The sequence below is a fragment of the Xyrauchen texanus genome, chromosome 28 (assembly GCF_025860055.1).
Source record: "Xyrauchen texanus isolate HMW12.3.18 chromosome 28, RBS_HiC_50CHRs, whole genome shotgun sequence".
NCBI lineage: Eukaryota > Metazoa > Chordata > Actinopteri > Cypriniformes > Catostomidae > Xyrauchen > Xyrauchen texanus.
In genome coordinates, this window is record NC_068303.1 from 18,642,863 (window position 1) to 18,714,951 (window position 72,089).

Genomic DNA, 72,089 nt, shown 5'->3' on the forward strand with positions numbered 1-72,089 from the left:
GAATGTTTGTGTCGGGTGGGGGATGTTTGGGGGGAGGGGTTTAATGTATATCATTGTTTCCGTATTTTATGTTGTGTTTGTCTGTCTTGTGGATGGAATCAATAAAAATTGTTAATAACAACAAAAAAAGAATATTTCAGCTCTGTAGGTCTATACAATGCAAGTGAATGTTGGCCAGAACTGTGAAGCTCCAAAATGCACACAAAGGCAGCATAAAAGTAATCCATAAGACTCCTGTGGTTTAATCTGTGTCTTCTGAAGAAATATGATAGGTATGGGTGAGTCCAGTTCTACTATAAATTGTCGTCTTTGCCCAGTAGGTGGTGAAATGCATGAAGAATTCGAATCTCGAAAAAAATAGAAGAAGAACGTGAATGTGGAGATTCATAGTAAAAAAGGACTTTAATATTGTTCTGTTTCTCAACCACATCTATCATATCGCTTCTAAAGATATGGATTTAGCCACTGAAGTCTTATGGATTACTTTTATGCTGCCATTATGTCCTTTTGGAGCTTCACCCTTTCACTTGCATTGTGGACCTACAGAGCTGACATTTTTTTGTAAAAATCTTAATTTGTATCCTCTGCAGAAGAAAGACTGTCATACACATCTGCAATAGCATGAGGGTGAATAACTTATGAGAGAATGTTTCTTTTTGGGTGAACAATCACTTTAAGAAAATTAAAAACAGCAAGAACTATATTCTAGAATGCATTGTAGTAGGAGACCAGAAGAAGCATTTTGAGTAGGATTATAAAGGACAAATAACGTGCTTATGCAATTTTCAAATAATAAAATTGTCATGTATATTTGTTTCAATTTAAATGATCATATTTGCTATTTACTTTAGGATAGACATTATCTTTAGAACCTTATAATAGGTCTATCATAGAAACACAGCACTCTATAACATTTCCTAAATGTTTCAGCCAATCAATAAGAGATTTGCTTATCTCAAAGAAGCCCAAATTTTAAGCAGTCTTAATAGTATAAATTAATCTATGAATTAGTGATAAAAATAGAGATTGAAAACCAGCCCAGACGAATTACTTTTTGAACAGAGTGTAGTCAGGCAGAGAGGCACAGATTCAATCAGTGTTTTGTCTTAATTCATTATGGAAGAGTATCTGCTAAATGCCGTAAATGTTGATTTAACATGGACAAAGGAGTAAGTGTAACATTACACTGTAATACCAATTACATGTGGAAAAGCCTAATATGTCATAATTGTACTGTGGTTTTCCTTATATGGCAGGTTAAGATCTGTCAAATAGCATGACTGAATAAACAAAAGTGGCTGCAATGCCTCTGACAAGTAATTAGGCAACTACAAAAGGACCAGGTGGCTGGGCAGTACTGTGAAGTACACCTTTAGGAGGGCCATGTATATAAACAATTGACTGGAGTGGGTGAAAGATGTGTTATGGAAAGAGTCTCCACTGAAGTCAGTGTGACCAGCTCCCATGAGTACCAGACACCCACTGACATGGCAAACAAACCTGCCTTAAAAGGACATCATGTAAACCAGACCAAATCAGAGGGGCATGAGGGAGAGGCACTGTAGGTCTATGATCCTTAGCAGATCTCTGTTGATTCAGAACATATAATTAAGGATAATGGACAAGAAGTTCAATTAGATGGGTGTAACGGAAAGAGCATGACTTCATGAGATGTCACAGATAATGACATTTTGGAGAAATGTAAATGTAGCTTAAGTCAACGTTGCTTTTGTTTGAGGATTAGGAATAGTAAAGCAAAAACCTTTAGTATTAACATTTATTATAATGAACAAATGCCTTTGATCCTGTTTCAACTTGGGACCATTCGTCTGTGATTCGTTTAGCATTATCGTGTCATCTTTAAAGTTCTTAAAGGAATAGTTTACCCAAAAATGAAAATTCTCTCATAATTTACTCTCATACCATCCCAGATGTGTATGACTTTCTTCTGCTGAGCACAAACAAATATTTTTAGAAGAATATTTCAACTCTATAGGTCTATACAATGCCAGTGAATGGGAACCAAAACTCTGAAGCTCCAAAAGCACATAAAGACAGCGTAAAAGTAATCCATAAGACTCCAGTGGTTAAATCCTGTCTTCAGAAGGGATATGATAAGTGTGGATGAGAAACAGATACAAATTACAATCCTTTTATTTATTTGTTTACCATAAATCTCCATTTCACTTTCTTCTTTTGTTTTTGGGGAATTGAATCCTTTGTGCATATTGCCACCTACTGGATAGGGAAGAGAATCTATAGTAAAAAAAAAAAAAGGATTTAAATATTTGGATTACCTCTTCTGATGGATTTAACCACTGGAGTCATATGGATTACTTTATGCTGCCTTTTTGGAGCTCATTTGTGTTCAGCAGAAGAAACAAAAGTCATACACGTCTGGGATGGCATGAGGGTGAGAATTCTGAGTTCATTTTTGGGTGCACTATCCCTTTAACACTGAACACTTTTTCTAAAGATAATCTGTGTTGTTGTATTTTATTAATTAAAATGGTAATAAAGTGATCTGAGAACACACAAACTATAAAAGCACAAACTATAATTTATTAAGAAGTAGAGTGCATTTTGACAATATAGAAGACACATTAAGCTTCTGAAATGGTCTCCTGAGGCATGAGTGCATAACCTGTTCAAAACCTGGTAAAGCAAGTTGTTCAAGCAAAGACATTGGTGAAACAGTGCCACCGAGTGGGTGAGGAAACACGTTGGCAGAAAACACGCAAGCTCGATGCTTTCTTCCCAGAGCCAGTGTGATTTGTGTTTCAGTAAACAAATAAGAAAAATAATATAAGCTAATTCCAAAAACATGTTTGGTCACACTGAGAAAAAACATAACACATTCATGCTTAAGAATTAAAAGGCATAGTTAAACGAATAGAAGAAAAAAAAAATAGGTGAAGGGCAACATATGTTAGAAATTAAATTATTGTGTAGACTACAGCTGGTTTCATTAAAGAAGATTTCCACAGTTCTAATCAAGAGGCTTTTATTAAACAGCCACTGAGGGACCGTTCACACTGAACTCGTTATGAGTCTTTCTATGCTTTTTACGTAAACATGCTTTAGACCCGTTCTAGCTGTGTTTATATGCGCCTTGAACAGAACTTCAACTGTTAAAAACGCGCAACGAGACATGCGCGTTCTGTTTTTTTTACGTGGCGCTGTGTCCGAACGGGATAATTACCTAATTACCCTTAGTCCAGTAATTACCGACTGAGAAAGTAAAGATCTTCTCCATGCTAAACTAATTTGGTTGGATAAATACAGTGTTTGCATGCGTCACAGTGATCGCCGCAAGTGGTTTCCAGGCATTCAGAGACTGTCTCCAAAACCACAAGCTCATTGGCTGCAAATGCTGTAAAGCTTTTAGGGTAAATTGAGACATTTAAAAGCTTTTAACCTTACATGAGAACAACCCAATTTGAGAGCTTGAGATAAATCTATGGTCTGTTTGTTCATTTGCACTGAGAATTATACCAAAATATCTAGGCTACAATGTGGGACTACAACCTTGGGCAGAATATTATGACAGAAATGTCTCCATCTAGAGGCGAGAGATGGCACTAACTGGTAAACAAACTTATAATAAACTGTAATATACAAACAAACAAAAAAAAGTAATATCATCATCTAGAGGCGAGAGATGGCACTAACTGGTAAACAAATTATAATAAACTGTAATAAACTTAAAAATAAAATAAAACGTTTATAATTAATGGTGTGTAAAGACTAAACGAACTATGACTCAAGTCTTACTACATGCAATTATATGATTGTACTTTCCCACAGACGAAAACGGAGTTCATGCATAATACTACTCATACTATTTCTGCCATAAATAGGTATGAAATAGTAAGAGTAGTATGGTAGTATGCCATTCCAAACTCAGCCCTGAGGTCATTGTTTGCTCCAACTTTGCAGCTCCATTTCAAAATAAAAGTTCTACTTTAACAAATTGAATACATCTCGAAAATGCTTAGGAGACAACAGGTAGTATTGTCAGTATCTTAAAGCAATAATAATTATGATAACTGTAAAGCTCAAAGCATAACAACAAATTATTAGATAAAGTAAAATTACATATTATTAAATTAATGAAATTTTATATTACATTTTAACAAGCATTCACTTAATAGTATGTCTTTGCAAATAAGTAAATGGGTCAGTTAAAGAACTACAGATACAGGATCAGGTAGAGAAAATCGTGCACAAATGTATCATTAACAAAAAGTGGCTGCAATTAACCTTAAATTAATTATTTAAATGAAAAGGGAAACATATAATCAAGCTATTGTGTTTGCCATGGTCATGGTAACCTCTTAATGTCGGGTGGGTCAAAAATGTCCCTCTTGCGTATTTATTTACATTTAATTTATGTTTAATGATTGTTTAAACTGAAATTGTAAACTAATATTGACATCCAATATATCATTTGAAAGATCTGGTTCTCAAGATTTGATATTTTGTAGAGACTTTGATGATTGCAAAGATACAACAATAAGATTTTATTAAATGTGTCAAGAGTGAAAATCAAACACGGAAAATGAAACCGGAAGTTCTTACCTTTATTGTCTTCCAGCCAAACACAGATGAGTCCTTCAAACTTCTGTATGCTTTTCATTGCAAGAGTCCAAACAATAAAATCCATTAGAGATTTTAGTCCAAAAATGTACAAATATGAAGAAATATTGATCAATCTGTCTTTGTTCAGCTTTTACATATTCAACACATGTTATCATTCATGTCCGTTCTCTGTGAAATCTTGCACTCTGTGTAGTGTTTCAGTAGTAAAACACCCAAACATGATATTTGGGAGGGTCTTACGAACAAAATGAGTCCTCCCTCAAATTTTCTGTGCAATTTTGATTTGGTAGTCACTCAAAATAGCCAAACAGGACAGTCGACAAGAGTCATGTAAATATTTGCGTCATCCATGTTTGTCTCTGGATAAAGCCGGCCAATGAAAATCTAGATCATTTTTTACTGATGGGTTGTATGAAAAGATGAAAACAATGATATGAGGGTTGTATATACACTCACCTAAAGGATTATTAGGAACACCATACTAATACTGTGTTTGACACCCTTTCGCCTTCAGAACTGCCTTAATTCTACGTGGCATTGATTCAGCAAGGTGCTGAAAGCATTCTTTAGAAATGTTGGCTCATATTGATAGGATAGCATCTTGCAGTTGATGGAGATTTGTGGGATGCACATCCAGGGCACGAAGCTCCCATTCCACCACATCCCAAAGATGCTCTATTGGGTTGAGATCTGGTGACTGTGGGGGCCATTTTAGTACGGTGAACTCACTGTCATGTTCAAGAAACCAATTTGAAATGATTCAAGCTTTGTGACATGGTGCATTATCCTGCTGGAAGTAGCCATCAGAGGATGGGTACATGGTGGCCATAAAGGGATGGACATGGTCAGAAACAATGCTCAGGTATGCCGTGGCATTTAAACGATGCCCAATTGGCACTAAGGGGCCTAAAGTGTGCCAAGAAAACATCCCCCACACCATTACACCACCACCACCAGCCTGCACAGTGGTAACAAGGCATGATGGATCCATGTTCTCATTCTGTTTACGCCAAATTCTGACTCTACCATCTGAATGTCTCAACAGAAATCGAGACTCATCAGACCAGGCAACATTTTTCCAGTCTTCAACTGTCCAATTTTGGTGAGCTCTTGCAAATTGTAGCCTCATTTTCCTATTTGTAGTGGAGATGAGTGGTACCCGGTGGGCTCTTCTGCTGTTGTAGCCCATCCGCCTCAAGGTTGTGCGTGTTGTGGCTTCACAAATGCTTTGCTGCATACCTCGGTTGTAACGAGTGGTTATTTCAGGCAAAGTTGCTCTTCTATCAGCTTGAATCAGTTGGCCCATTCTCCTCTGACCTCTAGCATCAACAAGGCATTTTCACCCACAGGACTGCCGCATACTGGATGTTTTTCCCTTTTCACACCATTCTTTGTAAACACTAGAAATGGTTGTGCGTGGCACCAACAACCATGCCACGCTCAAAATTACTTAAATCACCTTTCTTTCCCATTCTGACATTCAGTTTGGAGTTCAGGAGATTGTCTTGACCAGGACCACACCCCTAAATGCATTGAAGCAACTGCCATGTGATTGGTTGATTAGATAATTGCATTAATGAGAAATTGAACAGGTGTTCCTAATAATCCTTTAGGTGAGTGTATATCCCTGATGTCGATTCGCAAAGGATCGGAGTAGAAAACTATGGACTGTGTTCTTTTGTTTGTGCTTTTCGCACGGTGTGCAGTTATAGCGTGTTACAGCCATACTGTCGACAAAGAACTCTGGTTTTGGACCTGTGATCTGAACCACCCTCCTTTGCTTCAGTCACCATCACTGAGCATTTGGAGAACACATGCTCCCTAAGCATCCAGGGGGCTCGGACATGTTATTCAAGCTGAGATGAGCCACCCTCTCCAGCTTTACTCACCATGAGTTAGACCTCGAAGCACACTCGCTCCCAATGCATTGACTTCAGTCACCATCACCAAAGGACTGGAGGAACCACTCCTCCCGACTGCATTTTATTCAAACCCACTGTTCAACTGCACATCCAGGGGAATCAGGCATGCCATTCAACCCTAGGGGAGCCACACTCCTCGGCTTCAGTCACCATCACCAAAGGACTGGAGGAATTGCTCCTCCCAACTGCATTTTTTTTTATCAAACCCCCTGTTCAACTGCACATCCAAGGGGCACTTGCACGAACCACCCTCCCCTGCCTCGCTCACCGTGAGTTAGACCCCGGAGCACACGTGCTCCCAATGCATTGACTTTTCCAATTTCATTTTTTTTCCCCAACTGTTTTTCGTTCAATTTGCATTGGGATCAGGTGTGCTCCTGGCTTCACTGATGGTGATCTAGCTGGGGAGAGCAAGGCTCCTTGGCTTGAGGCAGTGGCTAAAGACCCTGGGTGAAAGTAAATTTGCATTTGTATGGGGAAAAATATAACAGCAACATCTTTATTGTATTTAAAAGTTTATGTACATCATAATGTGAAATAGTGCAATGTTTTTTTACATTGTTTATAAAATGCTTAAATATATATGGAATGCATAATAATATATTCCCAAATAATACAAAAATGATATCTTCATGTATATTTTGGTTTCTGTGAAATGTATTACATTGAAATATAAAAGAATGGTGTGTTTTAAACCACTTTGATAATTGGTTTATGGAGTTACTACAAGTGGCTTCAAAATCGTGACAGACCTTCATCAGACATGTGGCTTTAAATCAGATGTATTTAAAAAATTATAATAATATATATATATATATATATATATATATATATATATATATATATATATATATATAATATTTGCAGTCACTATTCAAAATATTTTAATAGCTCTAACTAATTTCTTAAACTACAATGATACATCAAACGAGCCCAAGTTTGTGTTTGTAGACAAAGGGTTCAAGAACTGCAAGAGTTTTACTTTGGGTATGTCGTTTTCAAGCTCATGCACAAAAAGAGGCCGGATGTAAAAGTAAAGGCCTAAAATATCCCGGATGGGTTTTGAGTGAACATTTGCATGGCAAATGTGGTGCTACCTTAATCCAACAGTGAGAGGGCTTTATTAAAGCAGCAGTCATCCTGTTGTCTGACAACATAAATGTCTGATAAAAGACAATAAGAATTTCTTTAGCACTCATGTTTGCAAAAATAGATCAGAATATCAAGTGTGTCACACAAATTAGCAGTATTTAAACATTTTTATTTTACATTTTTAAATCCAAGAACATATGAAACACTGAAGGAAAGTTTTAAAATAAGCTCAAAAACAATAATTGCATATATTACTTGCATGATGTTCCAGTCTCACATATATTTTTACCAGGTTCAGATCATCACATGATCCAAATACCAGTGCAAATGCTTGAGCTGTTAACAATTAATATTACTCATGGTTGCTTTGGTCCTTAATTACAACTCCAATTTAAGTTTTATAACAATAAAGATAACATGTAAACTGCATAAACTCCACTGTAACATTGTCTTTATATACTTTCACACGAAACATTACATGAACTTTTATATGCAAGCCTGAAAAGGTTAGTTTGCTTGGACAGGACGACTTGTTTTAAACAAAAGTGTTGAGTACTGTCCCAAATTAAGCCAGACTGCCTGTTCTTAATCGAGTCATTCTTTGTGTCTAGATTACTCTGCATGATCACATGACCTCATTGACAGTTTTCTTGGACCACAGCTCCAAATACAGTATCTGCTCACAGGCCAGAATCAATGTCACTTCAAAACAAACAAAACTCAAAACCAACCTGGCTATTTCATGGGAGATTTAAACACGATAACAATAGCTGAAGTGCTTGTTTATTAACACAGTAATACAATAAATTAACCTACACCCTTGTTCAAGCATTATATGGCATTTCCACATTCTCAGATTTCACATCAAGACTTTAATCAAGTTATTAATTCAAATGTTAAGACCTATTTTAAGCTTTAGATGGACCCTCTATTAAAAGCATTTTGATACAGCTTGATCGACCAGAATAGAAACGGTGTAGGCTAATGATAAGTACTGTGTAATATGTAATTCTTATTAGAAACAGATAGCTTGATTACAAACTTTCGTTAGATTTCGGAAGTTTGTTAGATGAAGAGTAGATGAAAATCTCTGGTATACTGATATAACTATACACAAATGTGACACTTGATTTCAAAGGAACTCTGTGTAAACTAAACTGGGGTTGAATTTAAAACAGTTTGCATAGATTCCTAGGTTTTGTATGTGTAATTGTTAAGCAGGTACAACTAGCTAAAAGCATCATCAGGAGTGTTATTCTCTGCTTTTTATCAAATGCAGTATTTTCTTTAGTGTTCTGGTAACAAGGGGTAATAGGACCAGTGTACTTTGCATAATCTATTCTCCATGAATATCTTAGTGCCTTAAGGGCAAATGAGTGTTGAAAATTATAGCCATTTAAGTAATGATACCAGAGCTACTTTAAATAATGCCAAATGAAAGTAGAATGGATAAAGACATCTGTGCTTGGACTTCTGTGTTTACTAGGAATATAAGAGCACCACCAATAATATAAAAAACAATGACCCCTTTGACAAATGTTCTCTTAAATACTAAGTTAAAATAAACTTTGATAGGCCAATGTGGACCATTATTAAATCTTTATGAAAATAATTATTTAATAGATGGACTAATTCTATCTCTTGCAATGAGAGATGTCAATCTATTTGTTATGAGCCAGATTCATAACTGCAGATAAAGCATTGACCTATATAATATTTTCAACTGCAACACCAGTGATAGTGTCAAGGCTTTATCTTGATATTTATCTCTATATATAATATCTCATATGAAACTGAGGACAAAAGTTTGATGCACTATAAACACACCAAAAAAATAGAGCAACACATCTAGAATTGCATACACAAAGAAAGTGCAGTTTTAAAGATTAGAATTGGTGTCTAAGTGCATAGATTCTATCTCACATTTACAGTATGGCTTATTTCAAAGATTAATTTGCAGAGTGTATGTTGTTAACTCTGCCTCTCATTGTCTCTTGGTGTGTTTGGAGTTGTAGTGGCTCCGCATGTCTTTGCGGAGGCGGAATTTCTCTCCACACACACCACAGATATACAGATGTACATCCATGTGTTTCTCCAGGAGCTCACCGCTGGGGAAAATCATGAAACAGACCTGGCAGATAGTCTCTCCGGCTGACAGGTGAGAGATCATGTGTCGCACATGATCATGTTTGAGGAAGGTACCCTGGTCACACACAGGGCAGACATATCGTGCCATTCCTTTGTGCATGTCAGTATGCAGCCGAAGCTGTCGCTCACGCAGAAACTGCTTACCGCAGGTTTGACAGGTAAACTGCTTCTCCTTGGTGTGCACGGTGTAGTGCTCCCGTAGGTGACACCTCTGGTAAAAACCTTTACCGCAAATGGCACAGAAATGCTTGCGCCGATGGTCGGGCTCACCACCGTCGTCTAACAGGACAGGCCGGAAAGGTTCCTGTTCAGGACAAGCCAATGTGTGCTCAACAGCAAGACTCTCACTTTCAAATATCAAACCACAGAGAGGACAGCGAAAGCTCATGCCAGTCCCTTCCAGTAAGCCCTCTTCCATAGCCTCGCCATCTTCAAGCAGAGGTGAATCCTCACCTGGGGAGTCATTCTCAAGTCCCTGGGGCTCACCACAGCGCTCGGCATGCTCCTGCAGCTGCCTGCCTTTAATGAGCACTTGGCCGCACCTTCCACAGGCGCAGATATGTCCCATGTGGCTGGAGATGTAATGAGCAGACTGATCCTCCTCTGTCAGCAGGACTCCACACAATTCACACGGAATACAAATGCCATCTTTCTTTTCTTCCTTGATCCTGTGCACTTTTGCGTCTGTGTCTAACCCTCTCCTTTTACCATCCAAAGCATGGGTGGTACCATCCATGGCAGATCCACCAGCCTCTTCCTCGCTATCAAATTTAATCTGATCTGCAACACTATCTCTGTATGCCCTGCTACGAACTTTGCAGCTCCCTACATTATGATTTCCTACCTTTACTACTTTTATTGTTTCTAAGCCTGTCTCGGAATCATCATCTCGTTCCACTTTAATGGTTATATTCCTGGAGAAAGTAGCTTCATTGTCCACGCCAGTGGAGACAGACCTGATCACAGTCTCTGTGTCAGGCTTGTAGTCTGGCCAGTCATCTTCCCGTTTGCAAACTGTTCTGTGTTCATCTGTCCCCTCTGAGGTTGAACTCTCTGCTTTGCCAGTGTCACAATAAACCTCTTTACTGACTTTGGGTGCCTGGAAAGCTTTGCGATTGGTGCATGTGAGGATATGTTCAATGAGCAGCTTTTCACAGCTGAAGACAAAGCCGCAATCATCACATGTGTAAGTGCGACCAAACCGAGGACGTTCTTTCATAGCAGAGCTTCGGACCGGAGTCCTCTTCCTCAAGTCACATGGCTGGTCTACAACGGTCTCCGAGTGTGGTGGAGGGTGTGGTATGACCACATCTTCAGCAGGCCTGACAGTTGAGATGTTAATGTTCTGACGAGTAGTTGTGGTTGAAGCCGTGGGAGCATGCTCAGTCTCAACAGGGCTAGGCCTTGGCTGCTCAAACATTCGAACACCAAACATCATCTTACCTCCCACTACACTGGATGAGGATGAGGAGCTAGATGATGAAGAGGATGACGCAGAGGACGAAGGAGTCAGATTGGATGTCCGGATGTCTCTGAGGTCCTCAAGTGAGTCAGGGATGTAGTACATTTGTAGGTAGGCCATGGATGATTTCAGCTCCTCAAACTCATAGTGATCCACAGCAATGCGACCAAGGTACATAAGTTGCAGGATGAGATCAAAGCACTCTGCGCTGATTTGCATGTTGCTGAGATCAAACCGTGCTGTTGCCTGCTGGTCCCTGATGAACATCATTCTAAAGTACGAGCTGCAGGCTGCCAGCACAGCCTTATGAGCCCTGAAGTAAATGTCCCCTATGGCAATACAGCAGTCACAGAGGAAACCCCACTCCCTTTGGTTGTTGAGCTGCTGCAGGACATGCTCGCTGTGGCTTGGCCGTGCCATTACCCTGTGCAGAATCGTCAAGAAAAATAATTGTGCATCAGCAAAACTCAAGTTTGTAGAAACCTTATCACATTATCATGACAGAACTTGAAGCATAATGTTGATTAACACAAAAATAAATTTCCACTCATCCCACTTTAAAAAAAAAAGAAGAAAAAAGTCTAAGTTATAGCGTGGCAATTACAATTGAAGTGAATGGAGCCAATTTTATGGAAGGTTTAAAAGGCAGAAATGTGAAGCTTTTAATTTTATAAAAGCAATTACATACATTCTTATAAAACTATTTTTTGAATTGTATGTTTGTTTAAAACTTTGTTTTTTGTAATGAACTACTGTTCTAGGCGGATAAACTTCTAGGCCCTTGTCACAGATGTTACGTTGTCATAGCAACGAAGTTGTAAATGTATATATAACATTACATAGAAAAGGTTAGTAGGCGATTTTATCACACAAATGATGTTAACATGCATATTGTTTACATCTTGTGGCTATACTTTTGAAACTGACTGGCCCCATTCACTTCCATTGTAAGTGCCTTACTGGAATCCAGATGTTTTGCTTTTTTAAAGAAAAAAAGGGAAAGTCTAAATACGTTTTTGTGGTAATCAACATTATGCCATATATGTGAGACTGAGCTTGACTACGTTTTGAACACCTGATATTCCTTTAAATTAATAAGCCATGTCCATTTAACTCTATGGAACAGCATATCAATATATAACATTGAAAATATGTATAAGTTATTTATCTATTATTTGACTACTATATTTTAATTTCATAGGCATGATTTTTGGTTCATATTGAAAATTATATGAATAAATAATATGTCTTATATTGTGCGTTGCACTGTATAGCAACTAAAAATGTAAAATTCTACACAATTGGGGCAAAATTATTTCATAAATAATAATTCTACAGTCTACACTGGGATATCACGTTTCTGTGCAAATTTGTATTTTACAATTGAGCATATCATGAAAACACGTCTTGGGAGAAGAAGATCAAACACAAGGATTAAGAGTTGGTTTGAAGCAAACATAAAGCCACACGGAGAGGTTCACATCCCGCCCACGCGTTCTCATTGGCCTATTTCGGAGACAGAATCTTGCGGGCGTTGTGGCTGTCAATCACACCGCACTTAAAAGTAAAATCAAACTATATGAACAACTACGAACTACATATCCGGTCATACGATTAACAAGATTCACAATAGAAAGATTTAAAAGGATCTGCTATCGAGAGACGCCAGAATACAATGTATCTGACCATAGTAGTAGGGAAATCTCTCACGCAAGCATGCAGTGCCACCCCCTCGCAGCTTCCCGCACATACGCGTCACATTTCAGCAGTTCATGTTTACACGCAAAAGACACAAAAGAAAATACTCACCGACGGTAATGGGCGCTAACTTGTAGCGAACAAAAACTGCGAGTTAAAACACAGATAGAAGAAGTTCCACGTCGTTTGCTTTCGTCCAAGCAAAAACTTGGGAAGAGAAAAGCTAATCTCGATGGCGAAACCCCTTCTGCAGCGCGGATGAAAGAACTTCCGCACAGCCGCTCTGCGCGAGCTCTATCACCGCACTGAGATCCGGCCCCGCTCACGCAAATCCAGCCCGCCCCAGCACGCGCAGCACAGTGAAAATGCAACCAAACCATGTATGAAAATGTGCTTTTCGGGACGAGTCCTCCTGTGGTTACCCGAATACACGTTAATAATACAACAATTGGCCTCTACAAAGTAAAAGGATGGGGAAATATTTTTGTTGAAAAAAAAAAAAAATCTCTTTGGAGCACCTGAGATCCTAAAAGATGGTCTGTTAGACGGTTTATTTCACAGATGCCTATGCTGTCTCGTGCATGCAAGTGCTCATTGGTTTCACCCATTTTAGGTAGTAAGTTTACCACTACAGTAGTCAAATATCATTAATAGCCTACCGTGAATGAGACATTCATCATAAAATAATAACAACAATAACCGAGCGAGTATATACATATAAAATAAAAGCATCTGCTTTTTATTATTATTATTATTATTATTATTATTATTATTTGTGTAATTTTGTTTTAACGATTTTCAGTAGGTGTGCGCCTGGATCGGCCAATGTACAGTATGGTCACGTGACGGATAACAAGCTTAAGCCGTCAATCGCATAGGAAGAACCGTGAGACCATAAGAGAATTTTCCTGCTGCAACAAATACGAAATTATTATCCGTTTGTCTCATATAGTTGGTAAGAATGCATTTTTTAGGACCGTATGAATATATTATATGTGTGCTTTGATTCATGCATGTTTTGTTTACCAAGGTGCATGAAAACGTACACCGTTTCTTCGACAACACTTGATCTGTGTAGTCAATTATTACGATTCTGTCGCGGACAAATCTGATGAAAGCCAGACAAACAGATGACAAAAGCATGTTATCAATTGCGCCTCCACAATATTGTTTGAACTATCCATTCATTCAATAATTCCTTTTTTTCCCAAGCGAACAATTGCTGTTTCTAAATGCCCTTTTGTGTAATGATTTTAGGAATCAGGTATTGTCTGGTCAGGTTTAAACGCAAAGACTTAAAATGTTGCTCTGTAAACAGTCAATACAAGCCAGACATTGCGACATTACGAATAGTATAATTTATCAAAACAATAACATACAACACTTTAGAACAAGTTACAATTTAAGAAGTGTACCGCTTAAAACAATTATTAAGATATTGTGAAATGTCCGCATAATGTATTTGTATGAGCAATGTAAGATTGGTATTTACAGACGCATTGTCACAGAATACGTCACTGTAAAAATCATAATCCTATGCAGATGTAAACATCTGGTTTATGTCTCAAAATTGTTTACATGTTATTACCATTTTAACCAATAGAGGTCGCCAGTTACCGTCACAATAGCAGTGAGGACTAATTAAAGGGATAGTTTACCCAAAATTTCACTCACCTTCATGTTGTCCTGAACCACAATGACTTTCTTTCTTCTGTGGAAAACAAAATGAGATGCTAGACAGAATGTTCACCTCATGTTTTTTGTTTTGTTTGTACACATTCAATGAAAGTATTTTGAGAGAAATATTCCTTTAATACATGTTGAAATAATGCTATAATATTACATAGTATCATAATACATCCTGGAGAGAGTAGGTTTCTAAGTTTAGGTTGTGCATTATTTTGTTGACATTAATTGCATTCTGTGTATGTGGGCATAGGAGGTTGTGATGGATGTGTCTGCCCATAGTCTATTCCTCCTGCAGCAGCTGAACGTCCAAAGGGAGTTTGGCTTTCTGTGTGACTGCACTGTTGCCATTGGCAACGTATACTTCAAGGCTCATCGTGCAGTCCTCGCTGCGTTCTCAAACTACTTCAAAATGATCTTTATCCATCAGTCCAGGTTAGCAAAATCTCCCCCTTGGAATGTCCATTATAATTTATCCAACATATTGGTATGTATGCTTTACATATACATAAGATAATCAAAGAAGCATGTGGAGGAAGAATGCTTGATTTAAAATGTTAACCCATTTATCTTTCCTCAGCTAAGTGGGCACATGTATTTTACTCCTTGAATAGCCCAATGAAATCAACTGCATGCCTTTTCTTATAAAAAATAAATACAACTAAAAAGTTAGTGAAAGTATGTGCTTTATTCTGGGACACAATTGTCACAGGTGGAAAATTACAGAGAACATTGTAAAAATAATTTCATATTTTTTACTAACAGGCAATTGTGGGGGGTGGGGGGAGTAATGATAAACCAAGAATAAATGCATATTTCTTTTAAATTTTTCATTAATTGTAACTACTTTGAAATCTGCCATTTTATAATTGAGCTATTGGTCAAAATTGTGTCCGCTTATATTTTTACCCGTGAGCATGATTTATAGAGAAATCAAGAGAAATCATATTATTAAATCAATAATAGACACTTTAATAATATATGCACCTGGTAGTTGTATGTGCATTATGACATTTTCTTGTTTCCTTTAATGGAGCTTTGACACAGACCTCATCTTTCAGATGCTCAGATGGCTCTGGTCATGTGATTATTTGCACCTGTAATGTAAAAATAAAATCAAGACAGTCTGCAATTTCATTTATAGTTGACAACTTTGTGTAAAACATGCCAACTACTCTTTGTAGTCCCTTCAAATAAAATAAAAAAAATGTTGGTCACAAATGTAACCGGTGGGATTAATGCATTAAAATCCTCATTCTAGTACTAATTTGACTCATAGTTTTGGCATTTTAATAAAGGCACCAGATATAGCCGGAATGACAATTACTAAATGCATTATTGCATACTGTATATTATAAATTGCTTGCTGTAATTCAAATTACCTTTCTGGTTCTCTTTTGTTTTCAGTGAGTGTATCAAGATCCAGCCCACAGATATTCAACCAGATGTCTTCAGCTACCTGTTACACATAATGTATACTGGCATGGGTCCCAAACAACCTGTAGACCAGAGCAGACTTCAGGAGGGCATCAAGTTCCTTCATGCATACCAGCTCTGCCGTAAAATAGGTGAGGGTGGCCTTGATGCATCCTCTGACCCCAATCGTATGTCCAACCTATATGGTATACAGATCTCTTCACAGCTAGCCAATAAAGAGAACTCAGGCTTGAAGGCTGGTGGTTCACGGGACCCTGATGACGGGCGCTCCAGTACAAAGGCTGATCGCACACACGGACGATTAACACTCGCTGTAGGGCTAGAGGGCGCGTCTGAGCGGCAGCCTCAAAGCTTCTGCGCCGTATCCTCAGTGGCCTCCTGGGATGACACTGACATCTCTGCACAGATTAAGCAGGAGAGGATAGAGGAGGAAGAACATCAACAGGAAGGCGAGAAGGAGCCTTGCTCTCTCTCCCCAACCCAGGTGAGCCCCTGCCAAGCAGTTCTATTCAAGAATGACACTCTAGCACTTTTGTGTCCCCGGTGTGGTGAACGCTGTCTGTCACCCGAAGGCCTACAAGAGCACCTTTTTACCCACGCAGCCTGTGCCATCGAGCCTAGCAGTCTGATGGAGGGCTCTTCAGAGGACAAAACAGGGGAGCATAAGGAGCATGTGAACACTGGTAGTTTGGAGGAGGCCCTACGGCACAGCCAGGCCCTGGCAGAAGAGCTGGCTGTAGAACTTAGGCGAGGTGACGGGACTGGAAGAAGCGCCAGTCCGTTGGCAGCCTTGAAACGAAAGAGAAAGATGGCCTGTGCCGTTTGCAACCTAGGCTTTTCCCAGAAGAGCCAGCTGCAGGAGCACATGTTCGCCCATGTGGGCAAGCCATTACGATACCACCGCTACAGTCGTTTCTGTGGGCAGCTACTCCATGGTTACGAGGTCCAGCCAGAAATTACAGCAGCCACGGGAGAGGAAGTAGGCAAGGACACTCAGGATAATGGCAGTTCCTGCTACTCACTGGACTCTGAGGTCTCTCAGGAGAGTGTAGACGCAGTGACTGTGGAATGATGTGTGGTTATGTAGTCTTTGACTTAAATCTATACAACCACTGTCTGTTAATTAATTTTGTTTTCTGCCTCAGCATTAATACGCTTATGTCCTGTCTCAAAAGTCCTTATCAGTATGTTATACAATACATACAAGAATTTTGTTTAAGACTTAGTGTTGATGATTGTAGTATTGATGTCTAATGATGTTGTTGACTCTTGGATGACTGAACACTGTTGGATTTCTATGACAGGTATTGCAGATATATAATATACTCAAAGAAAGTGTTAAATTGACAAGCATGTGCAAATGAAACTCAATCAGCACTGAATATAAAATGCCACTCAATGAATGACCACAATCATAATATTTGTTTTAGAGGTCATCTTAAGCTTATTATGTAACTATGTCTCTATTTTTTTCAGTTGTGGTCTATTGATTGAAATTGACTGAGCAGATATTCTAAATGATTCCTTCTCTATAAATCGAGATCAATTTTCTTCAAAACTGGTTCAGTGCCTTAGAATATTTTGCCAAACATAGTAAGCACTTAAACTATTGTTTAGCCAGTTGAACTAAATCCAGAGGTTCTATTTCATTTTTCAAGTAAACATACATTTAAACAGTGCCTATTTTTTGCAAAGTTGTCCAAGACGTCTACACAATCAGAGTAATCTGTATTAAGAATGTGTGCACGCGGTGCTTTTCTAAAAGTATTTTGATATGTTAAAATACTTTCAAGATTATATTGTGTACGAAATGTAAAGTACAAACCAACTTTGCTAGAAAAATTACTATATAAACTGGGACAGTGTAGAATTACAAAAATGGGAAATTGCTATACTGTTATTGTCAAACGCAACACCTCTAGACAGATAAAGCCTGAAGCACCTGATCTGAGACATATGAAAAAATCACATGATTCTTCAACTTTAAGACATCATGGATGGTATACATGGTTTCCTTTGTGCTGTATTTGAACTGTCTAAACACCAGTCTTTGCAGTTATATTTATTGAATACTCAAACTGAGGATGGTGTACTGTGATGAGTATTTAAAATCCGCGAAACTTGCATTTGTGTTATTTGTGTGATGTGTAGTGCATTCAAACTGTCCCTTTTCAATTTAATTCATCATCAGCACTCAGTGCCATTGTGTGATACTGTGTTCTGGTTATTTTTTTAAATAAATGGCGCATTGAATAAACAGCGCATTTATAATGCATCTATGTGTACATTGTCATTGTTACAGTGGCACTGACTTTACCTGACTTAAAGGGATAGTTCACCCAAAAATTACAATTCTCATAATTTTATCTCATCTTTTCCTCACCCACACCTATCATATTGCTTCTGAAGAAATGGATTTAACCACTGGACTCCATGTGGATTCCTTTTATGTTTCCTTTATGTGGTTTTTGGAGCTACAATGTGCTGTTCACCATTCCCTTGCATTGTATGGACCTACAGAGCTGAGATATTCTTCTAAAAATCTTTGTTTGTGTTCTGCAGAAGAAAGATGGGATGGAATGAAGGTTTCAATGATTAGATTATTTTAATTTTGGGGTGAACTATCCCTTTAACTAGTGTATTGTAGTAACAACTTAGTACCACAAGAGAGTAGCATGTAGACACAAAAATATTTTACACGACTTCCCTTCCACCAATTCTGTGAAATCTTTGTGTCTCTTTGAGAGAAGCTCCCAAGCTCTTGTACAGTAGTCAGTGACTTAGTATTGTGTATAACAATTGCACTGCATGCTTCAGTTAGGGCCTCATTTAAATATGTATTGAAAAACTGATGCACACACCTGGGCTCTCAGACCACTTATTTACATAAAAACGTTGCCTTAAATGTAGAATGCACTTTACCCCCCTTAATTGCACAATGTGGATCTAAAAAGATGCTTATTCTTTATAAACCTACTTAATTTTTTAAGGAAAATGAATATAATGATAATGTTATTTGTAATTTACATTTTATACATTTTATTTGCAGACTGTCTTGATTTTATTTACAACCCTGAAGAGTTTCACACACAATGAAAACGAGAAGATTGTATAACAGAAATATGGGCAATTTCCATGTTTGTTGGTAAAATATGAAATATCTCAACAACTCTGCCCACACAAACACAGATACAGTATAGTGGACTGGGGTAATTTTTTTATACAGAAAAACTAATTATAATCTTGAAAAACCTATACTGTATGACAATATATTTCTATGTTATTCTCTGTCTCTATAATTGTTGTCTGAAGTAGTGGAAGGTACTGACAAAAGAAAATTTACAGATTCAAACACACTAATGTGTGGTCCTAGAGCTTTTGAGGACTGTCCCTGTAATGGGTATGATGTCATTCACTTTGGATAAACGCATTAGCTGAATGACAACTTGCTATACTTGCATACGACACACAATATGAAAGTGAACATGATATTTAACATATATTTAATTACATAACAAATAGAAACGGAAAACAATAAATGTATTACAAGAGTAATACCAGTGTTAAATGCATTAAACACCAAAGCAAACATATAGGAGCCACATATTCATACATTCTTGTGATAGTGATGCAAATTCTCTGAATGCTGCACTATGTAAGATTTTTGTGGTTAAACAAATTGCCATTATTGATTGAGTACATAAACAATCAGTGTTCAAAACAATGTCCTTTCCTTATCCCGACTCACTACGGTAAGCCTATAAAACTATTTGTATTTTGAGCTGTTGGGTCGGAAATTGCTGGCTTATGTCATTCATCCTTGCGTCATTACATCATGTCCATAAACACAGGAAACAAGAACCGTCTGCCTCTGGAGAAAGTACGTCAGTTCAGTCAATCACACTCGCAGAGTTCAGGACAGCATCGCAGCAATATGGATGGATGTTTATTCATTATCCGTTTAGCGAAGTTGTTTACCTGCTATAATGCTTGGATATGTTGTCTGGTAGGTTTTTTGAAGCTAATATTGCTTGTCATACTTGGATGAATCAAACATTACTTGTTGTGTCTTAACCGATCATTATAATGTATCTATGTTGTCGGGTGAAGTTAGTGTGAAATGTTTTCTAACTTCTGAAATCACATTAAAATTATTATAAGCATATTATTTTCATGTTTAATAATGTATATTTTATCCAGATCATTGCTGAATTCTTGTTTTTTGTTTTTAGTTTACAGAATTATGGTGTGCATTAAATGGATATACTATTGTAGTATTACGGTTCACTTGCATTATCAATTGAGATTATACAATATAATAAATACTTCTGTTGAATTTGCATCAGCCATATCACAACTTTCACCTTTTAAATTGATAAGTTTATCACAATACAAGCATTAATAGTAGATAAACACTTGAAAAATCATATTAAAACATACTGGTAGTGATGGAGTCACCTGTTCTCAATGTAAAAGGGCTTTGAGTGTAGTGTCAGAAAAGCGCTATAGGTGTAAAATTAATTCATCCAAAAGATGTAAATATGAGTGTTGTTTATCTTCATCAAAGCAAGTAATATTTCAGTTTTAAATGTTTAATAGTATAACATAATATCAACATAAAAATACACGGTATGACTCCAGCACTGAATATTTCCCAGTCATGATCACACACCAACAGGCGATGTCCAGGTAAGCTTAAATCATGACATTCATCCACCAGAAGAGCAGTGCCGAAACAAGACTGACATAAAGTGTTCTTCCACAAATTGCTTGCAATTTAAAATTTCAACCACAGATGTCGCTAGAGAGCACACGGTTTTGTAGAGCAGCCTTAGAATTTAAAACAATATTCAACTAGACGTTAAAAACTTCAGTTAACATGGTAAAAGACACCTGAATTGATGAATACCTGGAGTGGCAGATCAAAAGACCACTTCATGTAAAAAAATACAGTCAAAAAGTAGACTGCTATGTGATTTTTGACCCACATATGTGTGGTCTAGGGTTAAGAGTTTCAGTCAGGGCCGGCGCTAGGCTGTTGCCTGCCTCGGCCTTGGAGGCAGGGCCTCCAAAACATACACATGCTTATCCACCAATCAAGAGCAGCAAAATACTATGCGGTTTGTCCATTGGATATAACAAAATTGTCATTCACCTGTATTTAAACCAATTAATATCACCGTTTACATGCGAGTCACTCCCAACCTCTGAATTTTTGAATGAAGAGATTGTAGATGAATAAAATCCAACTTTTCTGTAAATTTATCTGATGGCGCCGAAGCGAACTCATCCTTCAGGGGCTGCTAAGCGTAAGGCTAAGCAGGCACGCAAAGAAAGTGCAGCTCGTGATTCAGGTATCATCTATTTTTGAGTGATTGTAATGCATTGTAAAAAATAAACTGATTCTAACGATCAGCGTCATTTTGAGATAGATCATTTGACGGTTATTTCCAGTTCAAAAGAGCGCGAGCACCGTTGATGGACTGAATTCACTTCTGACACTTTGAATCCGAGCGTATGTAGCTAACAATCGATTTCCAGCCCTAGTCAGGAGCTGACTCGCAAAACACTACAGAAAAAGTAAAGTTTGTCAGTCAAAGAGCAAACGCACTATACTAAAGCATTGTTTATTAAGTGTTAAAACAGTCTGTATATCTTCTAAAACGCAAATGTTTAGCCTACATTAACTGCTCTAGTCTATCATAATAGACTATAGACCATAATAGACTTCATTTTTTTCGTTTTCCAATTACAAATACTGTTGCAATATTTATTGAAAATAAGTATGCAATCTTAAGCATATGAATAAGCATACAATTACAGTTGACGAAATTAACTTGTCTTTTCACTTCCACTAGCAGCTGATTTGTGTATCATAAGGTATTTCTCTACAATACATACCTAATATGACTATATTTAGTCTATCAAAAACAAAACTGTTCATTATCCCAAATAGTGGGTTAGTGTATTACCATAAATAAATTACTGAACAAATTACTGCAAAAAACTTCCTGACTGCTAAAAAAAAGGATGACTTTTCAGATGATATTTTTTTGTTTACCTTAATTAAAGTTACATTAATATGCACATTTAAGTAAAAATATAAAAATACCGATAACAGGTTTTGTATAAATAAAATGGTTAGGAATCATATTTGTTTTCAAGTCTTTTTTATTAAATGATGTTTTATTAACAAAGTTCGGAGGAGCACATTCAGATAATCAACGAGATAAGAGGTATATATACTGCAGACTTACCTCTGTTCATTGACAGTTTATCAGCATCCCTCCACCACCCCCATCTCCTCACTTTGATTTTTAATAATCTCTTATTGGATGTAAACAACACAATCCAAAATACAATGCAATCCAATGTAATACTGTGTAAATCTGGCCAAAATTCAGAGCCTGGAGCCCTCCCCTGGACAGCATGCCAAATACGCATAATCTTTACTCTATTTAATTTGATGTAAGTGTGAACTCGTGAATTCTGAAAGGTGGAGGGGAGGAGGGCATGGCGGGGGGCCTCCAACATACATTTTGCCTAGGGCCTCCAAATGTCTAGAACCGGCCCTGGTTTCAGTTCACCCACAAATGAAAACACTGTAATAATTTACTCACCCTCATGTTGTTCCAGACCAGTATGACATTCTGTCATACATGAAACACAAAGAGAGAAATGTGAGGGACTGGCAGCCTCAGTTACCTTTCACTTTCATTGTATATAAAAAAAAAAAAACAGGCAATGAAAGGGAATGGTGACTGAGGCTAAAAGTTTGTCAAACAACTTTTGTGTTCCACGGAAGAAAGAAAGTCATATGGGGCTGAAGCAACATGAGGGTGAGTGTATGATGACAGAATTTTCATTTTAATGCCAAAGGCCGGCAGTGTCCACTACAATAGAGCAACCATTAATTTTAAATTAATTTTGGTTTTACAAAACATTTAAACAGATATTTGTTTAGAGACAAAATAAATAAATAATAATAAAGCATGTGGTTCTATGCCTTCTTGGAGTCATGTGTGGGATATTCATTGTTATAGAAAATAGGCTTACAATTGAGTGCAACTTAATGAACAGTAAAATGTAACATTAAATAAAATGTGCAAAAAAAACAGTAATTTAACTTTTTAACAAATGTTAAATGTAAAAAATCTTAAATTACAATGGGCTTTCTGAGGATTTGAGACTGTAGTACTGATTATTTAATATGCCACATTTGAGAGGATAGACATGCATGAAAACTATTTTAATTTACAACAAAATTGCATCATCTAACATCAATAATTTAATCATTTTAAATGTCACTAATATGTTATACACAGAGACCATCTTACATTAAGTCACAGGATTCCTATCTCCATTTGTTTCTCTTCATCTATTATTTCCAGCTTTTTTACAACAACTTAGAGGAATAGGAAACCATTTGCTAAATAAGGGATTTAAATGTGTGCATTTGTGCAGAAGTGTGGTTATCCATGGTCCAAACTTATCTGATTATGCTGCTGTTCTATTGCAAGCTGTTCCAGAGCACCATGGATAGCTGTTTGAACCATTGAAACTGCTGTCTGAATCAGCAAGGTCTCATTATGTTGGCTATGGCCTATTTCAGAGTAACCACTTAGGTCAGAAATATGTAATGGGTTGTTTGTTATACTGTTTATTTGCAGATGTTGCGAGGATCCATTCATTGTAAGACCCCTTGAGAGAACATCAAACTGCAGTGCCTCATTCACATTGGCTTCCAGGTTCTCTTCCTCTGATGAGCATGCCCGCTCTATAGTAATCATTGGTCTGCATTTCATATAATTTTCAATAGGCTTCTCTTGGTCTGTATTATTTAAGGTTAGCATATCATTACCAGCAATACATGATGATGTGCCAGGCAATTCAGAGTCAAATTTACCATTACTGCAATCCAAAAGACCACAAGTTTGTGAAACCTCAGTTGTTGACTCTAACAGATGGTGTTGTTCTTCATTCATGGTTGAGAGGACAATCTTGCTCTCATCTGGGTCAGGACAGATTTCTAGCTTGTCATTGATGTTGGATGACTCAACATTTGTGTTAATGCTCACCTCTGCACTGAATGTAAACGTCTCTGCGGCACTTTCCTTGATTACTTGTTGTTCTTTTTGGCACACTTCATTATGAGTAATGGAAATGTCCATAACATCAATACTTAATTGATTCAACTGATCACATACTTCTTTATATTGTGATGTCTTAGGAGCACTACACTCAAACTGATTAACAGGAGGCTGTGCTTTCTTCCTTCTTGGGAATATACGGTAGAGCTTTTTAAATGGCAGAACTTTTGGTGCTGTTATCTCCTGAAAAACCATGTTATCAACTTGCTCTTCACACCCACTTTCCAGATTGACATTGGATGTGACAGAAGATCTCTTAGAAACAGGCCACACTGTGAAGAAAACCTTCCTTTTACCTTTTCTATTAGCTTCCTTACTGTTTCTTTCACATAATTTATTGTTGTGCATGGAGCTACAAATGTTGTCTTGAGCTTTTTTTCTGGCTTGGCTGTTTTTCTTTGTTTCTTGTGGACTCACAATCTTGTTCTCTACTCTGTCCTCGGCATGACTAATGTGAGATTTTTTACTCTTTCTGACACCACATCTGAGGAGTGAGGAAAATGTCCTTTTAATGGTTGTTTTCGAAGTGCTCCTAGTCATTCCAGGTTTATTTTCCACATTTTCTTCTTTGCCTTCATTCTTCTCCAATGTGATAACAATTCCTAAGGTCTCTCCTTGAGCATCTCGCTGCATTTCCTTTCCCTCTGAGGCTTCTTGAGGACTGTGGTGGGTAATATGTGACAATTCATCATCTTTGTCATTATTGTCTTGTTGCTGTAGATCATTATTCTCTGGTGTGTCATCAAAACAAATACCTCGTCTTTGCCTTCTCTGAGAGTTCCTGTCTGATTTCTCCCTCGATTTGGACTTTCCCAGCAGAAGTCTTGGTGGACCCGTCAGTTTTCTCTTCAAACCTACCCTCTCCTGGCAGTCTGGAAATTCATTTTCTTCTGTTGACATGGCTGATCAAACAGTACCAAAGTAAATAGTAGGCCTAGTCCTCACTGAGAATATTGGAACAATTACGTAAGTGGATGTTTTCTCCATTTACATATTACCAGCACAGAGTTGTGGAGGTTCTGCAAACCAGCAACAAAAAACAAAATATTATTTTGGTGAACTCAAAAGGATTCCACAATTTTGTTTGTTTCTCTAATTAAAAAATGTGTATTGATTGATTGATTAATTCATTGCTGTCTTTTTCATCACTTTTAAAAAAAAAATGCATTAAAAATCTTTATTCTTTGAATAAATCTTGAGCTTGAACTAGGAAAAGACAAACAATTGTGCACACGAACAAACTGATTCTCACGATGGGCGTGACAGCATACATTTCTCAGTCTTTTAAAAAAACATCTGTTATATCTAAATAATTGAAACTAGCAGGTAAACAAACGTGCTAAAAATAAGCGTGTACTATAAAAATAGCAAATAACACTAGCCTACATATTGTTTCTGTATCAGGCTAAAGTAAAATTATTTTCTGAGCTGCCAAACCCTTTCTTTAGATTATATATGTTAGGCTAAACAAATATGATATACCGACTGTACACCTCTCAGTTTAATGGAAAAACTTATATAGGCTACTCGTGGTTTTGAACCGACCATAATTTCATCTTTAAATCAAGTTTGCGACAACTGTTAATGCCCTTTACATCTTAATTAATTAAAATATAATCATGCTTGTGAAGAAAAGTACATTGCAGTGGAAATTGAAAAGAAAAAGCGCCTACCTGTCAATGAAGAGGGCACATGTAAACTGTTGTCATGCGCTGGAGAAGGGAGATGAGCGTTAAAGAGCGTTTATAAATCCCCTCGCAGATGCACCGCGCGCTCATTCTGCTGCCGTCACTCAGCTGGTTACGCGCCTATCTGTTACCATGACGACCAGCTGACTGACACTTTACGTGAGCATCCCGGTCATCCAACCACCCATCACAGAGCAAGGGCTCTGCCAATGCGAAGATGATATTTTTTATATCCATCATTGAGATAACACTCAATACAACTGCACATTTTTATTAGCAGACAAAATTACTTTTTGCTATCTTTGTCCACATTTAAAAGTCAAAACAAAGGCACTATGAAGCATTCTCTTATAGCTTAGATTTCTTTGTTCTCCTAATACTGCTTCACATTGGAATGTAAAATATGTTCTAATACTAATAGAACAAGATTATAGCATTTATCATGCATAATGACATAGTGGACCATTCATTGCACATGTATATAATTGACCCTTAAGGTGTTAAAAACTGTCTAGCCTTACAGTTAAATGACGTGATATATATATATATATATATATATATATATATATATATATATATATATATATATATATACACAACTAGTCAAAAGTTTTGAAACACTTGACTGAAATGTTTCTCATGATCTTAAATATCTTTTGATCTTAAGGCGTCTGCTTAAATGTTTGAAATTTGTTTTGTAAAGTTGGTTGAAAAAATGTCAAGAGTACATTTCTGCAAATTCTAGGCAAATGGTGACTACTAGATGCTAAAAAACACTGTTTTGATTTATTTTGGATTTTGTTTAGTCACAACATAATTCCCATATTTCCATTTATGTTATTCCATAGTTTGATGACTTAACTATTATTCTCTCTCTCTCTCTCTCTCTCTCTCTCTATCTATCTCTCTCTCTCTGTATATATATATATAAATATATTTAAATATATTTTAAATAAAGAATGAGTGTTTAAAAACTTTTGACCGGTAGTGTATATTCAGTATATATATATATATATATATATATATATATATATATATATATATATATATATATATATATATATATATATATATATATATATATATATATGGGAATATGGGAAAATACAGAGCAGAATAAACAATAAACAAAAACAGAGCAGAATATACAAATACAGAGCAGAATAAACGTGAATTTTATTTTTCACATCAGAGATGTCTATTAACTAAATAAATGCCAAAAACCTGCAGATATTGTTCCTATTTTCTGCAATTAGTGTTTGAAAACAATAAGTGCTTTTGTTTCAACTGTCCCCATACCAGGTACAGTTGTAACACTACCAATTACAGTTGTAATGTGCAAAATAAGGCATTATTCCTGACTTAACATTTTATAGGCCCAACCAAGAATTGCAGTCACATTCTCTCTTACCCTCTCTGGCCTCAAGGGGGGCCCCTATAAAGGCAGCTCTATAGTTTCTAGCTCTGAAGCTAGAAACGGCACTGGATCTAATACTTTACTGATTGTATGCTATTATTTCTTGAATTTATTTAAGGTTTTCGCACGGTTCAATGAGTTGATACATTTACGTGCACATCACCGCTGGTGGCAGCCCACTACAGTGGAGGGGCGGATGTCACAGTGATCCTAGCAACCCTATGCCTGTGCCTCATGTCCAGGGGAGGCTTACCCCAGCTCTGCCTATGTCAGGAACACATCTGTGTGCATTTTGCATTGCGATTTCATTGGAATGGAGCTCAAGATGCTCAGCAGCGGAGAGAGAGAGAGAAGAGTGTGTGTGTCTAGGTGCATCGAGAGATCATTGCTGCCCGCTATCACTCAAAGTACCATACAAAATTGGCAAAGACAAAAAATGGTGGGGACATGTCCCATCAGTAAATGACGCCTATGATTACACACAACAAATGTCCCAGGCATGAAAGAGCACAACAGTGCACGGACACTTTTTCAGTCATCTGAGTTCCGGAAGTATTAAACATAACCCCTTCGGTTTATGCATATGTTTTGAATAAAATCCTCCATAAAAGAGTTGTAAGCCATGAACTGCAGCAACCAGCTCCAAGGTGAATCACAACATTACAAACTTTTTTTGAGGTGAAACAGTATTTGAAAACTGGACAAAAAGACAAGGGTACAAGACTATGTGCTTACTGTCTTTCACAAGGGCACAATAATTAAATGTTATTGAATAAAAACTCTAAGAATTTATAAAACTATTGATTTTAAGTTGTTGTTTAGAAGTTTTAAAAAACAATATATTTTACATTTATTGTAAAATATTTTGATATGTACAAATAAGTACTTTAAGGATAAAGGAGACCGATTTGGATGCATCATTCAAAGTGCATAATTGGAGTAGGCGGTCGCTCCTGAGCTTGTTTAGCGGGCTATGTTGGCCGCAGTTCTATGATTGGTGAAGCTTTCTCTGCAAGATCATGGGTAATGTAGTTGTTCAAAATGAAGAGAGTTATCAAACACAAAATTTAAACAATGAAATTGATATAACGCAGACGGATCTCTTCAACAGAAGCATATAGATGAACAACCTCGGACCTCATGGTAGGTCTTTCTTTAAAGGTTCAAAAGTTATCGTTGAAAATCAATGATTTTTGTCTGTGAAAAAATGAATGGGATTTTTGCTTCTGGAAGCAGATGGTTGCACTCTATAAACACGGGAGTGTATTTACTGTGCGGAGAATGGAGACTTCATGAGCCAGTATGGGAGAGGTATGGGCAAGCTGCCTTTTTGTCTTTGCATCACCCAAAAATGCTCACTCACAGCAAAACCGCATGAGAAAGACACAGCCTGCTTGATAGAAAACTGAACCGCAAAAAATAATAGTTTGAGATTAAACTTCAGCATTCGGTTTGTTTTATATCTGTAGTGTCTATTAATTTAACGGCAATGTACACTTAAGTTTATCTTGCCAATAAAGCTTGATATGTACTAAATCTGCCCATTTGATTATTTAAAACATCTGCTGTAAAAAGGCAGAAAAACTTTCAATTACAGCATGTCCACAGATGTTATGGCATGTATACATATACTTCTATATCAAAGATTTAAAAATGTGTCTGTTTAACTATCCACAAAAAACATTTAAACATGTACATATTAATATATTTAAAAGAAATGATGATTAACCAGTTTCTTGCAAGTTCTCTGACAGAAAGTTTAAAGTAAATATATGTATTATTATATATACATTTTTGTTTTAATGTATCATGTACCATGATTAACCATGAAGAAAAAAACATTCAAAGCCATAGTTTACAATGATAAGCAGGTGGCATGCAGGACTCAATTCTCATCTGGAAGCTTGTTTGATGTTTGTGAATGACATATGGACAAATATAACCTCAGTTATTTAGATTTCTCAGGGTGCTGTTTACAGCCATTGTGGCAGCAGAAATTTCCTTATGGACCTTTTAGTTGGACAGCCATTTTAGCATTTAGGCACCATGTTTTAAGCTTTATTTAGAATAGGGACTGAGGGACTTTAGAAGAGCACAAATCTTGGTATCTCATGCATAAAATATTATTTCAGGCTCAAAAGCACCAATGCTAATGCTTAGTGACGAGAGGTCCCAGAGGTCCGGACAAAAAATCAAATTGGTCCTGAAAGCCTCTCTATAAAAGGAAAAAAAGTTAATTGACGTGTGGGACAGAGTACTCACCAAAAACGACTGTCCTACCTCCAGTAGTTCACTCAGAGAATGTTTAATGGGTTACCTCGTAATGCATTGTAAACCTGAAGGCAATGTCCTGAACTAACCCCCTGAGTGAAACAGGCCAGGCAACACAGTGAGTATCTCACACAGTAAACAGAGGTCTGTTTTCATGGTCACAGAGTGATAGACCAGTTTAATATTCAGTTCAAAATGGGAAATATGATAATACCTATTATTTTAAGATTTTCCTTCAGGATATGGATACAAAGAAGGCTTTTTAACAGTTTTATGCATACAGTAAGTGTACGTTTTCTAGTACTTCACAGGCTTGTTTCACATGTTTGAGATGACACAATGTACTGTAATGCAAAAACACTGCATGCCACTGTACACTAGTTTTTGCACAAATTATAAAAATCACGACACCTTGTAGACAAATACAAGAAGACAAGAGGAAAAAACTCCAATAAACAGTAAACCTTTTATCATTCAACACTGCAATTTCTACATTTACATTCTACATTTCAAATATATAGTGGACAAACATAAAATGACTTGACTGAATTCTGAATTAATTCAGGTTTAAGCCAAAATCATTGAGGAACATAAGTTTCATATTATATGGATACAAAATGGAAAGATGAGAGTTTTCCTAACTCATTTGAATTACACCTTTCTTAAGCTACATGTCTGGGAAGGACACTTATAGATTATTGATAGTGAACATTGGCTAGTGGACAGCAGCAAGGTAATGTGTTTCTTGACGACAACAGGCTAAAAATAAACTGGACTAACAGGCTGAACAAATATACAATTATCTAATTATAGCCAACAATAAGGCTGTCAGCTTAGTATCTATAGCAACTGGGAACTTCATTAAAGGTCAAGAAAAGATTTTGTTTAAGAGAGAGAGAGAGAGAGAGAGAGAGATAGATGATAGCTCAGGTAAATATGTAGTATAAATGTATAGAGACTAAGCTATCTAATAGAATCAATGTGTCCCTTTATCTAAACAAATCTATCAATAATATTGACAAACATCAACCTGTTATGCCTATGACAGCTAGCTGACTCAATCAGATAATAGCAGCAATTTCTTAAAACTAACTTAATTTCACAAGTAAACACACTGATAAGAAACATACAGACCATCAGCTCATGTTACAACATCTGTGTTCTGCTTGATCGTGACTAAAAATCAATGGCTAAAAATATCTTATCCTTCAAGACACAGTGTAATAACTGTGAGATCTGAGTGAAGAATTCCTAAAATCAAACATTCTCTTGTCATACACTATTGATGACAGTAGGCTACACCCAGCAAAACAACAGTTTGCAAATATCTAGATAATAAACAGAAATAGTTAATGATATTTAACTGTTTTCACATAGGATATAAAACAAAACAGTTCAACTGTTACTAAAAAGTTGAGGAAATTTGGTCTTCTCCAAAAGTTGAGCGTTTCAATCTTTTTCCTGGAGGAGTGTAAACACCTGGATTTCAGGTGACTAGGGTGCCAAAGGTGTCTTCAGAGTAAAAAAAGAATTTAACCATATTAAAAAGAAACATTTCCTTGCCATTATTAAAACTTTGATTGACCATTAATTAAATCAATTTCAGTTTGACCACCTTTGAAAGTAACCATACAGCTACTTGTCACTGTAAAGGTTGTTGTCATGGAAACAGGGCCACATGGGATCTTCCATTTCTGTATTTGTCTGTTGGAGAGTTTGAAGAAATGAGTGAGTGTGATGTAAATATAAAGGAGGCAGATTTAGCTTAATACCTCTTTTTTTTTTTTCTGAGACAAAAAACAAAAGCTACATCAAACCATTAAAGAACTAAAAAAATCCAAGCTAAACAAAACCATGTGGCTACATACTGAGCCAGGTTAACCATGATTGTGTATAGAAATGGTTGCTACCTTGGAGAGCAGTTATTGAAACTGACTTACAGTACATGTGTAATTTGTAATGAACATAAATATTGGGGAAGGTCACTTGGACCACCAGTGGATTTTGTTGAAACAGCTCATGTTCAGCACAGGCATGCAGCCTAGCAACGTGTCTGGATATAAATATCCACAACATGTGTGACCAAATATTCTCTCTATCAATTCTACACGGTACACTCATCCAATCTAAGTGTCTGAGGGAGATGGGATAGAACTAACCCAATGATGTATCATCTAAATAGAGGTGATACCACTGAAGTGTCTATTTCAGCCAGTGATTATGAGCACTGAAGACATGGCCAAATACAATCACTTTAATGTTTAAAAGTTAACATGATTTTACTTATTTTTAACTGATCTAGTGCGCAATTGGGCTCATTTGATTTAGCAATTTTACCAGTAAACCTTTGGACAAACTTTGGACATAACTTTCTGTTTTTCATGATCATAAAAAACCTTCTGATCTAAAGGCTTATGCTTAAATGTGTTGTAAGTGATTTTGCCATCCTCTCTTCCCAAAACCATGCAATCCAAAGATACCAAATTAGCTTTATTGAGAACAGAAGTGGTTTTCAAAAACAACAGCAGCAAAATAGCGCCCTCAACTGACAACTTTTGTGAACAACATGGCATCAAATTGGAATTAAGCCTCAATAATTCGCAGCAACTCCAAAACTATGAGAATGTGCAAAATGATTGACAGGCAGGAAGCATCAAAGAATGATATGAATTACAATGCTGAAAAAGTCACTAATTATATGATCCATAATAACCATTTTATTGTCAATATGGGTCTATAAAAACATGCAATTTGGAGACATCAAGGTTTGCTAGCAGATTTTATGAATATTATGTGAGTGAATCATATGCTTTTAAAATCTCTAGTATTATTTTGAACAGATGAACAAGTATAAACTCACAGTAAAACAGCAGAGGAATCCAGCTCCAGCATTGGCCTTGATATCTGTAATGGGCAGGAAGAAGTCAGTGGGCATCCCCTTCAGCATGGGGTCATTATTCAAGTGTGTCTTGGCTATGCAGACCGGCAAATTCCCAAAGCCCTTGTAGAGAGGATAAACAAAGAGAATGAAAGGAGGAGGAAGGAGAATAAGACTTTTATGAAAACAGAATTCTCTTTCATTTTGTGCCATCTGAATCAATGAGGTTGTCAGCTATAATAGACAAATATTTATAAATCAGATCACAGTCCCAGTGTGCATTAGAGAGCAGATTGTGTAACTAACAATTTATTGTTTGTTAAATGTAATTGCTTTTTTGAGGAAAGGAAACTGACCTGTTTTGTGTAAAGTGCAAGCTTCTCCTTGGCTTTTGGTGAGAGCTCTATGTCCTTCGCACCGTACATCCTTTTTGCCACGATCCTTAACTTATCGACAACTGGAATCTAAAAGATCACATTTATCTGAATTAAATAGTGCATTAGTTTGAGTAATGGATTTTAGCATATTCCTCTAATGGGACTATTTTAACTTAATACTACAAGCCTCCTGCAGATTAATTGGATATGTGTGATGAAAAGTTTGCATGCTGGTTATATTTAGGCCTTGTCAATTATAAAAGATTTCATGCAAAGTGTTAATTGATCTTAAAAAAAAAAATGTTGTGGAAAACCAGAGCACAAGCACACTTGATAATAATAAAAACAAAACAACTCTAAACCTGAATAAAAATAAAATAGCTCAATTGTATACTTGTTCAAGGATGGAATGACAAACTAAAGTAAACAACATAAGGCATTTATGGATTGTTTTTCATATATTTAACATTTATACTCTAAATTATCTCTGGCGTCTGCTCAACCATATTCTTCTTCATTACGTTCTTTCTTTCCTTCAAGTTTTACAGGTTTAAAACAACATAAATGATGATAGAATTTTCATTTTTGGGTGAACTATCCCCCCACAATGGCACTTCTTACCTGTGGGTCATAAAGGAATCTGAACAGGTCGGGTATTTGCACAGCACTCTGAACAGCCTCGGCCAGAGCCAGCGCTCCAGCGCCCCCCTCAGACCAGTTAGTGCACTGCACTGCATCAAAGGCACCAGCCTGCCTCGCTTGGCTACACACCAGCTGCAGTTCAGCACTGGTATCAGAGCTATGGCAAATACAGTCAGAGCCCATGTTCACATATATTCAGTCAGATTAGGAGTGCTGTATGTGGTTCAGATTGGCTTCTGACCATAAAATGAGTGTACCCAAGGATAAAAATCTACTCTTACTCCAGCACTCATATTATTACAGTAACTGTGATCACACTGCAAAAAAATATTCTTAGTGAGTAATATATAAACATTCTTAAAACAAGATACATTTACTTGAGAAGTAAAACTGTGATAATAAGATAGATAATAAGAATTTAGAGAACTGATCTTCAATTAAGTTTGTTTTTCAACCCACTGTCAATCAAACCTAAAACCCTTTGGATAAATATATGCTTAAAACAAGAAAAACTTTTTTGCCAATGAGTAAGAAAAACAAAATTAATTAAATAAGTATTCTCTGAAATGTCTTAATATCTTAAGCGATTTTGCTTCTCAAGCAAATTGATCTTGTTTTACGAATATTTCGATATTTTCACTGGATAACATGACACATTTTCTACTGATTTAGAAAATATTTTTTGCAGTGCAGTTTGAAATATGATTCAAAAGAACACAAATTGAAATTATACTTATAAATAATTGATAAACAGTTACAGTAGTTTGGCAAACAACATTGACGACATGTAGCACAACAAGCACTGTTTGTAGGCTATTTGATTTTGTACCTGAATTTGTTGACAGCAACTATAACAGGCAAGCCAAATGCTTGTGCATTCTCCACCTGTTTCTTTAAGTAATAACAGCCTCTCTCTAAATGCTTGAGGTTCTGCATTGGAAACAGGGAAAATACCTCAAGTTGCATTTTCTAATAAACATCACTCTACTAATTACTGTAAACCCTAATTTTCTTGCAGTAATTTTACTACCACCTGACACACATCAACATTCAGTAAATCATAGAATATTATCAGCGCACATTCTTACCTCCTGTGAATACACATTTGGAAGGGGCAAGCCTGTTTGGACCTATAAATAAGAAATAATATTAAGTGGATAATGTAGACATTAGGTTCTCTCATCATGTTCATTGAACCTTGAGTAGCAGGAGACTTCATAAAAAATAGAGTGATGCACTTTCACATTGAACAATTAACCTCAGAATATTGTATGTACCTAATGGGGAGAATAGGTAAACAGAATTTCATAGCTTTAATGAGGAAAAAATACAATCAATCACTATATACATAAGTATGAAGACAATGTGATATTTTGCCTCAGACAGAAAACCACAAAGTTAATGATTAAATAAGTACAGTTGATGTGTTATTGGCTCAAGTGAACCCATAATGGAAAGCTCTCTATGGATTTGTGGATCTGACTCACTGTGGGGCCACCACCATGCATCTTCAAGGTACGAACAGTGGTCACCATCACTACAACATCTGGCTGCAGGTCTGAATAGCAGCATTTAATGTTGAAGAATTTCTCCAAGCCAATGTCAGCCCCACCACCAGACTCAGTGACTAAAAAGATTTGAGAGAGGAGCTTTTGTTTAGCTAGTATTTGGATATTGTGATAGTTTGTACATTTTAATTGTTATTGTAATTTATATTCCAGTCCAGTTGAAACAAACTCCATAACTTAAGAAAAGCCTTAAAAGGATAGTTGACCCAAAATAAAATTCTGTCATCATTTACACACCCTAAAGTTGTTCCAAAACAATATGACTTCCTTTCCTCCATGTAACACAACAGGAGGAGATAGGATAAGATGTTAGGCAGAATGTTAGGCTCAGTCACCATTCTCTTTTTCCATACAAAGTTATGGTGATGGAGGCTACATTTTGCATAAGGATAAGATTCTGTCAAATATCTCCTTTTGGGTTCCAATACAGAAATTCAATTTTGTTTAAAAAAACAAGATGAGGAGTAAATTACGACATTTTTGGTTGAGCTATCCTTTTAATTACAATTGTAAGAGTATTATTAGACTTTCTTCTGCTGAAAAATATCATCATACAATGCAAGTGAATGGTGACCAGAAATGTACAGGTCCAAAAAGGAGATAAAGGCCACATAAATGTAATCCATAAGACTTCAGTGATTTAATCCATGTCTACAGAAGAGATATGATAGGTGTGGGTGAGAAATCAACATTTATATCCTTTTTTACTATAAATATCCCATTTCACTTTCACATTCTTTCACATTTTTAAAGTGATAGTGGAGATTTATGCTAAAAAAGGAGATCAATATTTATCTGTTTCTTACCCACACCTATCATATCTCTTTTGAAGACTTGGATTAAACCACTGGAGTTATGGATTATGTTTATGTTGCCTTTATGTGATTTTTGGAGCTTCAAAGGTCTGGTCACCATTCACTTGGATTGTTTGGACCTACAGATATTCTTGTTAAAATCTTCATTTGTGTTCATCAGGAGAAAGAAAGTCAAAAACATCTGGGATGACATGAGGGTGAGTAAATTATGAGAATTTTTATTTTTGTTTTTGGGTGAACTACTCCTATAAGGGGTTTGTTGCAACAGGCTGCAAAAGTCTAGATCATCTCTTTAAACATATTGTGAAAGCAAACACCATATGATTGATTTAGTGTTTGCACAGTATTTTTACATCTAACGTGAATGGAAATAATCATAAAAAAGTTATGAATCTTTAAATTAAAAAGGAACTGGAATTTACTGAAAGTGTACCTCACCTACATATCCATCAGGTCCAACCATTTTTAAAGCCATTCTGTCTGCCAGGATGGAGGGACTGCCATGGGCAATGTCTGCTAATGGGCTGGTGTGAACAAACACTGGTGTACCCTAGAGAGGATGACTGAGATGTGGTGAGACAGAATTGACAACAGCAAGGAATAAGAATTGAATGGAAAATGCTGAAATCATGTGACCAGTTATTCTGAAATGTGTATACTGAATAATTGCTCTGAAAAAGAACATTCTTTCAACATATTTCTTTCTGAAACATATGCATTATGACATCTTACCTCTACAGTCTGCATTAAGATGGGTTGTAGTGCATCTTTCAATAGCATGGCCAATGCACCACTGACATTCTGAGATGACAAGGTTTTGTATATTAGATCATACACAAAGACAAAGACACACACACACACACACACACACACACACACACACACACACACACACTGACCAAATCCTCTGTGGTAACAGGATCTCCAGATTTGTTTGTAGCCACTATTATCTTGGTCAGCCTCTGCTGCATATCCTCCTCACTGCTGCTTAGTGACAGTACAGCCATGATCTCATTTTCCAAAGAGCCACAATCCTGAAAAGCACAGTCACCCACTTAAAGGCCTAACCTTAAAATAAGTTATAAAATAATAATAAGCACATTGGTTAGTATCATTCATTTTTTCAATATTGTAATATATTTAATGATAATAAAATAAACAAATAATTAACATAATATAAATGATTTCTAAACTGAGATTTTTTTTTAATATGTGGCAATCATTTTTAAATAACAATAAACATAAAACAAAATACACATAGATATACTGCACATAGATATCACATAAAAATGTGTTTGTGGGATATAGACAGAATTACTGGAAAATAATAAAAACAAAAAACAATCATACAAACTTAATAAACTACAGCCACTGTGTCAATTGTATGGCATAGGGACAAACAGACATTGAGATATTGATACATACTGTTGTGGTGGCATGGTCAATGTCCAGTTGAACAAAGCGTCTTATCTCATTCTTTGTTAAGGTCAAGGGGTCAGATTTCTCAATGCCCAGTTTCTACAGATCACAAAAGACAGTGATCATGTCAACATTCTTCTACACTGTTTTTGAAATAGATGTTTGACTGTAGGCTTTGTTTTGTGTGACCTACCTTTAGTCGGTTGAACTGAGCTGGGGAGACAGACCTTTGACCCACTCTTAGTGGAACCAATAATTCAAACAAAGCCTGTAAGATACAAGCATCTGAGATCATACTAAATGCAAATCATATAAACACAAAGGTATCCACACACATCACACCACAACCACATAAAACAAATACAAACCTGACCTTTTCAGAGAGCCTGGTCTCAAAGTGAGCATGTGCTTTAATGGTGTCCATCACCAGTCTACTGGCAGTAGAGATTACCTCATTGTGGCCTGAAGGCTGAAGACTGACCTGTGTTCAAATGTGTTGGAACATATTCACGTTCAATTTTATGAATTTCTTTTTAAACATACAACTAATCATACAGTACCTCCTCCAAAGGAATAATTTGCGAGTATCCACCTCCAACAGCAACCCCTGTGAACAAAAAGCAATGCCTCAATTTAAAAAATTAAATAAAGCAATAAGCCATGTGTTACAGTGATTATACCCTTGGTGTTCATAGGCATGATGCAAAATGTCAGGAACAGCAACATGATAAAAGACAGTTGTTTAATAAACAAAAATAGAATTGTTAAATTCATTATTAATATGATGAGAATTATATTATAATTAAGTAATATAGTTCACAAGTCTAACTGTAGGCTGCTTGCGGTAGCCAAGCAATGTAGCAACTTGGTGCATATATATAGAATGTGCGGACACAGGTGTGCATTTATAGTGATTTTACAATGCTTCGAATCAGAATTTAGAGCCAGAACTACATTAATTTTATAATAAATAATTTGGACCACTAACAATGAACCTGATTAACCATAGCAACTGATATCGTTCAAACAGCTAACTATTACATGAGTTTGGGTAGATTTAAAGGGATAGTTCACCCAAAAATGAAAATTCTCTCATAATTTACTCACCCTGAGATGTGAATGATTCCTTTTCTTCTGCTGAACACAAACAAAGATTTTTAGAAGAATATCTCAGCTCTGTAGGTTCATATAATGCAAGTGGATGGTTACCAGACATTTGAAGCTCCAATAATCACACAAAGGCAGCTTAAAAGTAATCCATATGACTCCAGTGTTTTAATATATGTAATATAAAGAGATTCAATCACTTTTGGAGAGAACCAGATCAATATTTAAATCCTTTTTTTTTTCTTTAAATCTCCACTTTCACTTTTACTTGAATGTGAAAGTGAAAGTGGAGATTTATGGTAAAAAAGGATTTAAATATTGATCTGTTTCTCACCCACACCTATCATATCACTTCAGAAGACATGGATTAAACCAATGAAGTCTTATTAATGACTTTTATGCTGCCTTTAAGGGATTTTTTTAGCTTGAAAGGCCATCATTCACTTGCATTGTATGGACATACAGAGCTGAAATATTCTTCTAAAAATATTTCTTGTTTGTTTTCAGCAAACATGTCATACACATACACATCTGGGATGGCATGGTGGTGACTAAATGTTGAGAGAATTACAATTTTGGGGTGAACTATACCTTTAAGGGCCATATTGCTAAATAAAAAAGATAGCAGTCTTAGAAACAGAAAAAAATCAACTTAAAAAAATAAAAATAATTAAAAAAATATATATAAATATATATATATATATATATATATATATATATATATATATATATATATATATATATATATATATATATATATATATATATATATATATATATATATATATACATATATAGTTTCTCACCCTTGACACCAAAACGGGATCCTGGAGAAGGATCTTGCACACAAGCAAAAGTGTTTATATTCAGGTGGGCCCCTAAGGCCTGAGCCAAACCAAGAGCAGTGGTGCGTTTTCCCTCGCCCACTGGAGTAGAAGTAATTCTGATAACAATAACACAGACAGATCGACCTTGAAAAGCAATGCATTAGGTTTGTAGCTCCAATCAGCCAAAGACTCTAATTTTTAAATTTCAATATGCATCCTACCCAGTGACAACCACATATTTCCCATCAGGCTGTTTCTTCATTCGATTGAGGACGTCCAGTCGTATCTTAGCTTTGTTCCTGCCATATGGCTCCACTTCATCAGAAAACAAGCCCACCTCTCTTGCAAGCTGACCGATTGGTTTGCTCAAGCATAAACGTGAGATTTCAACATCACTGAGGAGATGCAACAGGCATTTTTTAATACATGGATCAGCAAGAGCCACAAGAGTTCCCTTATGCATAAATACTAATCCTTTAAAATGTCTATAGTGTCAATTCAGAATCACTAGGGTCATCTGAAGTTCTTTTCAATGATAGTATAACAAACTCAATAAACGTTGTTATGAATATGCTTTAGAATAAAAAGTAAAAAATCCTCCTTAACATACTTAAGTGGATAGTGGAAATACTGTATATGGGAACATAAAATATCGAGCGGTGTTACAATCTGTATTCCATCTAAAACTATTTTAAACATAATTTTGCTCATCCTTCCATAATTATTATGAATGCGTTTTTGATCTCATATTAATTGAGAGATTATGTAGAACAGTTGTACTTTTAACCTATTGATTACTTCATTTGTTAAAACACAGGATCTTTTAAAGTGATATAGTTAAACAGGTGATAGAAAATGCTGAAAAACTTGAAACAACTAAAACACTTAAAATTTATCTTATAACATTCATATACATTTGTAACCTAAACTTTTAATGTTGAAAAAATGCACATGTAAATATTTGCAACCCATCTTCAATTTATTATCACACAAATTAATATTGGACTAATGAAAGCACAATTACAGAGCTTTACCAATACTGTGTATATTATACACAAGCAAGCCATCTCAGTACCTTGGCTGAGGCCTTTGTGGTTTCTTCTTTGTGTAGACTATGTTCCACTTCCCTGGTCTGTATGTCTGCAGAAACCGCTTTGCACTTTCAACTGTATTCTGATCAAATACAAATTAAAATAATGTATTTGTAAAAACATGCCTTGTGTTTGTACAGTACAATTCAGTGAAAGCAATTTAAACACTGATTTAAAAAAGTCATTGAAAGTGACAAATGAGATTTATTCAGTAATTAAATGTGCACAGCTTGTCAAAGCAATTATTACTAAGCAAAGGGCAGTAAATACATGGTCCAATGTCTATATTTGTTTTTTATACAAATGATTGTGACTGGAGAGATCATTGAGTACATACAATGTATGAAAATGCATCTTTGTGAAAATGCATAGTACTGTGCATCTACTGTTTTTATTTTTACTGTGCATATAATTGTTTTTTTGTCAAATTATAAACTATATATAAGTTACTACTATATCTTGACCTTATTAGGGTCCTTTGCTCAAATAAGATATATGAATGAATTTGCTCCTATTCAAGTCATTGAGCCATCCGACTTTTCCTAATGTTATACCTTCATCAACATGGCTACAGTCATGGGTCCTACTCCACCAGGCACTGGGGTGATGAATCCAGCTCGCACTTTAGCCGAAGAGTAGTGCACGTCTCCCACTACACGTTTCCCACTGGGTTTACTGCTATCTGTTTGTGTAAAAGGTGAACATGTGAGCTAAAACCTGCAGCTATTTGGTATTCCATAACTGATTTAAAAAAAGCAGATACAGTCAAGCTGAGAGACCTGGTATGTAATTGATGCCACAGTCTATGACCACCGCCCCCTCCTTCACCCACTCTCCCTTCACCATCTCAGCTTTGCCAGCACCCACAACCAAGATGTCTGCTCTGCCCACCTAAAGAAAACAAGAAAACATTTGTATGTTTCACCTACTACAGTACATTCATTCCATCAAACTGCATGCCATGTCATTATTTAGTTAAACAGATGTTGTTCCAAATCCATATGACTTTCTTTCTTTCATGGAATACAAAAGGAGATGTTAGGCAGAATGTTAGCCTCAGGCACCATTCAGTTTCACCTCATCTATATTCCAAACAATGAAATGAATGGTCAAGGAGGCTAAGATTCTACCTTTCTTTGCTTTCTTCTACCTGTCATCGACTTTTTGGGGTGAATTATCCCATTAAATTTAGCAGACATTTGCATATCTTCTTATACCCAAGAAAAACATTGTATGTGTAAAAGGTACACTTTTCACATGACCAGCTAAATATTACTCACTTTATCTCCAATTATCAGGCACTTTTGTTCATGGAATAAATGTATTATAGCTGACTGTGAATAGCGCATTTCTACAATGGCATTGGTAGCTGAAGACTGTTGTTTATGCATGATACTGTATCCATGCTTCTAGGTATCATAATAAGTCCAAGACAGCTGTCATATCCCCAGTGCAGAGTTATTAGCTCTTCTTTTTATCTTCTTCATAAAATCTTACTGTGGGGTTGACTCAGCTCAAAAACTATAAGGGTTGAGGGAAAAGGGATAAAAGAGAGCGAGAGAGACAAACAGGAAAAAAAGAGCCAAAGCAGAACCAACCTGTTCAGCAAGGTCAAGTGTCTTTGAGTGACAGGTGGTTACTGTGGCATGGTTCCATAAGAGCAGATCATGCATTGGAGCCCCAACTATCTTACTGCGGCCGATCACAACAGCATTCTTCCCAGACACAGTCACACCTGCACACAACATGAATCACACAGCACAGTGTTGCATCAAATCTGCCTGATGATTCATAAATATTAAACATTGGTACCTGTTTAAGTTATATATCAATGTCAGATTTTTGCCTACTACTGTATCACTCAAATGTTTGGGTGTTTGGGAATTATGTAGTTACCAAAAAATTGTAAACAAAGCAAAATAATTGTTACATTTAGATTCTACAGAGCTAGATTTCTGCACACACTAGGCATTCTCTCCAACTTCATTAGGTGCCATCTGGGATGCCATATATGCCGGCCACTACTTGGCTGCTTTTCTTTGACCATTTATGGTCAATTATGATAGACCATTATGATACATTATTATGGCATGCACAATATCATGAGATATAAGCTTTTGAGGCATGAAAATGCAGTGTGCTTTCACTCTTTGGAGGATTGGCTTAAACAATAATATTTATCCTTCCATATTTTTTCATAGGGTGACTGATTGTTGATGGGAAGAGTTCATAGGGTTCACAAGATTTCCACCCACCGGTCTGACTGATGAGTTCCATACAGCCGTTAGGAGTGCATGGGATGAAACAGCTCCCCAGGTCTCCACGAGACAGCTTGCCTGCATTGATACTGGTCAGGCTGAGAGTAAAACATTTAAAACATTTGAAAATAATTAGGTTATGAAGCACATAATATGTGTGACGAAGAGGAGGGCTTGGCCAGGCCATGAGAGTGCACGCCTGGCACTGAGTTGGCCCAGTCACCTAGAGAGAGAGATAAGGAGCAGCCAGGGACGCCAGAGAGAGAGAGAGAGAGATAGAGAGATAGAGAGAGACTGGCATACAGCAGTGTTTGTGTGTGCATGTTTATCTTTAGTTATGCTAAAAAGCACTTTTATGTCATGTTATGTTTGTTAAAGTCTTTTTGGTTGATAACCAGGTTCCATTCCGATGAACAAGAGGTGGGTCTGCCACAGTGGTGCCAAAACCGGGATTGGAGGAAGACGCGTCATCAGAGAGCCGTTGCCACTGATGGAGGATAGCAACGCCAAGGATACATGATCCGGTAGTACTGGAGTGGTTCACCAGGAGGCGGAGGAGCCCGCTGCTAACCATCAGTTGGCGGAGGAACCACTTCTGTCCACCAGGAGGCGGAAGAGCTCGCTGCCATCTGCCAGGAAGTGGAGGAGCCGCTGCCATCTGCCAGGATGCGAAGTCCAGTGCCATCACCCGGCATCGCAGAGGATTGGTGCTGGCTGAGGACCAAATGGTGGCATGGTCGGGAAACGGAGTGTTTTTCTTTTCTTTTTCTCTCTCTCCCCTATGGCTCTCCCACTCTCTTTCTCTCTCCCCTCTCCCTCCCCTCATCCTACTCAGGTTCCCAGGATGTGGGGAAGACCATTCGGTGGTGGAACAGCCGATGGGGCAACTCCTCCCCTCCAGGAAGGAAGGAATCAATCAATCAATCTGTCTGTCTATCTATCATTCATTTAGGGTTAGTAACATGCATTTTTATTTTTGGGTGAACAAGTTTTAATGAAAATATGAGCAGGGTTTCCGTTGTCCGGTAATTACCGGACATTGGCCGGTAAAAAAATTAAATGTCCGACAAAATTAAATCTCTCCGGTCAAATTGTCCGATTAAAATTGCCTAATAATCCCGTCCCCCTAACACAATCTGAATTTGAGAATAAGCCTAAAATGTATAAAGCAAAAATACACAGATCTTTTGCTATGTTATAAAGGAACAGGCTCTATCCTTTGAAAGTTATGAAACAACATCGCATGCTGCATTTCAAATAAAGCGCACGCCTAAAACGGCTGCAATATAGACCTAAACAACGAACGATTGAGTGAGACGTTTCAAATATGGCCAGGCCCAGGCAGACTAGCTTTAAAAGCTTTTTCAGAGGCCAGACGATGGTGAATCAGGAACATCTCATTATAGATAGATCAGTGCTTCTAATCCGCGCGATTCGTGCAGTTTTTTTTCTCTATCATCAAAACTGAATAGCCTATGTTCATCAGTGCATGGTTACAGTCTATATCAAGCAGGGACACGTTTGTGTGCATTTTATTTTGTGATTTCACCGGAATTAATAGAGATTCTCTTACGAGAGGTTCTCTCGTATTGCGTAAGCTAGCTTACGCTACGGGAAAGATTCATCTTTTCTGAGATATTGAAGCCAAAAAATTATCCTTAATTTTTGTATCCATTGTCAACGCAGTGCGGCAGCTGCAGACCTTGAGCGGGCTAGCTAGCGAGCTCATAGGTTGCTCTGCGGCAACTGCTGCAGCCTATAGACGAGCTTGGGCGAACTCGCATCCAATGAGAGGCGTCCGCACTCACTGCAACAAAGCCCGCCAAAATGGGCCTGACTAGAGTGCATATAAGCGTAGTTCGTAGGCTGGAACCCTGATTTTCATCTCTTCAGCGAAGCTCTTCGCATCTCTGAACTGGAAGCCACGTCGCCGTTCAAGGGGCATCAAGCAAGCGTGGACAGCGCTCGAAGAAGCCGGCCGTCTTCGCCACCTTCAGCCGTCCTGCGAGCTACGCCATCCGGCGACGTATCCTTTTTAAAGCAAGCTAGTTCTTATGAACTTCACAAAAGAGTACGAGCGTCTTTTTAAAGATGCCTCGTTCCACTTGCGCCTCATGCTGCGCCCCTCTCAGCACCGGAGACCACCACGTCATCTGCGCTCTCTGCCTGGGACTGGGGCATGCAGAGCTCGCCTCGCTGAAGGTGGATGCGATCTCTGCGAGGAGCTTCCGATGTCGACCCTGCGGGCTCGACTCGAGCGCTCAGGACCGAAGCCGCCGTGCGCCTTCCATTCAGCCGCGCAGTAAAAGCGCCGCTCTCAAAGGCTGCCGGAACCAGTGGTAGAAGCGATTGCCTCGCCGGAGCCCCTCCCTCGAGCATCGCCTTCACCCTCCCCGCCCACCCGGGACGCGCAGTTGCCGCCGGCGGCTGCTCTGCTGCCATCTCGGACGAAGAAGCGGAGGTAAGGGCTGTTCCATCATGGCTTCGGACAGCGAGGAGTGGTCAGGCTCACACGCCTCCTCCTCGGCCCAGGAATCCAGCAGGACCCGCGCCGAGTCGAAGGGGAACTAACGCCTCCTCACACAGGCAGTCGACCGCCTCGGGCTCGAGTGGTCACCGCCCCTGAGCAGGCTCCCAACAGACTCCACGCCGCACCTTTGCCCGCCCTCCGCGAGATGGCGGTCTAAGCTGGTGCTCCCGTCTAAGGCCTGCAGAACTACTTCCGCCTGTGTTGGCGGCGCCTATACCGCCGCCGGCCAAGCCGCATCTGCTCTGCGTTCCATGGCCGTCTTACAGACAGAGGCTGTTTCAGATCTGACTAGCCGACTTGGGAGAAGCTGAACGCACTACGCGCGCTCTCTCTGTCCGGTCTCTTCGGTTCCGCGGTGAGTGGCATTGTTGACCGTTCTCGAAGCCCAAGCCATGAATCTCTTTCTGCCTCGTCGCGCTAGCTCCTCTGCAGGCCGCCCACGTGACCAGCCTCCTGCACGAGCCTCTTCACAGCGCCCAGCTCAACAAGCCAGACTTCTCAGCGTCGACAGGGCGGCCGCCCTCGATCGCGCTCAGACAGCCGCCGCAGACCGCCGCCCCCCTGCGGGCCTCGGCCTAAGATTGTACTGAAACCTGAGCAACCGAAGTTCTCCTAGCATTGTTGAGAAAACGACGGCTCAGTCCTGCCTCGGCTGGACCACCGTCAAAGCTTCGCCCCCTGTCAGTCCCCTTCTCTCAGGCTACTGCAGTGGTGGATTCAGCAGCCAACAAGCCGGTGATACTACCCATTTGCCTGCACTCAAACGCCGTTTTCACGGCGACCCAAAGAAATCTTGTAAAGAGTAAACATGCCTTATGTGTAGAAAATGTGCCCACAATCCAGTGCTCACCCCTACACACAAGCATTACACATCCCGTGTCCCTATCAGAGCACACTCACATAAGCGGTTACGACCCGCTCGAGTGTTGGAGTTAAACGCGCCCACGAGCCCGTCGCGTGCCCCTCCTCTGCCCGCTCTGTCACACGGCCAGCTGTATGTAAGTCCCGTACGCCCCTGTCAGTCCCCTTCTCAAAGGCTACTGCAGTGGTGGATTCAGCAGCCAACAAGCCGGTGATATTACCCGCTTGCCTGCACTCAAACGCCGTTTCCACGGCGACCCAAAATAAAGCCTTATGTGTAGAAAATGTGCCCACAATTCAGTGTTCACCCCTACACACAAGCATTACACGTCCCGTGTCCCTATCAGAGCACACTCACATAAAGCGGTTACGACCCGCTCGAGTGTTAGGGTTAATAAACGCACCCACGAATCCGTGCGGCGCCCATTCTCTGGCCGCTCTGTCACACGACCAGCCTTATGTGTAGAAAATGTGCCCACAATCTAGTGTTCACCTCTACACACAAGCATTACACTTTCCGTGTCCCCATCAGAGCACACTCAAAAGCGGTTACGAACCACTCGAGTGTTAGAGTCAATAAATGCGCTCACGAATACGTGCGCGCCCCCATTCTCTGCCCGCTCTGTCACAAGGCCAGCAGACACTTCTCTGTATGTAAGTCCCATGCCCGTGGCTATGCTTGCGCATCACTTAACAGACGTGACTCTTTCCCCATTCACCTCAATCGGGAAGTAACTCACAGAACAACCTGTCCATGCTGTCTGCGAGCAGTCCAGCATAAGCACTGTAAGCGCGCTCACACATTCTGTTCAGCGCGCTGTGTGCGGCAATCAGAGCGATTTGGCCATTCACCCTCTAACATTACGCTTCAAAGCGTAGGAAGATATTCCAGGGATATCCGAATGGGTGTTAAGCACAATACAACAGGGCTATTTGCTACAGTTCGATCGCCGTCCTCCTTGCTTCAGAGCGCGGCTCGAAACTACTTTGAACACGGAAGCAGCGTGCATGCTTCGTTCAGAAATAGCAAACCTTCTGTGCAAAAGGGCCATAGAGAGTGCCGCCTCCCTGAGCGAGTCAGGGTTTTACAGCCGTTATTTTCTTGTCCCCAAGAAAGACAGCGGCCTCAGACCAATATTAGATCTCAGGGTTTTGAACAAAGCGCTTGCAAAAAGACCGTTCAAAATGCTTACAACCAGCAAACTCCTCGCGCATGATGCGCCAGGGGACTGGTTTATTTCTCTCGATCTGAAAAATGCATACTTTCAGATTCAGATAAATCCCGTCACAGGCCATTCTTGAGATTAGCCTCGACGGCCAGGTTTATCAATACACCGTCCTTCCGTTCGGCCTGTCCTTAGCACCCGTACTTTCACGAAGTGCATGGACGCTGGCGCTCGCACCCCTGCGTGAGTCAGGGTTTGCGAATTCTGAACTATTTGGACGATTGGCTGATTTTGGCACAATCACATACGGAGCTTCTGTCTCACAGGACAGTTCTCCTCAGTCATCTGAACAGTTTGGGCCTTGCAGTCAATTGGACCAAGAGCTCACTACAGCCCACTCAGGCAATTTCCTTCCTTGGAATAGAACTAGACTCAGTGGCAATGACGGCTCGCTTATCTACACAGCGGCGTGCCGTGTGCAGCGACTAGCAGCGTCATTTCAGATGAACAGCCTCACACCTCTGAAGAAATTTCAGAGAGTGCTAGGCTACATGGCCTCAGCCGCAGCAGTACTTCAGCTGGGTTTACTGCACATGCGCCGCTTCAGCATTGGCTAAACACCACGCGTCTCGCTGGGCTTGGGCCACAGGCCGCCAGCCCATCAAGGTGACTCAAACCTGTATTTCAGCTCTGCAGCCCTGGACAGTGGCCGAATGGTATCAGCGGGGAGTGACAATGGGAGCTGTATCTCGCCGAAAAGTCATCTCGACAGGCGGCGTCCAACACGGGTTGGGGCGCGGTCTCGCGAGGGCTCTCCGGTTTTGGCCTATGGTCAGTTCAGGAAAAGCTCCTTCACATAAATTGTCTGGAAATGATAGCGGTCGAGTACGCTGCGTGCGCTTTCTCCCGGTCATTCAGGGTCACCACGTCCTGGTCCGTTCGGACAACAGATCTGTGGTATCCTACCTAAACCGTCAGGGCGGTGTCAGATCCAGGAACCTCTTCCATCTGACGAAACGCATACTGAGTTGGTCCCAGTGCCACCTGCGCTCGCTGAGGGCGACGCGCGTGCCAGGCCACCTGAACGACGGCCGGACAGACTGTCCAGAGACAATATTCCCCAGGGAATGGTCCCTGCATGCTCAAACAGTCCAGGCGTTATGGCACCTATTCGGCAGAGCAGAGATAGACCTCTTTGCGTCCAAAAGAACTCTCACTGCCCAATATTTTTCTCGAGCGAGGACGCAGCTGGCCCAGGACTGGCCCAGACGCCCGCTTTACGCCTTCCCTCCCGTCTCGCTATTGCCACAGGTAATGCAGAGGATCAGGAAACGCGTCACTCGGTGCTCCTCATAGCCCGCGTTGGGAGAATCAGACATGGTTCCCGGAGCTTACGCAGCTGTCACTGACAGCGCCGTGGCCCATCCCAGTGAGAGCAGATTTCCTCTCTCAAGCTCGCGGCACAATCTGGCATCCCCACCCAGAGGCTGGGCGCTGCATGCGTGGGTGATCAACGACTACCCGTCGCTCTGCCAGAAGGAGTAATAAACACCATCATACACGCTAGAGCCCCTTCCACGAGAAGACTCTATGCGTCAAAATTGTCTGTGTTCACAAAATGGTGCACCGACCGAGACCTGGACCCGCGGACATGTGGGGTGTCGTCGCTGCTCAGTATTTCTACAAGAGCTGCTGGATAAGGGCAGATCCCCATCCACGCTCAAAGTGTATGTGGCGGCCGTTGCGGCGTTCGCTGAACCCCTGCACGGCCAGTCATGGGGTAAAAGCGAGCTGGTCATCCGCTTCCTCAGGGAGCTAGAAGGATGAACCCCCGCGCCCCCATCGGTTCCTATCTGGGATCTTTCTATAGTTCTCGAAACTATGAAAGCCCCCTTTCGAACCACTTCAATCCGTGGATTTGAAATACCTTTCACTCAAAACCGTTTTTCTGACTGCCCTGTCATCAGTCAAACGTGTGGGAGACCTTCACGCGCTGTCTGTCAGCCTGCGTGTCTTGAGTTTGGACCAAGTGACTCCAAGGTCATTTTAAAGCCTAGACACGGCTATGTTCCCAAGGTGATCGGTACTCCTTTCAGAGCACAGGTCATTTCCCTATCGGCGCTGCCAGCATCCGATAGCTGAACGCGACGCCAATCTCCTTTGCCCGGTCAGAGCACTGAGATTGTATACTGCGCGCTCCGCCGCTTTCAGACGCTCTGAGCAGCTTTTCGTTTAGTTCGAGGGCGCACAAAGGTCTCGCCGCCTCGAAACAGACACTATCTAGATGGATAGTGGACGCTATTGCTGCTGCATACGCGTCAAAAGACCTGCCATGCCCGTTGGGCATTAGGGCTCACTCCACTAGAAGCATGGCATCCTCGTGGGCATGGTCCAGCGGGATTTCCATTCACGACATATGTGTGGCAGCGGGATGGACTTCCCCCTCCACCTTTGTCAGATTTTACAATATGGAACCGCAACGCCGCGCTGTCGTTCCCTTCCCACTATGTGCTTATGTATTACACAATCAATGACCCGCATTCTTGCCGGCCAAATATTATTTCCCCACTCATAAGGGCTCCCCCGGGTCCCCCCTTAATTCCCTGGGGCTCATACAGTGGATGCTTGGCGCGACGGCGTTGACAATGGGTTCCCGTAGCGTAAGCTAGCTTACGCATATCTGAGAGAACCTCGTGAAGAGAACGTATCGGTTACCTAACGTAACCTCGGTTCTCTCTAGATGAGGGAACGAGTATTGCGTAGCCGGCCGTACTCGCGCCACGAGCGACTTTTCGCTTCAGTCAATGAAAACCAGGGTTCCAGCCTACGAACTACGCTTATATGCACTCTAGTCACGCCCATTTTGGCGGGCTTTGTTGCAGTGAGCGCACGGACGCCTCTCATTGGATGCGAGTTCGCCCAAGCTCGTCTATAGGCTGCAGCAGTTGCCGCAGAGCAACCTATGAGCTCGCTAGCTAGCCCGCTCAAGGTCTGCAGCTGCCGCACTGCGTTGACAATGGATACAAAAATTAAGGCTAATTTTTTGGCTTCAATATCTCAGAAAAGATGAATCTTTCCCGTAGCGTAAGCTAGCTTACGCAATACTCGTTCCCTCATCTAGAGAGAACCGAGGTTACGTTAGGTAACCGATACGGTCTCCGCAACGGCGATAGATTGAAATGCGCGTCCTAGTGAAGATTGCGCAAATCGCGCGTAGTCCATGCAACTGATAGCAGCGGACACGAGCGCTCAGCTTGATTTCAAAAACAACAGATTTTAGCGCTAGATCTCTTATTTAATAACGGACTAAATGAATGATCTGCTAGTTAACTGGAGATGTTTTATTTATTTGTATTAGGTACATCCGTGCCTCAATGTTTCAAAAAGTGAATGTGTGTGAAACCACAGTAAAAAACAATTGGCGTTGATTGACGCCAATCGGACGTTCATGTTTTTTTTTCGTCTATTTGAAAGTTAAGCTAATAATAATATGTTGCATTCTATACGGCCTGATTATGTCATTTTTTAAGTTACATAGACTGCCTCCAGTTTTCCTCAACTTGACTAATTAAGAGGCGATATATTTGACCGGCATATCATCAAAATGTCCGTAAAACGAAACCTCCCCATTTTTTTCTAGTGGAAACTCTGAATATGATATACTGTCAAAGCTAACAAATGGCTCATTTGAGTTTTTTCCCCTTTTGTTTGGAAATTCCTAATTTACAAACAAGATCTGTAAAATTGTTTATGAGTATAGAAAATATACACTTAAAATGATCTCTCACTTTTGTCCTGCCTCAGCAGGGTGTTCTTGTGAGAGTATGAAAATGATAACCAGCAGTTTCCAGCCCTGAGCTTACGAAAAGCTAATTTTAGCTCACTTCTACCATGCCTTCAGCGGTAATCACAGATATGCTCCAGCAGTATACACTGTGCTGAATACATTGTGAAAATTTAAGATTGCATATGGTAACACAACTAATATGTACCTCCTAGTGCTCTACCTAATCTATTCATCCATCATACAATGTCTAAAGGGCGTACAGCTCGGTATTGCCCATTTGTTCAGATTTAAAGTGTATGCAAGACTACTTTTACTGAGATAACACAACAAATCTGCAATTGGTAAAAAGGGCAATATATTCAACATACCCACCTCTGATTTGGGTGGAGAAAAAAAAAACAGATAAGGGAGCCAAACAGAGTGGTAAGAATTAGAAGTGGCCATATGGATCAAACAGTGGGAAAGGAAGAGAGGGTGGAAAATGCAACAACATGACCTTGTGAAGTAGCACTCAGTATTCTATTGAAGGTTGTACACATCTCTAATTGAGACATGAATCGCAAACTATGATCTGTGTTTTTTTGTTCTATATTATCTGTATTGTTTACCACCAGACACATCTTCCCCAATATAGCAGCATAGTATCATTCTTGGAAAAAATAGCATTTCACTTACCCATCAACATCTTTCTCTGGGGCCACGGCATTGGTCACTTTTTCTGTGTCTATTGGGTTGATGGAGTCGAGGGGCAGTTGTACAATAAGACCATGGACTGCAGGATTCTCATTGACTGCAACTATGCTTCTTAGAACCTGAAGAATATTAGCAGGAAAAGTCTTCAGAATGCAGCAATTTATTTTATACCACCAAATAAAGTTTAATCTGCCATGTGCCTACCACTACCACTACTACCACCACCGATCTTCTGTGTATTGACCTTGCCCTGTATTCTCGACCACGTTCGTCTGCTCTGATATTGCTGTCTGCTGCCTGCCCTGATCTTCTGCCTGTCTGACCACGAATACTGCTTACCTCTGATATTCATGTTTGCTCATTCTTCGATCATCGCCTGTATTAAACTGAGTCTGTTTTCCTAATAAAACCGCATATGGATCCCAACCAGCCGAGTCCTCGTTACAGCACCAATGGTCTCTACGATCAACTAAAGCTTGCGATGCTTATGGGAAATGCAGCCCTGGACCAAAAATAGATCAATAATCTTAAGGCCCAAAACCTCTGCCCAGTTAATGTGAACAAAAGACTTCCAAACCCTCTGATTTCCATGATAATGAAGAGTGAGCAATGGTACTCAGATATAAAAAGGAGAAAAGAGAGCAAAAAAGATGAGGTGAAACACAGCTTTGGTTTTTGAATAGGTTCTGTTGCACTTACTTCATCTTCAGTGGCTGTCTTGGGAAGCCTAATGTGGTTTGCATTGATTCCAATCTACACAAAGGTGAGAGACAGTGTCAGCGAGAGCTTTATGATAAACATGAATCAATTTATTAAATCAGCTCATTCAACCTCAGCCGCTGCCTTGAGCTTCATGCTGATGTAGAGGTTTGAGTCATCTCTGTCCCCGACCTAGAACAAACCATAAAACACCCCAGGACACAAGAGTGTGCAGATGAAGGTAGAAATCTCAACTGATATCTAGTATACAGAATTTGCATAAACAACTCATTATTACTTTAACACTTGTTGACCATCACGTGAAACAGAATCAGCAAACAAATCACTCAAATGCAATGTTAGTTAGAAATTTACAAAATAATGCATTATTATTCTTATGTCTAATATTGATGTGTTTATGCAGTTTATTTGTGTTACTTGTATGTAACGTCTAGGAAAAAAGTGTTTTTCAAAAAATTATAAAATAACTGCAACCTAACACAGCTCAAGCAGTGAAATTATTATGGATGAAGCCATGAGTCACAGACAGACCAATATTAAATGTTATCTTATCCCTGTGACCTTAAACCAACACACCTTTTTTCCACAAACATGTTGCACACTATTGCATTTATTAACACATGGCATAAAAGCATAGGGAGATTATCTATTTTAACACAACACCCACAACCGTGATAGAAAAGAAAATGGCACATTACCAAATGATCATGTGGAGTAGAGCGAGGCGAGAAAAGAATAAAGAAAAAGAATGAGTCAAATTATCAGGAGAGATGAAATCATACAGCTATTGCCACAAAGTGTAGGGGAAGATGGGGTAAGACAACCCGCTTAAGAACTACATATGTGCATTTGCTAAAAAAAGTTAATATGCTTGTATGTCATTTCAGCATTTACAGGATAATGTTACTGTATATTATTAGTATCAGGGACTAAAAAAATTATGTTTTTTCATTTCGGTTCGTTCTAAGCAAAAACAATTTTTTTGTTCCGGTTCAAAAGTTCCGCAGCCTCCTTTACAAATGGTTACCGGTTAGAACAAAATAAGAATTAAAAGTTATAAAACGGTGTGGCAGGGCGGAGGGCGGGGCCGGGTCGTGATTCTACACACCCGGTCCCTTATCAGGCTAATCAAGCCTCTGAGAGTGATAAAGGCCGACTGCGGAGGATGGTAAAGGAGAGAGATTGTTTACGGACATGTCCGTCATGTGTGTGTGTTTGTCTTTTGTTTAAGTTATTCATTAAAATATTGTTTATATTGCCAGGCCGTTTCTCGCCTCCTCCTTTCCCGGGTTTCGGCACCAGTGTAACGCAGTTCAATGAAAAGGAGGAGGCGAGAACCGGCTTGTTGACATAAATAATAATAATTTATGAGTAATGAGTAACTTAAACAAAAGACACAAACACACACATGACGGACATGTCCGTAAACGACTTCTCTCTCCCGCACCATCTTCCGCAGTTGGCCTTTAACCCTCTCGGAGGCTTGATTAGCCTGATAAGGGACCGGGTGTGTAGAATCACGATCCGGCCCCCCCCCCCATCCGCCCTGCCACAAATGGATAATAAAATGTTATTTTTAAAATGGCAGTACTCTGCACTATGGGGTGGGTGAAAAACCAATTGCAGCATTGACAGATCTCACAAGAGAAGCAAGCAATCTGGTCTGGAAAAACAAGCTCAAAATAAGTTACAAAAATAGAAATCATAACAAGTATTCGGTTAATTAACAGTTAAGTAAAATTTTAATTAAAGATTTGCTTCTGAGTCAAAACATGGCAGCATCAAATCTGTATTAATGCATCATATCTAACAATAATTCAGTGAAGACATGGAAACAACTGAGAAAAGTATTTTTTACATCTAATAATGTTTTCCTTGTATCTGAATTAACCATGCATGTAAATGTAGTAACTATACATACTGTATATCATTCACAGAATACGATTATCCACAACGGGCAATTAGGCAAAGAAGTGTGTGATGCAGCAGTTTCCTTCAGGTTCAAAGCACATGTTTCATTTAATCGGGCAACATGATTTGGTGTAGTTCCAAAAATATACTGTGATAAACCCTTTGACTTTAAGTTTCATGAAAAATTATCGGAACAAAATTAACTGGTTATAACCGGTTTCCAGGCATTTAAAAATAACATTTTCACTCCGGAACAATTGATTATCTCTTTATTCCGTTTTTAAGGGTATGTTCTGCTAAAAATTAAGTTCGTTTTCGATTTTCATTTTCGTTTCTTGAACCGTTTTTAGTCCCTGATTCATATATTAGAAATAAATATATATTTTTCAATAGAGTTGTCATAGCCCAAAAGAGGCAATCTTACCCCACTGAGATAAGATAACCCCCTACCTGGGGTAAGAGAACAACGTGGGTAAACTTATCCCAATTTTCATAAATCTTTTACAGAACTATTATAAAATAGATCTGATATCATTAAAGCATCTAATGTAATCTAATGTAAAATACATAATCAAATATTCAATTTAAATTCATGCATTTAATCACTGTTGTTCACTCAAATAAAATATAATGGGATATATGACAAATATTTTAGTATAAAGCATGGATGTAACAATAGCAACAAAGACTCTAAATTCGAATGCCACTATTCTATTCAACTATAGGTTATGATTAATAATAATTATTTACTTACCCATATATATTTTCCCCAATTATATGGGGCAAATGAATGAGAGAGAGATGCAGACTGACCTGCAGCACAACCAGACCTGGCCTAGATCCTGGGAACTGATTCTTCATCTCTGCTATCTCCTTCTTCAGTCGTTCCCTCACCTGTCTGGACATAAAGAGATGAATGACAGTTGATCTGTCTGATTCCTACATCTGCAGGGGCCCTTGCACTCAGACACTCAAACTCACTGTGATGTCTTATTGCCAGAAACAATGGTTGCTATGGTGCGCTGACTGTTCCAGTATCTCCAAGCTCCTCGCCGAAGCATTGTGACAGTGAACATGTCCAGCTACTGAGAACAACAAAATGAAAAAGTCAGTAACCTACCAGATGGAGATGAGACACAACAGTGAGATGAGCACCTTCAAAAACCTAGCTTCTTCAGTATTCTGCAGATAGCAACAACTTTCCTCTGTGAAAACTTGCACAGCCACTCCGTGCTCCTCTTCTGTCACTGGAAACGGCAACTCTCAAACCAGAGTGGTATCACTATTCTCACTGAATTCTGCCATGACATTCCAGACTATTCCAGTATGACTGGGGAAGCAGGCAGATAAAGGTGCCCTGTCAAGGTTGCAAAGCTTGGACAAGCTAAACAACAATCACATGGTTTGGACAGGGTTAAAATACAATTGCTGGGCTATGGAGGTCACATAGCAGAAGAGCCAGGCAGCCAATCAGGGATCCTTGGGACTCAGAGTTCTGCCTCCTCCTCTCTTTTTAGCTTTTCTCCCTCTCCCTCTTTCTTGCCTGTGAAAGAACTCCAGTCTGTGAACTCCAAACAGAGTTCTCCCTTCTCCTGAAAACAGCTGGAAATGACCCAAGCACTGGGAGGAGTCTTGTACACTTTTCGTGTTTATGTACTGCCTGTAAACAAACCTCATGTATTTGCTACTTGGTTATTTTGGTATGTCTACCATGATGCTGCATAGGATATAGGCAATAACGTACTAAACGTTTACTTTGTAAGTATTAGGTTTTGTGGATTTATACTCTTCAAAACACGTTTTTTTGTTACAGTACATTACTGGAATTGCAACATTAAAAAACCCAGACTGATTCATTCTCACTACATTCATTACCTCGTCGTTGAGGAAATACGAAACATCTCCATGGCTAAGTGGAGAAAAAAAAAAATTAAGATACTTTTTTTTTTTTTTTGACAACGTACAGCAAACGCCAACAACATTAAGACAGAAACAGAAACTGTGTAGTTACTATAGTGTTAACGCCCTCTAGTGATTGACTTTTGTATAACAACAACATCAACGTCTTGTCAGACTCAAGATGTCAAAATCAGCGTGAAATCTCAATAATCAGTGTCGGCCGAAATGGATATTAATTTATAAATAAGGTTCTGCATGAGACGAAAATGTACTATAAAGGAAGTTTAGCAGGTAAAATGTATACTCCAAAACGACATCTTCAGTCATGTCCATTTGCTTTATTTCATCTTTTGGCGTGTGGCATGTTGCATTTTGTAAAAGCTCTTAAGCTCGGGACATCATTTTTAATTGAGAATTTATCTTAAATCTCTTTTAGAAGCTTCTAATTATCTTCTATTAAAGAATTGTAAGTTACTGTAATTTGATTTCTATGTACAGGTGATATTTAAACAGTAGCCTAATATCAACTGAAAATGAAGCCACTCTGAGCTATTTACCCCAATACATATAGAGGACAAAACATGCAAAAATAATAAATAAATACATAAATAAATAAATGTAATAATAAGAAAATAAATAAGGAATAACTGTCTTGATAAAACAAATATAATTTGTATTTAATGAAAGTTATTCCTGAATTAATTTTTGTATGACTTTTTATCCTTTATTTATTATTTTCTCTTTTTATTTTTATTCTTTAATACTTTTTTATTCTTTCATTTGTTTTTGTTTTAAATTATTATTTATTTATGCATTAATTTATTTTTATATGTATTTATTCCCACATGTATTTATTTCTATATTTAAATATTCCCACATTTATTTATTTTTGTATTTATTCTTACATTTCTGTCTCTTGTATGATAATGATGTGGGCGGGTCCTGCTTACCATTGGCTTATTGTAGACTGAAGAGTGCTCGATTACTCTTGACTTGTTTTGATGTGACGTCAGGTCATAGCCATATCGTGTAAACTAAATCTATTTGTGGGGCTAAAAACATAAGAGCTTAAGTCAATCCAAGATTTATTGGTTATACTACAATCACAAAATAAACGGGGAGCTGTTTCTTCAACAAAACCACAAAATGAGCAAGTTTCATGAATTATATGATTTAACCTTATGCTTTTCTTTTTTGTCTGTGTAAATAACTTCATATTTTGATGTTTGCAAATCCATACTATTGATATCTGTTGTTATGATTGTTCATTGTAAAAGATACAACCATGCTTCATTTCCCTGATCGTTTACGTAGGCCTATGTATGTTGCCAATAAGTTCTGCAATAAAAAAAGAAATAAAAAAAACTATAGCTGACGCTTCACATATATCTAGAGAGTTGCGGAACTTGAGAATGAAGTCAATAACCACGCATCAAATGACTGTTTCATTAAGAGTAGAGGTGCTTATTGATGGTTTAGGAGAGCTATAGGCCAGTATGAATGTCGAAGCATATCCTGGACTGTTAAACTCTCTGCAAAACGTTCCCTGCATATTCAAAATCTGTGCGAGTCAGAGGGTGCTAAGGTGGGACGTCTATCTGCTTTGAGCTCTCAACCAATGATGCACTGGAGCTACACAAGGACCGCCTCCCTCATTTCCATGTTGCACACAGAAAAGTAAAAATAAATACATGTATAAATAAATAAATAAATATGGGAATATATAAATATGGAAATGAATATATGTGGGAATAAATACATCTAAAAAAATAAATGAACACATAAATAAAAATATATGCAAAATAAATGAATAAATAATTAAAAGTTAAAAAGAATAAAAATAAAGTTAAAAATAAATATAGAAAATAATAAAGGAATAAAGTCATACAATAATACATTCAGGAATAAATGTAATTAAAAACTAATTATATTTGTTTTATCAAGACATTTATTCCTTTATTTATTTTTTTTATTATTACATTTATTTATTTATTATTTATGCAAGTTTGGGCCTCCATAAATACCCTGTCCCTGTAACACACTACCAATATTTAAATGACCACTAGGAGGCAGTAACGAATAAAGTTTCGAATGCTGCTTCTGAAAACGTAGGCAGCTGATTTCCGACTGCGGTTTTGAATGAATGGAAATCTTAAAGTGATAGATCACCCAAATAAATAAATACATCTGGCATTGTTTACTCATCCCCATGTTGTCATAATCATATATGACTTTCTTAATTTTCTTAACACAAAGGGAGAAATTGTGAAAAAAAAATGGTGCTCAGTGAATGGCAGTTTAGGGTGACTTCCTCTTCAAACTTTAAAAGACAGCAAAAGTATAAATCAGAGGTCGAATAAATTATTCCCTGAGACTCATGATTAAGATGAAAGCATACGATAAGGTTTGGTGTGAAACAAACCGAAATATAATGCATTATTTAGTGAAAATATTGACCGACCGTTGATCTCCTGCACACCGGTCATGATAGGGCACAAGACCAACAGTTCATCCAGCCACCCCTTCAGAAGTATGCTAGACATTGCAGACTATCAAGAAAATTAGACGTTTCTTAATCCTTTGTCATAAAACTGTTGTCCTTGTACACTGTCCAGACACTGGTATCACATCATGAGAATCCTCACAAATTAACAGTGTATTCTCAAACTCTGTATCTTGGTTGTATACCATGCAGATGCACCATGCTCTCCAAAACACCATTACTGTCCTGTAAGCATTAAATCATTAGAATTATTTCCTGCTCAAAGGACATTAGTGTGTAATTGCTCTGGTTTGACTGATCTTGTTATCCAAATTATATAAACCTGAGTTCATCTTGGTGCTGTGGAGAAAATATTTGAAGAATGATTTAACATTTACACACATTGCCAGAACTGGGTCTTTAACACCATAGGAAATCACTAAGACTTTACTGACCCAGTAATGCTAGTGAAACTAATTGCTGATCAAACTAAGGTCATTAGTATAATTTAATAGGAACACAATATGCACAGATAAAAGGAACAGTTTCTTCTGTGGACCACAATAGGAGATGTTAGACAAAAGGTTAGCCTCAGTGCCTATTCATTTTCATTGCAATATTTTTACATACAACAGAAGTACATGCTTAATTAGGCTCACATTCTGCCCTACATCTTTTGTAGACCACGGAATAAAAGAAAAGTCATACAGATTTAGAACAACATGAGAGTGAGTAAATTATTACAGAATTTTTTTTTTTTTTGGGAACTATCCCTTTAATTTAAGGCCAGAGTTGGAGAATCAGTTCTAATGAGGATCATTAGTTTTCTTGATTCACAAAGGGACTTCCTTCACAAACGTAATGATGGGTATTATCACTGTTTCTGTTTCATTGGGTGACACCCCTCTCACACACCTGTGGTGGCAAGCTCAAACTTGCATATGACATGACACTAATACTACTAAGAATATGGTTGTAGATGTGGGTTAGTATTTCTAAGAATGACGTGGGTGGAGGTGCAGGTGGCTTGCTTGTTGAGCAGATTGGTCTGTGTGAAAATGTTTTCCTTATCAAGGGGAATGCAATGGAGAAACATGAGCTAGCTAAAACACAGATAGAGAGATATGAAAAGAACTGGTAAACATTTTGCAAATAGAGCTGATGTGATTCCAATGCTTTGAAAGAATGCTTTCTATACTACACACACATATATGCACATCCACACTCAGATATGCAAAGATAGTCCAATAATCTCTCCCTGTTTTAGCTCCTTTGGCCTTATCTAACATCTTCATTTTTATTTCCTCTGACATAATGGATTGGAAATCACAGAGTGCTCTATTTGCACTCTGCTCATACATTTTAATTCGCCATGGATGGAGCACTTTGCAACTGAGATTGATAATTTCTGAACCTAGTGCTGTGAAAGCAAATTTACTTTGTGGCTGTTTCCAGAGTGGTGAAAACTGCCGGACCCTCTGTCCCACTTACGTCATGTAGCAGCATTATAATCCTCATAAAACAGAGAAAATAAAGCATAGTGTCATAAGCCAGGAGTGGTGATCACTGGCATAAATGAAAAGATGAGAAATGGTGATTTAGATGGCTGCCTGGCCACAGTTGTGTCAAAACAGATGTAAAGGTAGGATAGCTCATCCAGAAATGGGTCATAGAGTTGTGCCAGCGAAATGGGACAACAGTGAAGAATGTTTGCAGCGTGAATGAATGCATTGCTCGCTATGCTTAGGACATGTCCCAAGAAACTTTAAAATGGCAATTATCAAACCGCTAATTAAGAAGCCACAACTTGATTCTGGAGAACTTGCTAATTATAGACCGATTTCAAATCTCCCGTTTATGTCAAAAATACTAGAAAGGGTAGTATCCTCCCAAATATGTTCATTTCTACAGAAAAATAGTATATATGAAGAATTTCAATCTGGATTTAGGCCTCATCACAGTACAGAGACTGCACTTATCAGAGTTACAAATGACTTGCTCTTATCATCTGATCGCGGCAGCATTTCTCTTCTAGTGCTTTTAGATCTTAGTGCTGCATTCGACACGATAGATCACGACATTCTCTTGAATAGGCTGGAGAATTATGTTGGAATTTGTGGAGTGGCATTAGCATGGTTTAGGTCATATTTAGCAGACCGTTACCACTTTGTCTATGTAAATGAGGAATTGTCAAACCAAACAAAAGTAAAATATGGAGTGCCACAGGGATCAGTTTTAGGGCCTCTGCTTTTCTCCATGTATATGCTTCCCCTGGGAGATATTATCAGGAATCGTGGAATAAGTTTCCACTGCTATGCTGACGATACACAACTTTATATTTCTTCAAAACCTGATGAGATTTCACAATTATCAAAATTAACAGAGTGTATCAATGAAATAAAAGATTGGATGGCCAGAAATTTCCTTCTACTCAATTCTGACAAAACAGAGGTTCTAATTATTGGACCAAAAAGCTCTAAAAATAAGCCACTAAAATATAATTTGACTCTAGATGGATGTACCGTTACATCATCTTCAACAGCAAAGAACTTAGGTGTTATATTTGATACAAATCTGTCCTTTGAAAATCAAATTACAAATGTTTGTAGAACAGCATTCTTCCACCTAAGAAATATTGCTAAATTAAGGCAAATGCTCTCGGTTGCTGATGCCGAAAAACTAATTCATGCGTTCATGACCTCAAGACTAGATTATTGTAATGCATTACTGGGAGGATGTCCAGCAAGATCAATAAATAAACTTCAATTGGTTCAAAATGCAGCAGCCAGAGTGCTGACGAGAACCAAGAAATATGATCATATTAGCCCCATTTTATCATCGCTACATTGGCTACCTGTTAAATTTCGTATTGATTTTAAAATTCTGTTATCTACGTACAAAGCTTTGAATGGTCTAGCTCCACAGTACTTAAGTGATCTTCTAACACGCTATATTCCAACACGTTCATTAAGATCGCAAAATTCTGGCCTATTAATAGTTCCTAGAATATCAAAATCCACAAAAGGAGGAAGATCCTTTTCATATTTGGCTCCTAAACTATGGAATAATCTCCCAAACACTGTTCGAGATGCAGACACACTCTCTCAGTTTAAGTCTAGACTAAAGACTCATCTATTTAGCCAGGCATACACCTAATTTATCCCACACTTAGGCTGCTTTAGTTGAGTCTGCGGAACTAGAAACATTGAGCATGATCTCAAACTCTGCAATAAATTGAATGGCATCTACGCTTACATCTTTTTATTTGTTTCCCTGTCTCAACCTCGGGACTCCTATCCTGAGGTCACCAGAACCGGCTGGATCCAGCACCATTCCTGCTTCATGTTGGACTCCACTGCTACATGTCGCTGAATGATGATGACTAAATGCGGTCGATTGATGGACTACTGATCGTGAAATGGAATGCATAGACTAACTATTGCCCACAAAAGCCTTCGTCGGCCAATTGACAGGGACACTTGCATCTATGTGAACCTCTACAATTAATCTAGATGGACTTCAAAGACTTTGGTCATTAATCTTACAGTTCAAACACAATCGATTTTTACTCACTGACACCTTAACACTTAGTTTAATAATTTTAAAACATGATTTTACCTATACATAATTAATATTTACATTACATTCATAATGTTAGCCAGAGGGAACTGGCCCCCACAGTGAGTCTGGTTTCTCCCAAGGTTATTTTTCTCCATTAATCTACATCTTATGGAGTTTTGTGTTCCTTGCCACAGTCGCCTACGGCTTGCTCACTGGGGTTATGAACTCTTTCCCGCCAGCGTTTTAAAAAAAAGTTGCCAGCCACCGCCAGGGTTTTTGACGATTTTCGCAAAACTTTAATGGCCCGTAGAATATTTAATTCCATGAATATATGAAGATGCTATATATCAAAATAAAAATCTGAGCCTCTGCTTTTAGGCAAATAAAAAACGATTTTATTTTATCTTCATTTGTTATTTTTAATGCCATTAAGGCATTAAAGGTAGGCTTTGTCAAAAACAACATTTCGGACAAAAAGCTGAGAAAAAGGCATTTCTATCTACATTTTGAGCTACATTCTCAAAACTCCACTTTACGTTTAAGACGATCGCAGTCTGTTTCTTTGATCAAAGAGTTGCGTACTCTTTCAAAACATGCGTCTGGGTCTTTCTTACCATATTCCACCTAAAACACGGATACCAGGAAAATTCCGTGTTTGGCGGAAGCTTTTTCATAAACCCCGGAAAATTCCGTGTTTGGAAGGGAAAGAGTTAATATAATTATCATTTAATTATTTTTAAACCATTAAAATCAAATTTTGTCTAAATTACACAATGATGATTAATCGACTTTATGGACGTTGCAGTTTTTGTCGTCTGTTAATGCTGATGTTCTGTGAAGCTGCTTTGAAACGATGTGTGTTGTGAAAGGCGCTATACAAATAAAATTGAATTGAATTGAATTGAATTGAATAATTAATTCCAGATTGCCAAATTGCAGATTCATAAGTGAATGAAATTGGTGGATGGCTTATTGAAAATTAGCCTAATGCACACTTAGTTGGTTTGGGTGTAAACTATTTGGTTCTTGTTTGTCTAAATTAATGCTATGCTGTTATTACTGATCCCATTGCGCCTTGGCTTAAAATAAATTGCATGCATCATCAAACTGCCCATTTGTCCTACTAGCCTATATACCAGTGAAGGTGGCCTGAAGCATTAGGTTTGAGTAATTGCAATGGCATCATTGGACTTAAAGGAATGTTCCTGGTTCAACACAAGTTAAGCTCAATCAACAGCATTTGTGGCATTGTCAATTATCTGAGATTTCAAGCTTTAACTTCTGCTTCTAACTCAAAAGGAGCCTCAGTCAACCACAGGAGAGGCATGGATCAATTCCAAACAACTCTTCAAATTTCTTCTGATTGTTGTTTATTTAGGATTTTCAGCAACAATTAAATAGTTGCTCATCAGATTGACATGCAAAATATATAAAGCTACTTTTACATACATTGTCTATCTTTTACCTGTGTTCTTTAATGTTTTTATCTAAACAACACAGTATTTCACATTTCTGTTTTAAGTAAAAATTCAACTGTTTCTGCAAAAACACCTTTCTTATCTAAACTTAAGCATGTCACCCACTATACAAAATATACACAATTTAACTAAGCAACATTACATAATAAGAATCAAATGCTTTTACATACTATATATTGCACTTTCCACAGATATTTTACTTATTATTTCGTAATAATTGTCCATTGTCCACAAAGAAAACTTTATTTGCATACCAGCTGCATCCCTGGAGTTAACCACAAATCTGATGCACTTCTCTTCCCAACATGGCGTCACGTTTTTTTTTTTTTCGTCCTTGTTTATAACCATTAAAAATAATTTTGACTCGTTCGTCTTTTTCTTAAAAAAAGAATGGAAATGATCGACTGGGACCAATTTTGGAGGGTTTACAGACTGAAATGTGAAGCTTATAATTTTATAAAAGCACACATATTAATTCGTAGGCTACGTTAAAACTCTTTAAGGTTGTTTAAATCATACGTTTTACAGTAAATGTAGGGTTTTATGGTCATCGTTATGACAAAATTGGCTATAACTCTACACAAAAACATTTTAGTAAGTGATTTTATCACACTAAAATCATGTTAACACATATATTAATTAAAAATCGTGGCTATACTTTTGAAACTGGAACCCAGATTTTTGCTTCTTTTTTCTTTTCCTAAGAAAAAGAGGGGAAAGCTATTATTTTTATTTTTTTTGGTAATCAATATTATACCACAAATGCTGTCGACTGAGCTTAACTTGTATTGAAACCGGAAAATTACTTTAAGGTGAAATAAGGCAAACGTCCAACAGATGGCGCTAAAGTTAATTATATAGTAGTGTGTGCTGCGTTGTGGTGCAACGTTAGTCCAAGAATATACACTCACCTAAAGGATTATTAGGAACACCATACTAATACTGTGTTTGACCCCCTTTCACCTTCAGAACTGCCTTAATTCTACGTGGCATTGATTCAACAAGGTGCTGAAAGCATTCTTTAGAAATGTTGGCCCATATTGATAGGATAGCATCTTGCAGTTGATGGAGATTTGTGGGATGCACATCCAGGGCACGAAGCTCCGTTCCACCACATCCCAAAGATGCTCTATAGGGTTGAGATCTGGTGACTGTGGGGGCCATTTTAGTACAGTGAACTCATTGTCATGTTCAAGAAACCAATTTGAAATGATTCGAGCTTTGTGACATGGTGCATTATCCTGCTGGAAGTAGCCATCAGAGGATGGGTACATGGTGGCCATAAAGGGATGGACATGGTCAGAAACAATGCTCAGGTAGGCCGTGGCATTTAAACGATGCCCAATTGGCACTAAGGGGCCTAAAGTGTGTCAAGAAAACATCCCCCACACCATTACACCACCACCACCAGCCTGCACAGTGGTAACAAGGCATGATGGATCCATGTTCTCATTCTGTTTACGCCAAATTCTGACTCTACCATCTGAATGTCTCAACAGAAATCGAGACTCATCAGACCAGGCAACATTTTTCCAGTCTTCAACTGTCCAATTTTGGTGAGCTCTTGCAAATTGTAGCCTCTTTTTCCTATTTGTAGTGGAGATGAGTGGTACCCAGTGGGGTCTTCTGCTGTTGTAGCCCATCCGCCTCAAGGTTGTGCGTGTTGTGGCTTCACAAATGCTTTGCTGCATACCTCGGTTGTAAAGAGTGGTTATTTCAGGCAAAGTTGCTCTTCTATCAGCTTGAATCAGTCGGCCCATTCTCCTCTGACCTCTAGCATCAACAAGGCATTTTCGCCCACAGGACTGCCGCATACTGGATGTTTTTCCCTTTTCACACCATTCTTTGTAAACCCTAGAAATGGTTGTGCGTGAAAATCCCAGTAACTGAGCAGACTGTGAAATACTCAGACCAGCCCGTCTGGCACCAACAACCATGCCACACTCAAAATTGCTTAAATCACCTTTCTTTCCCATTCTGACATTCAGTTTGGAGTTCAGTAGTTTGTCTTGACCAGGACCACACCCCTAAAGGCATTGAAGCAACTGCCATGTGATTGGTTGATTAGATAATTGCATTAATGAGAAATTGAACAGGTGTTCCTAATAATCCTTTAGGTGAGTGTATATAATGTTATACAAAAATATATGAAGATGTATTTGGTGCAAATCAAATGAACACCTGTGACAGTGTTATTTGCAGTTGTAGAGATTAGCCGCACATGTGTATCAGTAAATTTGAAGTCACAGAGAAATATATTTTAAGAGTTGCAAGGTTGCAGATTTTTTTCTCTCCCACAAACACAACACAACAGTTACACCTACTCAAATTCTTCATTGCAGGTGCACAAATCCTTGTCTACGAATCACAAATTAAGAAACTCATACGCTCACATTTTTGCTACAGTTGTTGCAGTAAATATGGTGCAAAACACGTTCACACACCCGCATCAAAAAATGTGAATTCACGGACAGATTTTGCTCATCCGCAGATCAGTATGTGAATTCATCCAATGAGAGTTGCACACTTGTAGAATATTTTCTCACAAATATTTTTTTTTTCTTCGATATTTTTCTTGCACAAACACAAGTACAAAACTACAACCGCGCGCTCTCCCTTCTGCACCACATGTCTGTGTAAAATATGGAGCAAAAGTGATTTGTGCATCTGTAGAGGCAGCAGGCGGGCACTGTTCAGAGATCAGAGAATTTCGGCCAATCAGAAGAGCTAGTTTGGGCGCCTCTCCATTGGCGGAACATGACGCCCGAATACAATGGACAATATACATAACAATTCTCAAGAGCAATTTTTGAAGGGGACACCAAGGTTTTTTTTTGTTGTTGCCCCGTTTGCATTTGTATCATTTTATTTCTTAAACAATTATTTTAAGAATATATCGTTATATTATTTACAATACACATATTTTAATGACATTTTAGGGGGGGGGGCAACCCTCAGATAGGGGGGGTTATCCCTAATCGGTTATATTAATAATAAACACCAGGACACGAAATTTTAATTCTAATGAATGTGAAAATGTATTAGTTCATCGACAACCACAGAACTAGCTGATTACAGATACAATTTTGATTATTTATATTATATTATTTTCTTTGTAAAATAAAAACAAATCAATACAATAGCTTATAAAAACATCACCATTGTGTATTTCAATGCATAACCTTAGACATGTATGAAACACACATACTGTAGGCCTAACCCAAAATGGCCAAAACGGTTAATAAAGAATATGAACATTCGATAAACTGGGAAAACAAACTGATTTAGAAAGCAATATTTGTTTTACTGTGAGCAAAAATATCATGCTGTAAAACTATAATGAAAGTATTATGCTGTAAAATCATTATGGACGAATTCTCCTAAAAGTGGGCTCACTTGAACAAGGCATCTGGTTGTTTTGGGGGCAAACCCCGCACATTATTCACTGACGCTTGTGGATCGATTACTCACAGTCAACACATGTACTCTCTACCTTCCATGTGCAGCTCCCACACACTACCTTTTGACATTTGTCACAAGTGTCCTTAGTTTTGTTTTTCTTGCAGTTTCTCCACACTTGGCACTGCCTTCTCCTCTACATCATCAGCTGCTCCTGTCTGGGTCCTCGCACCATCAGCTGGCTTTTGCTCGCATATGGCCGTAGCGAAGTTCATATGTCGCATTATGAATTTCCTCCGTGACATTCTCTCATTTGTGCATTTCTTGAACATGATGGAAGCATTTATCGCAGCCAGGTCAAGGATATTATAAAACACAGCCACTGGCCACCTAGATACATGTGGGTGCTTTCACAGAGTATTTACTCGCCATTTGATCTCATCTACTCCGAACTTGGTTCTGTTTATGTGACTGTCTCTGGTTTAGCCTTTTGGCCACTTGTGATGGCAACAGCTGTGTGGACAGTGCTTTCCTTCTTTTGCACTGATAGACTGTGAGCTTCGCATGGTCACTTCTCAGCACCTCCGTGGTGAACTGCGCCCTTTGTTCCTTTATGTAGCAAACGCTGAAATGCGTGCGGTCAAAATGACCGTTATGGCCATTCAAGGTAGAAACACTCAGAACTCTTTTTTTGTTTTGAAATTTTAATAAAATAACAAAGTTAGAATAAAATATAGACACATTTAAGAAAAGTCATGGTCCTATGGTTATATGCATATCATTTTCTCAAACACTGCACTTTTAATTGACCTACAGGATTTTTTTACAATTCAAAGTGTATTACAAGGTACATATGAATGACAATGAGAGATCCTTGGAAGAAAAGTCACATTTATTATATGTAATATGTAAATTTTATGTAATTTAATTCATTAAACTTTGGATATAAAATATTTACCTGCTCTATCCAAGAGTCTTAACCAGTCAGATTTCACATAGGCTAAATCAAACATATTAATAAACACCAGCACGTCACAGACACTTAATAAATGCGTTTTCACCAATATAGTAAGACTAGCTATCTTCTGCATTCAACAGGAGTCAGAAAGCACGTCTTTCTGTTATATGGATTTTAATGGAGTCATTTCAGAAAAAAATATATATATATCTTTATTGGTATTTGCCATTGCCAGCTTGTGAAGATGCTCATGGAAGTTTTTTTTTTTTCTTTTTCCCTGTTCGGGTGTCATATTCCGCCAATGGAGAGGCGCCCAAACTAGCTCTTCTGATTGGCCAAAATTCTCTGATCTCTGAACAGTGCCCGCCTCCTGCCTCTACAGATGCACAAATCATTTTTGCTCCATATTTTACACAGACATGTGGTGCAGAAGGGAGAGCGCACGAAAAACAGTGTTTGAGACTCGTATCAGCAGATTCAAGCAGTTGTACTTTTGTACTTGTGTTTGTGTGAGAAAATTATCAAAGAAAAAAAAGTGTGCAACTCTCATTGGATGAATTCACATACTGATTTGCGGATGAGCAAAATCTGTCCGTGAATTCACATTTTTTGATGCGGGTGTGTGAACGTGTTTTGCACCATATTTACTGCAACAACTGTAGCAAAAATGTGAGCGTATGAGTTTCTTAATTTGAGATTCGTAGAAAAGGATTTGTGCACCTGCAATGAAGAATTTGAGTAGGTGTAACTGTTGTGTTGTGTTTGTGGGAGAGAAAAAAAATCTACAAGCTTGCAACTCTTAAAATATATTTCTCTGTGACTTCAAATTTACTGATACACATGTGCGGCTAATCTCTACAACTGCAAATAACACTGTCACAGGTGCTCATTTGTTTTGCACCAAATATATCTTCATAAAAATACTGTATAATAATCCCAAATCAATGAAAATCTGAGACTGTAAAACTCCTTTGGAATTTAAAAACACAGTAAACAATTCATTCTGAAAATAAGCTAAAAAAAAAAAAATAAAAAATTGGGGCTTGACTCGTGTGAATAATCACCCACCGAGCAGAGCAATAACATGAAAATGTTCACTTTACCGGACAGTATCAGTGATGGCCACAAATACATGAAAATGTATTTAAGATAATATACAAAATACCTCAGTTTAAATGTGTCAAAATAAAATTCAGTATTTTGTATCTTGAAAATACACAAAATACATGTCAAACTGGCCAGTCATTGAAGTATCACTATTAGACTGAAATCTATTCTGAATGCAGAAAACATTTTGTTGTGGTACCTAAAAGTTAGTTGCAACGCAACAGATGAGTTGTGTTCATGTACTTCCAAAATCCTTCATATTTTTACACTGACCCCTTTTAATCAGTATAAAAAAAAATATTTCCTCAATGCAACAGAATTTGGTGGAATTACAGTCCAAATATAATGCTTTACACCCTTGACTAGCTAGTAAATACACAAGTTGCTAACACTAACATCCAATTAGCTAGCAAGACTGAGCTAGTATTAGCTAGCACTAATGTCCAGTGCTAGTGCTGATGTAATGTTCCCCTTGCCTTTGCTCTTTTATTACTTCATGTTAACTGAAAGTAAATCTGAATGATGTTCCACGATAGCTAGTGAACTCGCTAACGATAGTTAGACGAACTTGCTATCTGGCTGCTGACTAGTTTTAATTTCCTAACTGTTGACACGCATTGCATTGGCTGGCAAGAAGTATCATAGCTACTTTAATATTTTAAATGGAAATTAAATAACAGTTGCCAGCAATTAATATGTTTTTTTTGCAACAAGTAGAACTAACCATCACATCCTCACCTTATCTTACTCCATAATTCCTTGCAGGAACGCAAATTCTCTTACAAAAAAAATCTAAACTAGCTGCAAATTTGCCATTCATTATTTTTTACATGCAACACAAATGTTTGCCAGAACGGTGAACCCTCCGACAAACCTTTGACAACAATGGTCAATTTGCCGTATGTTTGCTGCAAAGCTCATTTGTATGTTAAAATTATCAGTGGCAAATTTACTATAAACGCTGAATTTTTTTGTAAGGGGACCCAATGCTAGATGAAGCCGTTCTCTCTAACCTGATCTGCAGTTCGTGTGCATGAAAGTTGGGGTTGGGTGGCATGCCTGAACTAGTTGATATTGGAAATCAGCAGCCTAATAAAGAGGTTGACTGGCACAAAGTATTTTATGTATTTTGAAAAAATATTTAGATACAAATTACATTAGATTTTTTCAAAGACTTTAACATACAATGTACAAAATAGTATTTTATATTTCAAATACATATACTGTATCTGAAATACTGCCCATCCCTGAGTACTGTGTGTCTGCCCAAACTAAAAACACATTAGGCTACATGAAATATATGTGTAGAATCTCAATTTAAATTGCAAACTGGCCAATAATACTTAGAATATTCATAGTATATATATATATATATATATATATATATATATATATATATATATATATATATATATATATATATATTAGTATAACACCTGAGGGACTGCTATAAGAGAACTTACTTTACTGCTACTCTAAATTCTGAAAGATACAGTCTCTAAGAACACACCACAGAATCACTTTAAGGAATTAGCTTTATTAGATACATTGCTCTTGAAAACATTAAAGGTCTCCTTGCTGCTTTTAATGAGAGCTTCAGTTCACGAGGAGTGGGAAAAAATCCCTGAAAACATTAAGCACACTTATGCTCCTCTCTGTCCTTTTTTCTTCTGGTGGGGTGGAAGGGGTAATGTGCTTTTCTTTTCTTCTTTATTGACAACTTTTACTTGATAATGCCTTGATGCAGAAACATTTTTGAAACCCAGTAGAGAAGGGGGTCATGAGGGTGGTCCTTTACCATTAGCACAGAGAATTAAATAATTGTCGATCTGAAGAAAAATAGCTTAGAGTTCAGATCTTACAAGTGGAACAAGTACAATAAGGTCAGATTTCAATCAGTTCTGGCTCCTTTTTTTTTTTTTTTTTTTTTTTTCATTAGCACTCAATGTATGAGGGATCATGTCAGTGTAGCCAAGCACAAGAGTATCAGATATGCAGGTCAGATAAAAATCAGGGCTAGCCAGGGGCCTGTATTGCAGAAAGAGCACAAAATTGAGACAAAAATCAAACCATTATGAACGTTTGATGAGACAAGACAAATATAAACAATTTAGGCTGATTACATTTATGGTAATGTCACATTTTAGACACATAAAACAATTTCTCACATTAGACAAGATCAAAAAAGGTATTATATGATAGATAATAAAATACAGAGAAAAACTATTCCTTAATACCTGAAAAGAATAGCAATGTCCCATTACGTTTCAGGCATTCTTAGATGATATTACAAACCGATAGATGCACCTTTGTGAGACTTCAGATAACTAAAATTCCATAACACCTGATAGTTCAGAGGTATTGTTTATGCAAAATCATCAAATTAAACTTTACTTGAATTAGATACAGTATGCTGTATCTATATATGATAATAAATGCTATTTCCAAGACACAGATATTTACATACATTTACATTTATGCATTTGGCAGACGCTTGTATACAAAGCAAATTACAGTGCACTTATTACAGGGACAATCCCCCCAGAGCAACCTGGAGTTAAGTGCCTTGCTCAAGGACATGGTGGTGGCCGTGGGGATCAAACCAGTGACCATCAGATTAATTCCGATTACTAGTTATGTGCTTTAGCCCACTACGCCACCACCACTCCGAAGCAGGACAATCACCCTTAGATGCAACATTCTCAGGAGGGAAAGCTACTGTTTAAACAGGTATTTTTGCCCATAACAGAGATAAAATCACATGAAATATAAGAAAATATTCTTCTCAAATACACTGGGCTACTAAAATGTGTGAATCTACTAACACATGCATGAGGTACTGGACAGGCACTTCAGTCTAGCTCAGTATCCTTATCTGCAGCTCTGATTGCAAAGGTGACTCCCCCCCCCAAAAAAAGGATTATTTTCATAATGTATCAGCCATCAAGACATCCATACATTATGCAGGAATAAACAGGCAAT

The 72,089-nt window shown here is 38.2% G+C and overlaps 4 protein-coding genes across 9 annotated transcripts; 1 reads left to right on the forward strand and 3 right to left on the reverse strand.

Annotated features, from left to right (window-relative positions):
• Positions 1 to 7,774: 7,774 nt before the first annotated feature.
• LOC127622196 (zinc finger and BTB domain-containing protein 1-like) lies at positions 7,775 to 13,210 on the reverse strand. Its single transcript, XM_052096200.1, has 2 exons — positions 13,036 to 13,210; positions 7,775 to 11,650 (listed from the first exon to the last, which is right to left on the reverse strand). The coding sequence occupies exon 2, from the start codon at positions 11,644 to 11,646 to the stop codon at positions 9,601 to 9,603; it is 2,046 nt and encodes a 681-aa protein (XP_051952160.1). The 5' UTR covers positions 11,647 to 11,650; positions 13,036 to 13,210; the 3' UTR covers positions 7,775 to 9,600.
• A 565-nt stretch (positions 13,211 to 13,775) lies between these two features.
• On the forward strand, positions 13,776 to 18,226 carry LOC127622199 (zinc finger and BTB domain-containing protein 25-like). The gene is made up of 3 exons (XM_052096205.1): positions 13,776 to 13,879; positions 14,864 to 15,045; positions 16,018 to 18,226. Exons 2-3 carry the CDS (start codon positions 14,873 to 14,875, stop codon positions 17,117 to 17,119), a joined length of 1,275 nt encoding a protein of 424 aa, XP_051952165.1. The 5' UTR covers positions 13,776 to 13,879; positions 14,864 to 14,872; the 3' UTR covers positions 17,120 to 18,226.
• A 4,121-nt stretch (positions 18,227 to 22,347) lies between these two features.
• Positions 22,348 to 25,952, reverse strand: si:dkey-1h6.8 (uncharacterized). 2 transcript variants are annotated; one of them, XM_052096202.1, is made up of 3 exons: positions 25,871 to 25,952; positions 24,953 to 25,216; positions 22,348 to 24,858 (listed from the first exon to the last, which is right to left on the reverse strand). In XM_052096202.1, exon 3 carries the CDS (start codon positions 24,828 to 24,830, stop codon positions 23,520 to 23,522), a length of 1,311 nt encoding a protein of 436 aa, XP_051952162.1. In that variant the 5' UTR covers positions 24,831 to 24,858; positions 24,953 to 25,216; positions 25,871 to 25,952; the 3' UTR covers positions 22,348 to 23,519. The 2 variants fall into 2 exon arrangements, with proteins under 2 accessions (XP_051952162.1, XP_051952161.1); XM_052096201.1 differs by having other exon boundaries at positions 22,348 to 25,216.
• Positions 25,953 to 30,463: 4,511 nt separating this feature from the next.
• On the reverse strand, positions 30,464 to 55,781 carry mthfd1a (methylenetetrahydrofolate dehydrogenase (NADP+ dependent) 1a, methenyltetrahydrofolate cyclohydrolase, formyltetrahydrofolate synthetase). Of its 5 annotated transcripts, XM_052096193.1 has the most exons (28): positions 55,379 to 55,781; positions 55,205 to 55,308; positions 55,037 to 55,121; positions 52,424 to 52,483; positions 52,292 to 52,345; positions 51,575 to 51,711; positions 42,553 to 42,653; positions 41,896 to 42,032; positions 41,077 to 41,188; positions 40,852 to 40,979; positions 40,282 to 40,379; positions 39,428 to 39,601; positions 39,186 to 39,322; positions 37,833 to 37,879; positions 37,646 to 37,753; positions 37,466 to 37,540; positions 37,279 to 37,371; positions 36,753 to 36,887; positions 36,586 to 36,654; positions 36,292 to 36,403; positions 34,958 to 35,097; positions 34,559 to 34,600; positions 34,300 to 34,400; positions 33,450 to 33,627; positions 32,808 to 32,915; positions 32,434 to 32,574; positions 31,189 to 31,277; positions 30,464 to 31,085 (listed from the first exon to the last, which is right to left on the reverse strand). In XM_052096193.1, the coding sequence occupies exons 2-27, from the start codon at positions 55,297 to 55,299 to the stop codon at positions 31,209 to 31,211; spliced, it is 2,736 nt and encodes a 911-aa protein (XP_051952153.1). In that variant the 5' UTR covers positions 55,300 to 55,308; positions 55,379 to 55,781; the 3' UTR covers positions 30,464 to 31,085; positions 31,189 to 31,208. The 5 variants fall into 5 exon arrangements, with proteins under 5 accessions (XP_051952153.1, XP_051952152.1, XP_051952151.1 ...); XM_052096192.1 differs by having other exon boundaries at positions 30,464 to 31,277; positions 55,205 to 55,305; XM_052096191.1 differs by having other exon boundaries at positions 30,464 to 31,277.
• Between the last annotated feature and the right edge of the window lie 16,308 nt (positions 55,782 to 72,089).

Coding starts and splice junctions, on each gene's coding strand:
- si:dkey-1h6.8 (XM_052096201.1), bottom strand. CDS start 25,097: ATGTCAACAGAAGAAAATGAATTTCCAGACTGCCAGGAGAGGGTAGGT.
- mthfd1a (XM_052096192.1), bottom strand. CDS start 55,299: ATGTTCACTGTCACAATGCTTCGGCGAGGAGCTTGGAGATACTGGAAC. Junction 32,916..33,449: donor GATTCCTTTATGACCCACAG/GTAAGAAGTGCC, acceptor GTGATCTTTTAG/ATTCCAGTTGTCGATAAGTT. Junction 32,575..32,807: donor TTGCACTTTACACAAAACAG/GTCAGTTTCCTT, acceptor CCTCTCTACAAG/GGCTTTGGGAATTTGCCGGT.
- LOC127622196 (XM_052096200.1), bottom strand. CDS start 11,646: ATGGCACGGCCAAGCCACAGCGAGCATGTCCTGCAGCAGCTCAACAAC.
- LOC127622199 (XM_052096205.1), top strand. CDS start 14,873: ATGGATGTGTCTGCCCATAGTCTATTCCTCCTGCAGCAGCTGAACGTC. Junction 15,046..16,017: donor ATCTTTATCCATCAGTCCAG/GTTAGCAAAATC, acceptor TTTTGTTTTCAG/TGAGTGTATCAAGATCCAGC.